This window comes from Abrus precatorius, unplaced genomic scaffold (genome assembly GCF_003935025.1).
Source record: "Abrus precatorius isolate BTA unplaced genomic scaffold, Abrus_2018 Scaffold3, whole genome shotgun sequence".
Classification (NCBI taxonomy): domain Eukaryota; kingdom Viridiplantae; phylum Streptophyta; class Magnoliopsida; order Fabales; family Fabaceae; genus Abrus; species Abrus precatorius.
This window is the reverse complement of record NW_020874373.1, coordinates 17,805,077-17,877,165: the sequence shown is the minus strand read 5'-3', so window position 1 is coordinate 17,877,165 and position 72,089 is coordinate 17,805,077. Positions and strand designations below refer to the sequence as shown.

The 72,089-nt window shown below is 31.5% G+C and overlaps 3 protein-coding genes across 5 annotated transcripts; 1 reads left to right on the top strand and 2 right to left on the bottom strand.

Annotated features, from left to right (window-relative positions):
* The first annotated feature begins 10,856 nt into the window (after positions 1-10,856).
* LOC113863914 (DELLA protein RGL1-like) lies at positions 10,857-13,624 on the top strand. Its single transcript, XM_027497697.1, has 2 exons — positions 10,857-11,729; positions 12,509-13,624. Exons 1-2 carry the CDS (start codon positions 10,857-10,859, stop codon positions 13,622-13,624), a joined length of 1,989 nt encoding a protein of 662 aa, XP_027353498.1.
* A 15,312-nt stretch (positions 13,625-28,936) lies between these two features.
* LOC113861962 (membrane-anchored ubiquitin-fold protein 4) lies at positions 28,937-47,121 on the bottom strand. Of its 3 annotated transcripts, none has more exons than XM_027495090.1 (4): positions 47,118-47,121; positions 34,795-34,971; positions 30,123-30,293; positions 28,937-29,477 (listed from the first exon to the last, which is right to left on the bottom strand). In XM_027495090.1, coding segments are annotated over exons 1-4 (405 nt in total). In that variant the 5' UTR covers positions 47,119-47,121; the 3' UTR covers positions 28,937-29,421. The 3 variants fall into 3 exon arrangements, with proteins under 3 accessions (XP_027350891.1, XP_027350893.1, XP_027350892.1); XM_027495092.1 differs by lacking the exon at positions 47,118-47,121 and adding an exon at positions 35,090-35,166; XM_027495091.1 differs by lacking the exon at positions 47,118-47,121 and having other exon boundaries at positions 28,939-29,477; positions 34,795-35,205.
* A 10,236-nt stretch (positions 47,122-57,357) lies between these two features.
* Positions 57,358-58,047, bottom strand: LOC113862271 (protein FAR-RED IMPAIRED RESPONSE 1-like). The gene has a single exon (XM_027495361.1). The coding sequence runs from the start codon at positions 58,045-58,047 to the stop codon at positions 57,358-57,360; it is 690 nt and encodes a 229-aa protein (XP_027351162.1).
* Between the last annotated feature and the right edge of the window lie 14,042 nt (positions 58,048-72,089).

The following is a 72,089-nucleotide window of genomic DNA, read 5'->3' as shown; positions in this document are numbered from 1 at the left end:
CATGTTTTGTGGTGTTTGATGATGTGTATGATCTTTATTTTGAGTGTATATGGATGTATATAGTGGACTGAGTTTGAGGAAACTAACTCTCGACAATGATTGAATGATGTAGATGTAATAATGAAACTAGAGTAAAATAGAGAGATAAAAGTGTGAATAATATGTTAGTAAATAGATAATAAGAAATATAGAGATGAGATGAGAAATATGGAAAGAGAAATGAAATGAGGAAGGAATATGATAAGGACAAATATGGATAGTTCAGAAGTACATTGGGAGTGTGAAAGATGGAGACGATTGAGAAATTTTGGAAAAATGAGGGTGGTGGATGCTCTTCTTGAATTGTGCAAAACGTATGAGCGTAAGAGCACCACAGGCCTTACATTCGTTTCCTGACTGATACTTCTAACCATGCTTTCACTAAAAAAGGGCCGGGTCAAGCACACGTTGTATCTGTGTAGCTACGACTATCCAGCGACTATCTATGCTAATAAGTCCTCAAGGGATCTCAGGGGCAGTGAAAGTGCATAATGAGAACTCTAAGTATTAAGATAGAGATGAAGAGTAATAAGTTGAATATTTAAAGATAGTTGCATGTATATGAACATGATTGATTGTTGTATTACTTTTGTTTTACTGTGTGAATAATTGTGAATGTATGCTTGGTAATATGAATAGAAATTCATCTTTACGTACATATTTTAAGGAACCAGGATGACAGCACCCACAGAGAGAATTAAGCTTGTAAATAGTTCTGTACATAATAGACTTAACTATGTATTTAACAAATATCAAAGATTATGCTACTTTAGAATTGCTGTACATGTTAATGATGTGCCTAGGGATATTGTTATGATGGAAATGGAACTATACTATAGTATCCCTTTTGATTTTCCTGTAAGTAGAATACATCATATCCTCTATGTATATATATTCCCTGGTACCGTGAGAACCCTAGCAGCCTTGACCTATTTGTTTACATATCATGACCACGACCATCTCGAAAGACTATCTAGATGGATTTTTGAGCGAATTATTGGCACGCATGTTACTACGAATTCAGGTGATCAATATCTTGGGTCGGATGAGAATCTTGATTCCGATGATATTGTAGAAATAGAGGGATGGCACGAGGATGACTAGTGTCTCTTCAGTCTTTTAGTCGATATGTTGCTCATTAGAACTGGTTATATTTTGTATTTTGTAAATGTTGTAAAAAGAGTCATAATATATTTTGATGTATATTTGATAAGGTTAATTCACTGTAAACTCTTCATAATCATATATCTATTAAGGTTGCTGCACGTTTTCTTTTTAATTTGTTTAATTTCTATAGATTTGTTCTTTAACTTTTTATAAGTTCAAGCAAAACAAATGAAATGTTTTATAATTTCACGTCTTATACTCGACTGGCAAATAGATTTAAAATTTTCTTTGTTTTTATACTTTTTTAAGGAAAGCTCATTTCGTATGTTATGAAGGGGCACTAAAATGTGGAAGACGTAGGTACTTTTTAGTAATGGCTACATTTTTTATTTTATTTTCAACAACGTATTATATAATAATGATAGCAAAGATGGTTAAGAAAATACAGCATCATGTGATAAAAGATACTATTCCTGCCTCCATTTCGGGTAATGATTGTGGAGTTGACTCATATGTCCTCTAATATACGCCCGTTTAATATAGCATATGTTAGTATAGTTTTGAAAATAGACAAAAACTCACCACTTTAAGGTGTCGACATAAGTTCCACATGCAAGATGTGCAAGGCAGAATATTTACTACTAGATTAAAATAATCTTGAACAATCATGTCCAGTTTGTAGGAAGCTTATTTTAGGTGAAAACATTAAGGTGTAAAAATATTTTTTGAAGATAATATTTGACAGTATATCTTTGTGTGAGGTAAATTTTTTGTCATATAAATTTAATGAAAAGGAGAAAGTACTTTAATTTAGTCAAGAATATCGAGGTAATATTTACTTAACCAATGAATTATGTATTCTTTCTTAAAAACGAAAAAGGAAAAAGCACAATTATTTACTAAAAAAATATTTATGTCACAAATCCAAATTTTCAATAATATATATATATATATATATATATATATATATATATATATATCACAAAAATATTTAAGTTACTAGCTCTTTATAAACGACACTATTGATAAGACAAACAATTACATATAGTTGACATGATTAATTGGCAGCTTGCATGTATTTGTCACGCACAAATAATTTTATGTTATATTATCAAGAGTGACACCATCAAAAGCATTGAAATTTTATATGGTTGATGATTAGGATGATTAAGTAGAGAAAAATTTACAATGAAGCGCTTAATAAACTACGTGTTTTAATATAATTACCTTTGATGCATTATAATTTTATATTTACATCATTTCACTGTGGAAAAGAGAATTTACATTTATATATAACTGAGAGTCATAAAGCTATTAATAATTAATAGTAGGTGGTAAGATGGAAGACTTGGATAATACACAAATTTTACATGCCATGTTAAAAATAAATATGTCCGGTGAAGAACAACGATGATTTTGAAAACTAAAAGACATAAGCAATCATGCCTCCAAATATCTAACACAGTATTGCTCATTACGAATTTATTTTAGTTGTAGACTTGAATATGAATATAAAATTTTCTGTTATCAAAATCGACAGTAGATGAATAAATAATGGTATAAAAATATAAGAAAACGGATTTATTTATAATTAATTACATTTAAAAATATATTTATATTAAAATATTTTTTAATAAAATAACAAATAATTTCATAATTTTATAAAATTTGATAGACTTAGTCTACTTATTAAAAAAATTTAAATAATTAATGGTTGAGTAAATAAAATTCAATGTCTATATGAAGTTATTAAGCCAAATAAGTTAATCAAGAGTTACTTTTAGATATTTTTATAAATTCCTTCAAATTTAATGTACTATAATAAGCAAATTATTTTGAGATATAACTAATAACTAACGACTCGTATCTTTAAATTTATATTAAATATATATCAATTATCATAAATATATATGAACAATTAAGAGCATAATACAGATAAATTAATAAATATTATTAAAAAAACATAATAACGAGTATGTAAAAAGAGAATAAAATATTTAACAATAATAATTCAAATTTATAATATAAAATTTATTAAATTTACATTCCCTGGTCGATCTGTGAACCTCAAGTTTGAATTAATTCTTTCTGAGAAATTTATTTTCATTGTTAGTTAAAACTAGGGACGGTAGATCAACTTTCTCTTATTTAATTTTAAACTAGATTTTGTATAAATACGATGTGCGGATGTATAGAATAGATATAATTTTATTTTATATTTTAAAATAACAAAAAACTTATTTTTAATATACTAATAATATTATTAAATATTTTTTTATTCATGTTAAGTATATGTATTTAATAAAAATTAGTATTTATTTAATTAAAAGAAAATTAAACTATTTATTACATGAAAAATATATATTTATTAAGTTTACTCTATTTAGTAAATAATTCATCCTTATTAATAATATACTAAATAAGATATTTATTTAAATCCCTAGGCATTTATAAAATGTAAATGTATTATGAATAAAAATGAAATAATAATTCAACTTTTAAGAGCGCAAAAGGTTCAGAATGCAAAACGTTAACATATAGATGAAATAAAAAAAAATTAAAAATGCTAGATGGCAGTTAATGAAAGAAATTTGGTAGATTAGATATGGATAATCTATTTTATATATGTTTATTCCTTGTTTAATTAAACAAAACTAGTATAGTTTTGACAAGGTGAAGCAAACACTCCAAATTCTTTCTCTCGTTTGGTCATCAAGAGGTGTGCAAATTGATCAAATCTAAGCCAAATTGACTTGGCCAAAATCCTAATTAATTATCTAGTGGAAAATAGTCCGAAGAGATCATGCAGCGATGAAGAGGACAAGTATGGGATGATAATGGCATGGCATTTATTTAACTGAAGTTATCCTGAGAACTATCACTTTGAGTAGGCCATACCATTTACAAATTCTAATAGAACCATAACCAAATCGCATCCGTTTCAGAACATCAAAACAATACACAAAACAACTTATAATGCTGCTTGAATGTGAGTTTGACCTACACTACATTATTATAAATTTACTACTACACTTTCCTAAGACCTCCATTATTTTTATTTTCCTCTATCCCTACTGCCAATTAATTACTGTAAATGTCAATTTATCCCAAATGCTGACCTTTTTATAAGCTTCTTATATGATATAGTTAACAGAATTTAATCACTCGATTTATGAATAGATACTGCTCTACCTTAGACATTAATTCCTCTTCTTTATGCTCTAATGATTTTGTTTATATTTTTTCTTTATTAGAGAATAAATGGCACGTATAGTACGTAGATCATATCCCGCTTCCATAGAAAAATGGTACACTGGTTGTGTAGTAGTGTTGAGAATTGAGATTTTGTCCTATTTCCGAAATTTGAAAAAAATTCTGAACGTCATATTTACACCAGATTTACTCTAAGATGGTATGAACTAAAAAATGGAAACAACAAAAAACATTAATTTACAAAAATTTAATTTCTTATTTACAAAAAAATTAATCATTTGATTCTGATTTTATTTATATGATTGGTGTTGGAAGTCAAGTATAAGTGAGGTAAAGAGATTTTACATTTAGAAATTGAGTAATATATAAAAGGTGGTGTACCACAACCCACTATCTTAAAGTTTTAGGTTAATGGGGTATCCAAGCCTATTTGTATGATGATTTGCTTAATGACTCAACATGGTAGTGATACTTTTCCTTCTGTGTTTAACTCCTTGTTGTTACTCTTGATCCAACAAATTTGTTCAAGCAAGAATTCAATTTCAGAGATAATAAAAATATAAATGTTTCTTGTCACTTTTTAAAGATTTACTTTGCCAAGATATCAACTACTTGATCTTTAATCTCTAGTTCTTCAATCTTCTCTTTAGTTACTTGATCTCTTTAAAAATAGAAATTGTCTCAATATGCTTAGTTATTCCATGTGATAAAGGTTCTTAGTTAAATTGATGATTGATTTTTTTGTTAATGTATAGTTGAATTAGACATTTGATCTACATATGAAGTTCTTCTATTAGTGACCACTAATTGATTTTTAGAACAGTAGGACACTACAAAATTTCAAATATTTGAAAGCATAACCTATTGTGTTCTTCCTATCATTAGTATCACTATACCAATCTGAATATGAGAAACCTATCAACTTTTCCTTCACCTGATTTGTTCCTTTAGGAAATCATAGACCGTATTCTACTACTCCCCATAGATATCTCAGTATCGTTTTAGCAACTTGAAGATGAGATGTTTTTGGATCATCCATGAATCTGCATAACAATCCGACTAAAATGCAATGTCAAAGGTGTGTCAAAAAACCCGTTATTTGCTAAAACAAAGTACCTACCTCTAACATATTTCTCATTCTGATTCTTCACCATTTCCGTACCACATTCAACGGGAGTGCTAGCATGATTATAGTTAGCCATACTTAACACCTCTAACATCTCAAATATATCCTTTCTCTAACTCAAAAGTTTCTTCTTGAATTCTTCAATCTCCCTTATATTACTTCATGTTATCAATAAATCATTGACATAGCGATAGATTAATATGACATATCATCCTGTTTCAAGCCCGAAGAGCCTTCTTAAGTCTGTATATTTCGTCCTCACTTTCTGTTACTTCAAAACTTAGTGGCGGCGTCTCACACCAGATCTTGCCACAGGGCATATCCTTGACTGTGGCACCTGATCAAATGACTTTTCCTTCTCCTATAAATACCCTTGCCTGAAATATACCAATTACGTAAAATTTTCTTTTTTAAGTTGTTAGATGATTTTATTTTTTTCTGCAGTGATTTTTACTTTTGTAATATTAATATTGATGTTGTATGCTTAATTGTTTTTAGTTTAAATTAGTAATTATAATTGTATTTTGTTAATTTAATTTGTTGGAGTAATTATGTTTATATTTAAAAAATTTTAAGATGGTGTTTAAAATGAGTAAAATATTGTTGTATTTTTAAATGGTAGAATATACGAAGGAATAGAAAGTCTAGTGTTTGAAGGGCAATAAAAAAAATTATACAAATACAATTGGTATTAGTTATGATAAACTGAAAAAGAAATTTTCTTAAAAATTAAATAATTGTGAATATCATCAGTAGACTTGTAATATTCTAAAATTTTATTCTTAAATTTCTTGTTCTATTTGTACAAACTTGGTATAAAATATGAAATTTTTCGTATATGATAAGCATTGTAATTATGAGAAAATAAAACATCTCTTTGTGAATAAAGTTAGTTATAAAATTTACTAATCATACAATATTAATTAAGTAACAGTGAAATAAAATCATAATCAACTAAAAATAATTTTACAAATATGGCTACAAGTTTGCATTTATATATGTTAAATACAATTATTTACAAACTATTTGTCAAAATACATAGGACTCAAATAATAATTACATAATCAGAATAAATAGAATCCCAGAGCAGCATCAAAATACATGCTGTAATGCCTCAAATTTTGTAATATTGTTTGATTATAAATATAAGTTATTTATGTGGATTGTCATATGTTGGTGTGTTGATTTACTTGATGGTGATGTGGATATGTGTACGTGACCTTGTTATGATGTTAACCCGTGTGTGAAAATATATATATATGTTGGTTTGTGGCTGGAATTGGACTGAGGAAAATAGGCTAAGTATGGGTGCTGCAGGGTGTTCTCGTTGTAGCGAGAGGATTCTCGTTGTAGCAAGAAGACCCTAGGCGAAGAGCGTGAAACTATGCCATTCTCGCTATGGCGAGAATATCTCGTTGTAGCGAGAAGGCGCAGGGAGAAAAGGAGTTAAACTATCGCGTTCATGCTGCAGTGAGAGGGCGACAGTGGAGGGTGCATTTCTGAGTGCAGTCTCGCTGTAGCGAGATTCTGCAAAAACTAAAGTGCAGTTTCCTCTAAGATTTTCATTGTAGCGAGGGGGCATGTCGCTGTAATGAGAGGATCTCGCTGCAGCGAGAGTGTCGTGATCAGAAGGGGATTTAAGGGGTTTAGGGTTTGAAAAACTTATTTTCACTTCCTCTCTTCAAAATCTCTTCGATTCTCATGACCTAAAACCTTATTTTACCAATTAAACTGCCTCCAAAGTCGTTCGGGAGTTAGATTGAAGGTTGAAATCATGTTAGAAAAGCTTGGAGGTAAGTTTTAATGGTTAGGGTTTTAGTTTTTCATCCTCATTCTCTATTTTCTTAGTTCTCTTTGATTTCTCATGGAGTTTTTCATGTGTTTAGGACGAAATTCGTGTGGGAAGCACTTCCTTAGTTGATTTCGTGCGTGCGTCTTCAATCCAAAGTAAGAGAGAGACTCTACCCTATCTCATTGTGCTTGAAAATTGCTTATTTTGATGCGGATTCAATGTTTAAGCATAATGTAGTAGAGATTGTATAATGTGTGTGATGAAAATGATTTGATTTAAGTGATTTGTGATGGAAATCATGTGATCGACTACAATATAGTCGGTGTTGAGAATGGTTGTTGTAATTGGAATTATGTTGGAAATGCTATGCTTTGAATGTGACGTGAAATAATGTGGGCCTGTGTGCCATGCGCTGTGAATAAATGTGGGCTTGTGTGCCGTCTGCTGTGAATGAATACTGTATGTGGCTGATATGTGTGTGAAAAGGTATGTTAAATGCGGTTGTGAATATGCTATGAATGGTTCAACAATACACTAGAGGTGTGAAAGATGAGAATGGTAGAAATACCTTGGGAAAGAGAGAGTGGTGGTGACACCAACAGTGAGCGTGGGTGCACCATATGTCACACACTCCCCTCCTGACTAGACCTCTAACCAACACCTTTGCGAGTGACTCGTAATCGTCTACATGGTATCCGTGAGGCAGGGATAACTGATGACCATCCATGGTGTGAAATTGTGGTCATAGTGTCACAGTGAGCGTGGCTACGTGCAATGAGCGCACGTGTGTGAAATGTTATTGGTGTAGTAAACGCATTGGTTGTAATTTGAAATGGAATATATAATGAGTGTTGTTTGTGATTGATAATACTTGAATAGAATATGTTAGAATACATATGGGTGGTAAGGTGAGTCTCTATGTTGTGGGTGTGTTGAATAGTGTAGAGTACTCACTCTTACATTTATTTTTCAGGTGACCAAGACAATCAACACCGGCTCAGTGAAAGAGTGGATGATACTGCTATAAGGCTTAGATTTATTTTGAAAATATGATGTAATTGAATTAGTTCTGTAACAGTTATTTGATATAAATTTGTAAACCCTTCTTATTCTGAAACACTTTGACGAAACCATGTGTTGGGAATTATTTAATTGAAAATTTTTATTTTTTCCATTTTACAAAAATTATTTATTAAAGTTAAGGTGTTACACATCCCAACAATGAGAATCCAGTACTAGTCATCCCTATACAATCTCGCCTAATTAAAACTAATTATATACAACATGTGAGGTACACAAATTTTTCATGCTATAAAAAATGGTAAGATGTCATCTATACAAATATATTTTGTTTTCAAACCACTTTGTACACTTTAACAGTATTAGAATCACAACAAAAGAGACAAGAGCATAGAAAAGTGGCATGAAAAAACATTTATTTTTTCCGCTCCATGTATAAACAAATTCAACCATCAAATGTGTTGATGAAGCAAGAGTAATTAGTCGATTGGTTAGAATAATAGAAGTGAGAGAATAGAAAAAGATGGAAAATATTGAAATTGAAGATTGATAGTTAACCCAAAACAGTGAACACGTTGAGATAAAGAGATGCCGCCGAAGAAAGAAAAGGGTTGGAGACAAGCACTCCATTCCTTTGGCAAATCCAAAGGAGCAGGGCGGCTCACCCACGTTGTATCCGACGACATTGCCTATGTCCCTTTTCTTGTCCTTTTTCCTTCTCTTTTCATCACCTCCTTTCATTTTCTCGTCTTATTTTCTATTATTAATTCTTCCTTGATTGATGCGAGAAATTGTCAACACAATACCAATAAACTATTTGGCTAGGCCAATCTTTTTATTAGCTAGGCTATTTCGTTGTGCTCAGAGAAAAAATATAGCTCAAAATTATGTTAATCTGTTTTATTCTAAAAGGAGTGCAACGTAAATTTAAAGTGATATTAGTTAATGTTAATCTAGGACCTTCTTCTTTCTTGTGTTCCTTTTTACCTTTAAAATATCATAGACAATTTATTATCTATATTACAATGTTAAAATTTAAACTACTTTCTCCTAATCACATTAATTTTCTTAAAACAAGTAACAATTGCAATTACTGTGCCAATAGTTTAAAATATATATAAAATATAAAAATGTGAAAATATTTTTCAAAAATATTATTTCTTGGGTAAAATTTGTTTTAATGGCACTTAAAGATCAAATTAAAAGATATAAAATATGAGTATCAAAAGTTTTTAATTCTGAACTTTTTCAAAAATTAATTTAATTGACTGGAAATTACTTTATTGGTGATTTGTAAGTTGATGCGTTAATTCGATGTTGAATTAATAAATTTGAGTGTTGACTAGTTTAAAAAAAATAAAGGAAAAAAATGATTTGATTTTATTGTTCAACGGTGGTAACTAGATTTGAATAGTCACATCATATAAATTACTCAAATCTCTCTCACCATTAATTCAATCACAGAAGCATAACAATTTGTTTTGATATGAAAGTTGAGAAACATATGCCACAAAATAAGAAAAACATATGATCAGTTAAGAAATAAAACTGGGAAAGAATATGCTATATAGAGGTTGATAAATAAAATTATGATCAACTAAAAAAAATAGTCATTTAAGTGGTAAAAGTTTCTACACATCTTATTCAAACACTGTAAAAGCATATTGGTAAGCGATAATCTACGAGGACACATGGAAGCGCTCTTTAAGCCTTGAGATATCTCTAAAGCTTTATGAGCTCTTAAGATTTCACTCACTTACATTTTTTTCATATTAAAAGAAAAAGCCTATAGTTGTATAAGAAATTACGATAGAGCTATGATTTGAGTTGAGAAAAATTTTCAGATTATGAAAATAAAATAATTTTACAATATTTAAAATTTAAAATCTTTTTTTAATTATTTGGATAAAATGATGTATATTGGCAAGAGATTACTTAATACTGTTTTACTGTTATTTAATTGTATGGTCTAAATAACCTAGTTGTCTATGATAGCTCTTTCTTTCCCTTTTTTTCTTTTTGAAAAAACAAATATCAACCAATGCTTTCATACCCATGATTCCAAAGAAGAACCTTGTGGACAGATGGGCCGGCCCAAAGAAAGTGGGACCCTCAAACATTTGTCATCTATTGCAAGTACAAGTATTCCAAGGCCATGCGGTAAACAGTTAAAACAGGTAATAAAAAAATGACAAAAATGAAGCCTCTGAAAATCCAGCAAATAATTTTTGACACGACATGAATGGAGATTATCAAAGACAAACCTCCAATCACATACTATTGGAATTAGGTGTTGTCTCTTGTTCCCTTGCCTCTCTCATACAATTTGGACTAGTTGGCATTCAATTTCAATAAAAAGGGAGAAATTAGAGACTTTGCTCTTTCCATAAACCAACCTAACTATATACCTAGGACACAGCACTAAGACTAAATGAGAGCAAAGTTGAGACACAAAAATGCAAAAGCACTGAGATAATAATAGCTTAATTCACCTTTACTTGTGAGCCTCTAAGGTGTGCGAATTAATTCTTGTTCTATAGGGAGGGAGAGAAAAAAAAGATGATCAATTCACTGTGTGGAAGCTCAGTGTCCCTCAAGAGTGAGAACTCAAGAACCAAACTCCAACCCACTTCCTCAAACGATTCAGTTTTGCAGTCTAAGAAAAATGCCACTCAATCTTCTCTTGATTTAGAGCAAACTAGTCTAACCCCACCAAGCTTAAACCTTCCTTCACTCAAATTTGACTTAGATGGAGATGTGGAAGTTCAATCACCAGATAGTTCAATGTGGGAATCATTTTTTGCCGATCAATTAGATGCGGATTTCATGATCTCTTCCCCAGTGAGGAACGTTCCTTCCCCACAAGCCTCTACCTACAACTGCAACTACAATTATGCTCAAGGAATGCAAGGTCAAAGCCTATCAGGGTGTTCCCCACCTCGTTTTTCATCATCCCAAATTGGAGCCTTCAACAGTGGCCACAAAGGGAAGGGACTAAGCCCACTCCACAGGGTGTTTAACTCTCCAAACAATCAATTTATGCAGCATGTTGAAAACCTTTCACTGCCAGCAATAGAAGAGTTCTTGGAGGATTATCAAGGAGATGGGTGTGGTTATTCATCAACCAAGGTGTCTTCTGATATTGGAAGTTCATTTGACATGTCAACGCAGATTCCATCCATATTGGATAGCTTAACAATGCCCAATTCCTCAAGGTATTGTGGATCAGTTAGTGAGGACTCCTCAGTGCATGGTGGTGGTGGTGGTTCATCTCAACTGTCCCAAGAAAGTGACATGTATCATCATCAGATGGGGTCTATGGCTAGTGCATCACTGTCCCAAGCTCTACAACAAGAACGCTACCATGAGAAAAAGCAAAAGCAGCAACAGCAAGAGACTTTGATGCTGCCTATTCCAATAGGAATCGAGCAGGTAATTAATAATTAATATCTTTCCTCAGTCCTCCGCACCAAAAGCTTCGTATTTAAATTTAATTGAAACAATATAATGTAATTAAGACCCCCCATCCCCCATGATACCGTATCGAAAATTTTCTTCAGCATAACATAGTAGCATTCAGAAAAGTTTATTTCATGTTATAAAAGTAGTCTGGGATTTTAGAAGTTTCTTTTAATTTACTTTAATAAATTTTAGGATCAAACTTATGAATATATTTTAATTCAATAAACTTTTATCAAACAAATATTTAATTAAATTATTTATTTATCTAAATACATGGTATTATAGAAAAAAATTAAAAATTAAGAATAATTTTCATATATATATATATATATATATATATATATATATTTATCCACAACACGTATTCATGGAGGCCCTCGTATAATCTCTCTCATATAATAGGATAATAGGAGGTCACTGCAGCGTTTCTCATACATGTTTCTATTTAGATTTTTTTTTTCTCAATAATTAAAAATTCATTGGACACATTTTTCCCAAAAAATCATGTATATAAAAAAAATTAATTTTCATACACTTATCCATACTTTTATTTTTCTTTTTCTTTTTATCCCGGTTATTTTTTCACCTTACTGGTCACAGTTTTCTTCTCTTTTTGTCTACATAGACTCCATGAATGTACGGGAACCATTTTCCTATGTGAAATACAGACAAAATGAAAAAAGAAAAAAACTTTACCACACAATGCACATCACTCTAATCCAATGAATCATGGGATATTACAAATACAGGAGCAAGACAGCGGGCTTCAACTGGTGCACCTGTTGCTAGCATGTGCAGAGGCAGTGGCGAAAGAAGAATACATGTTAGCTAGAAGGTACCTACATCACCTCAACAGAGTGGTAACACCTTTGGGAGACTCAATGCAACGCGTGGCAGCATGCTTCACAGAATCCCTAACGGCAAGACTTACCACAACAAAACCCCAACAATCACAACCATCACCATCACCATCACCATCACCCTCAAACTCCCTGGAAGTCCTCAAAATCTACCAAATCGTATACCAAGCTTGCCCCTACATCAAATTCGCCCACTTCACCGCAAACCAAGCCATCTTTGAAGCCTTCGAAGGCGAAGAACGCGTCCACGTCATCGACCTCGACATCCTCCAAGGTTACCAATGGCCAGCCTTCATGCAAGCCCTCGCCGCACGCCCCGCCGGAGCTCCGTTCCTCCGAATCACCGGCGTCGGTCCTTCCGCCGATGCCGTCAGAGAAACCGGCCGTTGTTTAACGGAGTTAGCCCACTCCCTCCGCATCCCCTTCGAATTTCACGCCGTTGGCGAACAGTTACAAGACCTCAAGCCCCACATGTTCAACCGAAGAGTCGGCGAGGCTCTCGCCGTTAACGCTGTTAACCGCCTGCACCGTGTCCCTAATAACCACCTCGGAAACTTACTCACGATGATAAGAGACCAAGCACCCAACATTGTAACGCTGGTTGAGCAAGAAGCGAGCCATAATGGGCCTTATTTTCTAGGAAGGTTTTTGGAAGCGTTGCATTATTATTCAGCCATTTTTGATTCGTTGGATGCGACTTTTCCTCCTGATTCGGCGCAGCGTGCGAAGGTGGAACAGTATATATTTGCCCCTGAGATAAGGAACATTGTTGCGTGTGAGGGAATTGACAGGATTGAGAGGCATGAGAGGTTGGAGAAATGGAGAAAGGTGATGGAAGGGAAAGGCTTTAAGGGTGTGGCTCTTAGTCCTAATGCGGTTACTCAGTCGAAGATTTTGTTGGGTTTGTATTCGTGTGATGGGTATAGATTGACAGAGGATAAAGGGTGCTTGTTGCTTGGGTGGCAAGATAGGGCCATTGTAGCTGCGTCTGCATGGCGGTGCTGATCTTCGTCACTGTGGGTCTCGTGTCTGTGTATGTGCGTGAAATGCATGCATTTCGTGTCTCGTTGTTTTACGAATTTTATTTGATTCTGCTGTTGCTTAGTGCTTAGTTACTTGATAGCATTACTTTTGTTTTTGGTTTTATGATATCAAAAGGGAAATTAATTATAGAGAATTGGAAGGCGAGCATATGCATATAAATATATGTTTTGCTTCTTGAAATGTAGGGGGGAAATGGAACTAATGTTTTGGAAAAATGCTTATTAATTTTCTAATAATTGTAATAATTTTGGGTTTGTCTAAGTTATCTTGCAGGATAAATAACATTATTGATATTCTATTGATTAATTTGTAAATAAAGTGTTAAGTAAAAAGTTGATAATTTTTTAATATATTATATTAAATTCATTACTCCATGAAATTATTTATCCTATAGAATAACTTTGATATTCAATAATTTTATACCCGATCAAAGGATGTGAAATGTGGATGAAAAAGAAAGAGATAAAAAAAGTTGAGAGATGGGATACATAAAAAAGAAAAAAAACACTTATTATTATTCATTTATTTTGTATAAAGTGGGTAAAAGAAGAAGGAGAAAGTAATATATATATGCTGCTGGCGCAGAGTTAGCCAATACTTATTTTCCAGATACCGTTATTGCTTCTTCTCTGGGAAAAGAAGTTCATGACCCGTGGACCTTCTATTTCTACGCAGCATTGCTCCGTCAGGCTTTCGCCTATTGCAGAAAATTTCTCACTGTTGCCTCCCATAGGAGTCTGGGTCGTGTCTCAGTCCCAATGTAGCTGATCATACTCTCAGATCAGCTACTGATCATCGCCTTGGTAAGCTATTGCCTTACCAACTAACTAATCTTCTAAAAATGAAATAATTTGTAATTTTTTGTTTTATTAAAACATGAAACCTTAAAGATAAGGAAAATTTTGAGATCACTATCTTAGTAAATGATGCAGAGAAGGGTAGTGACATTGATCCACAAAAAGCACAGCAAACTCTTGAAATAGCATAAGCTAATTTGAATAAGGCTGAAGGCAAGAGACAAATATATATATATATAATTGATGATGCACTAGAAAATAAATGTTAGACTATGAAAATATAGTATTTTTAAAAATAAAAATTAATTTGGTTAACTTCAACTTTAGGCTTCATTTGGATAAGAGTGGAAAAGAATAAAAAGAAATAGAGAAAAAAATAAAGAGGTTTATTTGTATGAATAAAATAAAAAATAAAAAATTGTAAATATGTTCTTTTTTTAAAACTTCAAAATTTGTCCTTATTTTTAGAAATAATATATAAGTCGCTTACAAGTGTGAGGTAATTTGTGTGTTCAAGTTAGTACATTAATGGTATGTCAAGTTATAACATGAGATATGCTCATTGTGAAAAATAGGTTAGTTCAAGTTCATATATGACATGTTCAAATTTAATACAATCATGCTTAGGTTAGCACGTGGAATACTTATCTTAAAATAGAATATAAATTATCTAAAAGTGGTACGACTTATAGAATGGGACAAGCTCAAGTTTAACACAAGTTATACTCAAGTTTTTTGGTCGTAAATTTTAAATGTTATAATATTTTGAACAAAACTCCAATATATGCAAATCACATGTTCATTTCATATAATTTTCAAAATCTATTTAACTAAACTCCTTTAGAATTAAAAACATAAATTTCCCGAGGGTGATGTGACATCCACTTTAATACAAAAAGGCATTCTATGTTGACTTTCAGTGCCAGTTAATTTTTTAATAATAATAAAATACATTAATTAAATTTTAATTAATATAAGGTCATCACCTTTATTATGTTGTTGCACAATCAAGTGACAGAAGAGCATCAGACCAAAATGCAAAAAATTAGAAAACATGGGAAAATATTGAAATTTTGGTAAAAAAATTTGTCCAAACCTCTTGTGTGTTTGGTTGGATAAATCTCAAAAAGTTATATAAAATACATATAATTTTCATCAATTGAGAATTTTTGTATAAAAGGTATACGTCCTATTCAATAATAAGCACAATCATGCTAGTGCATAAGTCGCACAAGGGTTAGGTGACTTATGCACAAATTACAAGTCTTCTCACCCTAGTGCGACTTATGTTTGAGCAAGATCGCACTTAACTTTATCACAAGTTGTGCGCAATGTGGGGATCCTACTTCTTATCTGTTTTGATAACGTGATATGTAATGTATAACGATAACTATTAAGAGTCATAGACAAAATGAGATTTTTTTTAAACAACACGAGTACTTAGGATTACTCAATCTGGTTTATGGATAACATTATCTTTCTTAAGTATTGAGATATTTGTTATTTAATATATACTTTAAGTAACATGTGGTTACAACATGGAACTTAATTCTTTATCCACCAGATAAACGACAATTTATAAAAATACATGTCCTACTCTTATTACTAATAATTACTTATGTGATTTCATTATTTTTATTTTCACATGCTCAAAACCTTTGAAAAATCATGATATTAGTAAGTACTACTTGAATAATATAGCCATACCACATATTGACATAACCGTGCAAGTGGACTCCAATCGTTTTCATCTGCTCGTGAGACAATCAGTAATAATAAGAAATGTAACATGTGATCTATCACTTAACTAAAACTCTCTTAGGGATAGAATACATTTAAGGTGTAACCACGAATACACAGAGTTCACATTCATTTCTTGCATACATTGAAGAACCAATTTTCTGCCTATTTAATTTCATCCAAAATAAAATCAAAAGATAATTGATAACATAAACCTAGTCATTTAGATAAATTACATAATTATCAAAAGTAATTTCCAATTATCCAAGAGTCTTAAAGACACAATTCAAAACCATCAGAGTACCAAAACAAAGTATATTACACTCAAGTTACCAAAAATAAAACATAAAGTATCTAGCTCTCCATTATACAATAAGTGGAGTTCTCTAACAGTGGATAACAAAATAAACAACTAAACAGCAGGACTCCTTGGAATGTCCTGCTTTACCTCCTCGGCATCCGAAGGATCCTCTTCAAATTTCAATTCAACGTGGAGAAAAAGATGGATAAATGTCATCCTCAAAATTTGTGACAACTAAAGAAAATGTCCAACACCATAATACATTGCAACAAGGAAAGAAAGAGTGAGATATGTTGTAAATAATATTCAAAAAATAAACAAAATAAAGTAAGTACGAGCATATGTCACATTAAAACAATTGTAACTTTTACAACCTAATAAAATGCAAGTTTAATTACATGATGCATGATTAATGTGAATGACAACTCTTAGTTTGGCAAAATCTCATTTTCATGCTCATGCAACTTTGGATCCATAACAATCCTATTATTCGAAAGTTGTTGAAAGTTTTGCTAATTAGCCTATATTTTGCATGTATGGTGGAGACTCGAATCTCTACTGACTGATTTAGCTTGACCAACAAGATAAATCTCAGGAGAAGGCTAGGATAAAAAAAGCATAGCGTGGAGACTCTCAACTAGAGTTCTAGAGCCTAGGACACTCATTCGACTATTCGTAAGCACTAAACTCTATTAAATCTCCTAGACGTCGAGGTCCTTCTTGCACCAACAATAGTTATAAAATAATCTCATGACTTCCTTCACAGGGTAGTGGGATTTTGCATACATTTGCCTCTGAATAGTCGTACACACTTTTGGAGTTTCACTCCTTTAACCACACACACAAGCGCTGGCCAAATTTAAGATTTCACATGATTTTACATGATTTCATCAACTATTCATAACCATATATATATAGAGAGAGAGAATTGACAAATACCTATATTAGTGCCTTAATGCACATTCTCTAAGTATTTTAAGCTCACTAGTTTCATCTCTTTTCTTGAGTTTCAACCATTACCTAGAGTTACATTAGTCATTAGATTCAATTATTGAACTCAGGGTCTAAGTTGAAACCATGGCCAAACTCCTTAGAGTGCATATACTTACGTACAAATTTCCTCTTAGCATATCATCACAATGGTGCCTACTTAACTTGCATATATGCATATTCTTAATGCTTTACACAATCAACACATATTCTAAACCATATATTTTCAAAGACTACAACACACAAGATAACTTGTTCAAATACACTAGGCATATTACTCATATTAGGCAATTCAATAAAGCATTGTATTTAATCAATTTTTAGTTTTCAACAACTGTTTCTTTTTGTTTTATTAAATAATTTACTTTAAATAATTCACAAGTTTTTATAAGACAATATTTACTCAAACGTCAAGTGCAAATTAATCCTCAATAAAATTAAGAGTTATCACAATCAAACATACACTTACAATTACACTTCAAACATAGAAAATCTCAAGTAAAGGCTCAAGGATATCAACATGTAATTCAAATACCACATGTCTCCTAATACATGCATTCTAGACCTTAAGGTCAAGGGACAACCCTCTTTGATTTATTCCTTTCTTTACTACTTACTTGAAATACCTCATCACCCTTACCTTGGTGAGTGAGGTAGTTTCAATACTCTTTTTCATGAACTTCCTAAATCATGATCCACAAATTTTGTTAGAAAGATAAGATTTTAAGGATCAAAATTAGCTTTTAAAAATCTAGTTTTGATGCACAGGAAAGTGCAAAAAATTAAACTTCACTAAAGAAGAAATATCATTATTTTCACTATAATTTGTGAATTCGATGTCCAAATCAAGAAACAAACCTTTCCACCACTACACCACCTATGCTAGTGTGTATTCTATTTAAAAATCAAATATAATTAAGAGATTTTTAAATATTCCAAAGAACTGAAAATATTCATTTTTAAAAAAATCAAACATATTTTTAGAGAGGAATTATTTTAATGAAATAAAAATAAAACTTTTATCTAAAAATTCTTTAATGAAAATCATAAAATTTCTTAAAATACATTGAATTACTTTGAAAAAGATAAAGTCCCACTAACACACATGAACATGGAGGAAGTAAAAATCAGGATGTTACACAGGACTTGTGCGACTTATGAATAAATTATAATTCTTTTCACTCTAATGGTACAATTTATGTATTAAGTAGATTAGGATTTATTTTAATTTTTTTTTTAAAAACAGGACATTTTTAAATATTTTCTTTATTAACTTTTAAAAAACAGCAAAAAAAAAAAAAAACAAGACTTATTTGCTAGATTTGGAGTTGTTTTCGATTTATTATGATTTTTTGAAGTTGAGGCAGATTTGCTTAGTATTGTTACGAGATTACATTTGGACCCTTTTTTATTAGATAATTATATTCGGACTTATAGTTATAATTAAGACTTAAATTTTAGTCATTTAGTTTACCCTAGTCAAAGCCTATAAATAAAATACTAAGATTCTGAATTAAAGGGCGATTAGACACTTTGAGTTTTTGAGATTTGGCCGAAAAAAGAATCCTTATTTTTACTTTCTCTCGAATTCTCTCATTCTCGGGTAGGTTAAGTGTTTCGATAAAAGGCTAAACCTTTCGTTCAATTCATGCAATCCAAATGTTGTACATCCAATTTGAGTTCTGAGCCAAATTGCTCTGAGTTTATTCTATTTTTCTCTAATCTCATATTTGTGTATTGCGATCGTGATTAACTTTTCTGTTGTTTGAATTCAAATTATGATTCGATTGATATTCTAATTAGATAATTAATTCGAGTTAGGTTAAATGATAATTTGATTTCATTCATGATTTAGTTCAATTAGATTATTCGATTGAATTAATAATTGAATTGGGTAAATGTTCAAACTCAGATTAAAATCTTTAGACACTATAATAATTGGGGTTACACACATTTGGTATTTTGTGAATTGATATTTTTTAATTTTTATTTACTCAATTTTATTTTATTCGTAGTTTAATTTAATTAATTTGCAGATTTTAAACCCCCAAAAGTTTACTCGTACTCTTTAAAAGAAAACCTAAATTTGATTTAACTGAAAATTTGTCTGTGTAAATCGACCTAGGTTTAAATCTATACTACAAAATCCTTAGAGAACTTAATTATTTTGATAATCACTCGGCATCGTCTATGAAAGTTTCATACTAAAATTTTTTGGTTGCTCGAATAAGTTTAAGTTGCACAAGCGTGTCAGAAAGAGATGTATTCAATGGTTTCAGTTGATATGAATGGGCTAACGATTGAACATAAATGAAAGTAAATATTGAAATCAACTAAGGAATGTAAAGGTTAAAGATAGTAAATAAAGGTAAAGAAAGCTGTAAAAATTAAATAAATCAAAAAGTAAATATAAAGATAAGTTGTATGTTTTTGATTAATTGTTTAAGCTCCCCCTAGTATGTATAAATGTAACTTATATAATATGTACAAAGGAGTTATTTGGCCTAAAAATATATTACCCATGTTCCTTACTCACTACGCTATGTGCATAGAGTGTTGAGTTGCTTAGTTTGTAGCCTTTGACATCATGTAACCATTTTCAACTAACTTTTTCTCATCAATAGCTAAAATTGTTTTGAATATCTTAGCTAAATGTGTAATGTGCATGTCCGTTGTGCTATCTTAGATGTTATTTTAGCATAGAGTGTCATCTTACATGAATTGACCAATTCAAGTTCTATTTTACTATTTCAATTTTATTTTAGCAATTCAAAATTTAGGATTAACAAAATTTCTAATTTAAAGAAATTAATAGTTAAGTATGTTAAACAAATAAAATTGTAAATACTTTGAAAACCAAAAAACAATGAGAATGTTAGGATATTGACTTCATTAAAATCTTTATTGTATTTTAGAATGTGAATTTGTCCTAGTTTACTGTCATAATATTGATGGTTGGGTTTTAAAAGTCAAATAGTGATTAATTTCTTTAATTCACTAGTACCTCTTAAAATCTTAAAAAATAGATAATTTCTTAACTTACTCATCATAAAAAAACAAAAAAACAATCAAGGATAATATTTAAAAACTTAAGCAAATCTAAAATCCCACCACAATATTCATAAAGTGATGCAATCAAGGAATCTATATCTAGATTAAGTTCATACATCATTTTTCACACAACATGCAAACCACAAAATCAATCTAAAAGTAACCAACTCAAAAAAGCATTAAAAGTAAGAGATAAACTATAAATATTATGAATAAAAAACTAAATCATATCTATCCATACATGTTCAAATGCGCTTACACCAACATCCTAACGAAGAAAATTTAGTTACTCATAATCTAAAACATAAGAAAAGCAAGAGAAAGAATGAAGGAAGTAACCTCCATTAATAAATCTCCTAAAAAGCAAATAAATCCTAGCTAATAATGTAAAAAGACTATGAGAATAAAATTATTTGTCCCCAATTCTTTCTTTCTCTATGATGCTTTAAATTTGATTTCTTGCAATTGATGGCGTTATGGCACCAACTTTTCAATGTTATGGCACTAAGTAGGCAAAAAGTAGTATATTGATGCATTTAATAATAGTATGATGATAATACTTCAATGATTTAACATTGGTTATCCAACGAGTGCTCCAAATATAATTTCAATGCATAAGTCAATTGTATTTCTTTGTATAGCAATAAATTATATTCTTCTTTTTTTTCTTTTATATTTTCTTACCTACATGATCCAAAATACACATTAAACTCTTAACAATCTAACAAAAGAAAAAAAAAACATAACATTATATAATCATTAGCTAATAGAAAATGTAGATAAAATATTCTTTCTAAGCCTAAAAGTCATTTCTTTCTACCTAATAATCATCTATAAAATGATTAAGATTTTAACTTATCACTTACTTAAGTTGTATAAAGATGCATGAGACAAATTTAGATCCTTTTATGTAATAGTAACATGACATAGACATGTTAATTAGAGAAAAATATATTTATTTCTCTCTTTCAACATGGTCATATCATGTCACTCTATAATATAAAGGAATCCAAATTTCAAATGAGACCTTATTAGTTTATACCCACTATTATCTAAATTAAACTAAGTATGTTATTAAAGTATTCTCAAACAATAAAAAATTATTATAATTTCATTGCATAAAAAACTAAATTTATAATGTTTTATCATTACGTGTGGAAGATAATTCATTGGAGATTTAATAGTAGAAAATCTAGGGAAAAAAATTGCCAATCATTTTCTGAAAATAAAAATTGATGTATATATATTCACTTATAAAAAAAAATATGTTTTTGATTAATATTGAATATCAAAAATACTATATTGATAAAAATACATAATCTTTTGCTCCAATTTTTTTGAAAAGAAAATACATATTGTAAAATTATCTTTAATAAAAAAGATAGTTTTTATTTTTTATATATTTTAACTCAATCCAATAATAATTTTCATGTGTATGAGAAATTGAAAGCTTAAATTTAAGTTTCAATCCTCCTCATTGAGTATTATAGTAAAACATATGTTCAAGAAGAAAACATAGAGGATCATTAAAGTGTCATTGCACTCCTATAAAGTGTCATGACTCCTTTTTAGAAAGGATTTATGGTATGCTAAACCATTTATTTCAGTATAAAATATTTGTATTTTAAAAGAGGATTAAAATTTAAAAAAAACGTGAGAGTCGAACATTCAATAATGAAACAAGCCGTATACTAAAATTTTGGATATGATCATATATAATCATACATAACAATAGTTACATCAGAGTTGCTCAACATGGAGCCCAAAATATAATTTAACAAGTAATAATTACATTAATAAAGGATGTAGCTAAATAGTCTAGACCCACTACTCAAACCTAGACTAACAAGATAAATAAAGCTACAATCTTCACAAAAGCACTTTGAATCCACACCTTCCTCAGTTATACCTTCCACCATGAGAAGTAGATACAACACCTGTCACTTCTACTCACGTACCACCTATGATCATTGCAACACACACACACCAACACAGACAATATGCAAGGGTGAGTTTACGAAATAAAAATGACGATTATATATATATATATATGTACACACACACTCAATCTTAGCAGTACAGACAAATTTATTTTTGTTTAGTCTCAGCGACACAATTTTATGTATTTACTCAGCTAGTATAAGCACTTCACATTTTTACCACATTTATAAACGACATAAAATATAAGCACTTATCTATTTATTTCAACATTTAAGGTTCACAATACATGCTAAACATTTCACAACATTTATTAAACATTTCCACGTACATGTCTCAGCATAACTTAAGTCGGCATGCTCCCCTTACCTAGAACTATATTTCCTTATATCAGACTCCAGGTGAGTTCCAATGAAAGAAACAACACTTGAGAGCTCAGATCTCCTCACTATTAGTAAATAGAAACATTAGAGAAGAGAAACCCAAGAAATAAGTAGAGTTGGAGAACAAGATCTTAGGAGCTCACCTAGATCTGTACTAAATAGAGGTTCCCACTTGGATCGGGAATAAGTTCAGCCTTGAGAAGGTTTTTCTCTAAGAGAAGAAAGTGAGAGAACAAAGAGAAAACGAGAGGGGAAGGTTGTTTGGTGAGAAATACATTTTAGCACTCTCTAGCTTGAGCGAGCCAACTCTCGTTTAAGCGAGCCCTAATCTTGCCTGGATGAGCTCATCCTTGCCTCGGCCAAAAAACCAGAGAGTGAAACTACCTAATTTTTTTACTATTTTCGCTTGAGTGAAAGACATCTCGCCTGAGCGAGATTAGGTCTAAAGAGCTACCCATTTTTCCTGCGATTCCTCGCCTGAGTAAGTTTCTCTCGCTTAAGCAAGGTCGCTTCTCGCTTGAGCGAGGTCGCTTCTCTCCCAAGCGAGATCCCTTTTCACCTAGGTGAGGGGATAGTTAGGGCGGTTTTATCTGACCTTGCTTGAGCGAGAACGCTCCAACTTGCCCAATTCAGCATGACTCAGTCTCGCCTGAGTAAGAACTATCTCGCCTGAGCGAGACACCTTACACCCAAAACTTCTAAATGAGGCAATACAAGTCTTAGCTATAATTCTTAGGTTATCATTTACATATCACACCTAATGGTTGATCTCAAACCCTCACAGCTAACTATATCAAACACAACAACTTCTCACCACTACAAATGCATAGCTCTTATTCAGTAACTATACAGCTCACACATACATAATCCAAGTCATTTTGTACCGTTATTAATATACATCACATTCAAAATATAAAGACATCATGGTTAAATGATTACATCATCATCTTTAAAAAGAAATATGTATACATATTGATTAGTCACTAACTCATCTAGAAAATTAAAGTGTTTTGGGTATATTTTATTGAATTTAAATTATTAGTTAATGTAGTTAATTGAAAAATTCAATGAAATGTTGTAATTACTGAAAAACTGATAGATCATTTATATTTTGATGCTGGCATTTGAATTTTGAAGGGATTTGAAGGAAATTGGCAATCGAACTAAAGAGAAAAAGTTAAGTGTTGTAGGACACAACTGTGGAGACATGAACCTTTGATTGTGGGGACACAATGCTGACAGAGCATATAAAAGCAGAAATTTCTGAAAAGGCGGCATCTTTTATCTTTTATCTTTATTACATTCTGGACACACAGAAATATAAGTTTTTGTACAGTTCTCTGTGGGAATGTCAATTAGGGCATTTCCTTCTTTGTTGATATAGGATTCTTATTGGAACTTGGGTTACATTCTCTTTTTCTCTGGTTTTTGTAATGGAAGAGTAGTTTCCTTCATTTTACTTCTCTGTTGTAAGCTATTTCTGTAAACATGATTTTTTTTCTAGCAATATATTTCAGTTTTAGTTTATTTACTCCCATTGTGTCTAGCTAAATATCTTGGAGTTGAGTGAGGATGAACCTATTCCTTTACCCTTTGCAATGAACTAAGCATTGAATATAACTTAAGATACAAGCTTTAATCTAACATTTTTGTTCTGAACTTAATGCTTCTCTATTCTACGTGAACGGGGTTGATGAAAAGGAGTTTATTGCTGGAAAGTTGTAAGCTTTCTTGGACTGGGATCAATTTGTTTATTATAAATTATCTACGAATAGAAATTTATAATGATGTGGTCAAATGGTTTTAAATCTTAATGCTGGACGTTTTTTCTTTAATCTAAGAAATTAGAAAGCTAAATTCGTTTTAGAATCAATTAACCAAGGAATTAGAATTGGGTATTTTAGAAAATCTGACCATTAGAGGAAGCTGTATTTTGAGTTATGCATATATTTTTATGCAAAAGGGAAAGAATAAGGAATTTCAAACTCACCCTACTTTTTAATTATTTTTAGGCCCACCTTCAGTAATTAAAGCAGTTACATTCTGCAGTTATTTTGGTTATTGTTCTACGTTTTTGTTCTCAATTTCTGCTCATATATCATTTTAAATTCCAGTACTCTTAATTTAGCTTTTACAATTTTGCATATATTTAATTTTTGTTATGTTTATACTCTATTTTTGGTAACCCAACTAGTGTCATTCTTGTGTTTTGGTATTTAGCATTAATTCCTGTGGACGATAATCTATTTTGTTACTTCAACAATTTAGTGCACTTGTCAAAAAGTTATCACATATAATACAAGCCTAATAAGAACCTAGCTTGATTTTGTTGCATGTAATTGTGTTCATGATGTAACCTCAAATGTCTTCTAACATAGTTGTAATGAGTTTTGATTTAGTTGTTACCGCCTTAGCATTAAACACCTCACAAAATATGTTTTTGTCCATGCTTCTTTTGACCACTTATCTTGATACTCATGCCTTCTAATTACTTGCCTTGACTTTGTCCATGTTATATTTTAATTGAGAGACAATTGTGGTCGTAGCAACTTCCTATCATAGAAGCTTTAACTCTTTATCATTCTATTGTTTAGTAAAATTTTGCCACAAATGCCAAACAAAAAATCTATAATTAGCTCTAGGCATAATCACCTATAAAGCATGTGTTAACCCCTATGAGTATAATCAAGCAAATTAGTTCCTAAAATTTTTAAAATCAATTAGAAAGGTCCTTTAAATATGAAATAAGGAGATTAGTCCCTACATATATACCTTTTGCACGTTAGAAATGGAGTTCCATTTATGCTGCATATAGTCAGCCCCTTAGATCTTAGTACAAAAGTATTTGAAATTGATAAGTTTATATTTTGACATGTTTTTACAGCATATATATTTATGTGTGGTCATTATTTTATTAAGATTTTGCACTAATCGCTTTATTAATTATGCATTTTAACATAAGAAGACCACAATTGAGTTTTTGGTGAATTTTAAGCCCAAATTTGATAGAAAGTAGATTTTTGGCGCAGTTAGTACGGGGTGCGTCAAGCCACATGCACGGTCGTGCTTACCTACAAGAAGTCCAACCTTGAATAAATATTAGAGTTTTGAAATCTTATTAAAGAAACCTCATGGGCAATGACTTAGGCATTTCTTTCACATCTTTTGACTAGTTTTGGTCAATCGTTAGTAATTATTGGAGCTTTGGGATCGTATCTTGGAATCAAGATCTTTTTTCATCTCTTCTTCATTGGAGACTCTTCTAGTTTGTATTTACCTTTCAAATAATTATGGATTAGTTTATTGTTGTTTTAGTTTTTTATTATATTATGTTTAGCTAAACTTAGTACTTCTCTTCCAATCGTTATTAAATTAATAACTCATAGATTCTTTATGCTTTCTCTTTATCTTACCTTGCATGACCATTGAGAGTAATAATCTAGGAAAAGACTATTAACATTGCATAACTATTGGGTGTTAATAGATTTAGTATGAGTAGTTGGCAATCATAAAGAAACCAAAATTAGAATTAATTTAAAAGTGAACATAGAGAAGTGTAAAGTGGTGGAAGTAATTAATTTTATGCTTAAATCCTTATTTTATTTAATTATGCATCCTTTTAAGTTCAAATAATTAAATTAAATACTTGGAAACAATCCTTGTAAGACAATATTTTGAAAACTTATTTTAGAACTCCTTTATTACTTTTTGACAGTTACATTTGCTTATGAACAAAAATCAATTCCAATTGTCTTTATTTCAACATCTAGCACCACATATGTTATTACCCATATATAATTATTAGCATCTTCTCCTAACAATAGTTGTCTTCCATAATACCCTTTGATAAAAGCATCATCCCAACCAATTAATGGTCTACGACCTTCCTTAAAGTCTTTTTTACATCCTTCCAAGCATATGTACATTCTCTTAAATAGGGAGATTCTATTAGACTGAGGTAAGGTGTCTATTTTCAAAGTTGACAAAGATCAGTGCTTAACACTCTACAACATTTTCACTCCCTTCAATTATCTAGCTAACTTTAAACATTGATCTTTATATCTTATTATCATCCAAATGCACTCATACTTTTGCTTTATGTAATCAAAGACTTCTATATGCTTTAGAGTATGTTATTTCCTTAACATTTTTACTTCTAGCTTTCTAATCACCCAAGTTTGATCTGTTACTTAATTTTTGAATACTCTACTCTAATTATCGTTCAAATTTGAAGGTTTTGATTTGAAAACAATAAGTCTATATTGAATAAATAATAAATTTTTTAAGTACATGTTTCATGCTTGCATTTAGCCCTTGCTTTACCTTTGTCATTTTTCACCCAAGTAATCTCTCTTCCTAGTTAAATATTATAGTCTTTCACCCCTTACTTGAAGGTATTCAAGTTTGTAAACCCTATCACAAGTTCAAGGTTTACATCTCCAAAGGTTGACTCTTCATTGAATTGTGGAAAAACATTTTTGCTACCTTCATCATCTTCAAAGATTATAGGAGATTTCAATTCTTCAGATACTCACTCATCATCACCCTTCTCATTAGAAGCATCACTAGTATATTTGCTTTTGTGACCTATATACTCACTTGGTTCATTTTTTTGTATCTTCTTCAATAACCACATTTTTGCTCTTTTTATCTTCTCATGCTTTGTTGCATTTTTCTTCTTGCTTCATTGTGCTTTTGCTACGCTTTTCTTCTTACTCCCTTTATTTGGGTTTTGCCTTCTCCTTCCTTTGAACACCCTTCTAAACTAGGGTTAATGTTACTTCGCCTATTCTACTAACTTATGATCCACAAATCTTGGTTCATGTATTGGATGTTCATAGTACACATGCATCTCATTATTATTTCTCCAAAATGCACTTGTCATCTCTAACGAATCAGCATCTTCTTTCAATATTCTTGATCTTCTGTATAGCTTCTCATTAGGTTGCAACCAAAACATCTTCTCTACTTTATCATAGCCTAGAAAGATATCCAACATTCCATCATTTATTACAAGGCAAATTTTAACTTTTTTTTCCTTCATACCATCATCTTGTTTTTCAAACTTACCTTTATGGTGGATGTGAATTATAATAAAGTTTATTTTACATGATAAAATACACTCAAATTAATTAACAAAAAAAGTACAAATTTTAAAACACAATACATCAAGTGAAAAACAGTTACAATTTAAAAACCTAAAACTCCTTAACAGACCACAATCAACTTATATAATAAACACAAATTTACATAAATAAAATAGAAAAATGAAAGATAAAAATGAAATGGAGGACCTCTATATACCTTTCTATAAGTAAGCATAATAATACAACAAAAATAAATAAAAACATAAGCAATTGTTGTTTTGTACAAAGTAAATAAATCAAAACGAAATATGAATTCAAGAAAACAATTAAATCTAAAGGGAGAAAACCAGAGAAAATGAAATTTGAACTTAATAGGTTTATTTTTAAGAACAAAAATACAACATTATATAAAACAAATACATCATTTAAAATCCGTATATATATACGCATTAACATTTTATTACTTACTTTTAACGTCTCTAATAACTAAATTGACTTACCTGCTTATTTCAAAAACTAAAGTAAAAATTTATTCACTTGTCAACAATACAACGATTGTATTAATTAAAGATTAATATCTCTCTAAGATTTGTCATTCAAGGGTTACAGATTTACTGTATGAACTTGAGAATGACTCATTCATTACTAGCTTTTAAAAATTTATTCTTGAATATTGTTTATTTTTAAATATCAATATTACTTTATTTAATTTGTATACACGTAATGAAAAGTAAAAAAGTAATATTTCCAAGGAAAAACTGAGATTTTTTAATATTAAAAATCATTTCTAAAAATATTATTAGAATAACCAAACGTATATTTTAATTGACCCAAGAATAACACTCCTAATTATAATATTCCTAAACAAACACCACGTTAGACATTGATAACAATGTACAGAAGACTTTTATATATAGTAGTTATACATAGGAAGCAACAGTTCATTAATCACTTCGACAAATAATAGAGTCAGCGTATCAGTTAACGGTCAAAGCGTGAAAATTTCCAGCTCGATATAACACCATCTGATAAAATGTGTATTCCAATTGTAGAGATCCGTGATATTCAATGATACAAATGCAAGACATAATGTTAACGTATATCAAGAAACTCATGAAAAGTTTTGCTGTAATCGAAACAAGTAATGGACAAGAAAAGGGTATGATCATTCCGGTAGAGAATACTGTTCAACATCCTTAGAAAATAGAGACTGGACCTTTTTCCTATATATATATATATATTTGATACTATGATATAAACTGCAGCTACCTTGATACATCAAACACCCATTAACATGAGAAAATCATTACTGAAAAGCATCGCTAGAATGCTCTTCAACAACATTCGACTATGTGGGGTTGGGACTGTTCTACAAATTATTGTCTTCCCAGCTACGCGTTTCCATGACCTCGGATATCCCAGCAAACACTAAGGCATGATCAGCAACTTAACTTTTCATTATAATGGGTTCTCACAATATCGAACATGCACATATATGTTTTCTGGGCGCCTCATCAACTTTCTTCTCTGTTCAGGCCAACAACGGAAAATTTTAACATTCAATCACAATAACTGGTCCTAGGTTGCTTTCAATCATTAATCAGTACTTATGGAGCTGCCCTCCAAGACATTCCGGTACTAAAGAAAAATTGGTTATGAGGAAGCTTTATGAAAAATGCATCTAAAATGTCATTGAAGTCAAGTGGCTCTGGCATACATAAGAATGGTTGCCAAAATGATTTATATAATTTGTACACTTTTCTACACTAAAGTTCCATAATTTTAGAAAACAGTGCCAAAGATATTTATAAATCAATAACTAAAGTCTTGGGTTAAGATCTGAAGTTAAACTATGTAAATGTACCAAAAGCAATTATGACAATCGGATGTAACCAGGAAAAGGAAACCTGGTAAAGATGAATAGTTAAACCAGGTATACCCAGATCACACAAACAATGCCTTGGGTATAATTAAATAGTAGAACAAAATGAATGTAAACACTAAGAACAAAAATATGCCTTATCTAATGAGTTATGGTATTCGGTTGTTGCACAATTTCTGTCTGTTAAATTAACAGGAGCAGCTTAGGAATATAATTTCCTTCTGAACCAATTATTCAATCACCAAAATGGTGGAAAATAAGCACACAATAAACTCCGGAATGAAATCTACCTGTTTTTGCTTTAAGCAAAGATGGCTGGACAACGACATGCATGGTTATAACCCCTTTAGGAAGTTCACCAAACGGTACTCTACATTGGCCAACTGTCTTGTTGTTCTCCAAAATTTTGCCAGCACTTATTAGTTTTATATCATTTGCTGCCTTTGGTATAATTTTCTTGTCTATGGACAACCAGAACAAAAGAGAGAATTTTCATAAATGGTTAGAAAAACAATGGAAAAAAAAAAATTAAGTGAGAAGAATAAGACGCGTGTCCAGAATAAGCACATAACAAATCATCCATAACATGGGTCATATAACCTAGCCAATAGCAACACTCAAAAGGTTTTATCAAATATATAACTGGTTGCTAAAGGTAAAATCAGATAGTAAAAGGACACACAGTTCTTTCTTTAGACATGCATTGTGCATTGGTGTGACTGAAAGACAGCTTAATAACTGAAATTGATGTCGGGTTAATTCCTATTACCAGGACCAGAATATGAAGCATATCCTTATTATAAAATTGGGTTAACAGGGGGAAGATATCCTCCCAAAAATCACGGCAGATATCCCCAATCAGTCAGAATAAAATATTTAACCAATTCAATTCTGATGCCAACCAGAAATCCAAGATTACCTCATTTCCAAACAAAAATTTTAATCTGAGTTATCTGGTTCCAGGTTCCCATCCAAGTTCCAACAAATCCCTTATAGTGACATAATGATATTACATACACATGCAACCAGAAAGCCTGCTTAGATGACAACATAAGGGCTTAATGTCTGTCAGAAGAGTTAGTTTATACCAACATGCTGCTGGGGATATAATAGCAATTAAACAACCATATGGAAGAAATTTTAATGATAAAGCACATCTATGTCACTGAAGCCTGGTCAATCTTTAGATCATCAATCAGCTAAAACAAATTACTCCCTCAATTAAGCACTGTTCATCAACAAAATGTATAAGATCTCACACTATAACAAAACCAAAATATCCATCTTAATTCCAGTCTAAAATCTTTAACCCTGTTGCTATCGTCCCAATACCCTATTGTATTTTATGGAAGAAACAGAGCAACCACATTTTCATTATGTTTAAGTCTTTTCTCAAACTCTTTACCCCATTTCTCCCCTCTTCCCTTGACACACATTTCAGTGCTCTCTGCCTGACTATAATCTTACCTGTCCAGGTTTCAACACACTACTACTTATGTAATATTTGTTGTCACCATTTGTTGTTTTACCTTTTTCATTTTATTTTTTTTTCATTCTTAATAGATTGATTTCAGTTTATCCACTGTCTAGATGTTATTCTCCACACTTTCTCCTGCTCTTGTTAATATAAACAAATATGTGATTGCAAAAGTATTTATAATTTCCTAGAGGATAAATAAACTGTATAACATGTCATGTATCCAAATTACAAAGGATACGTATAACAAGGCAATAATTGGCGTGCAAACTCAAGGAAGTGTAATAGCAAATTTTCCAATAGGTATAGGTTTTCTGTTAACAGCAAGGGTAAACTTTTGAGTCCATGTCATTTTAGATAGGAATAAGAATTAAGATGTACTTATTGGGCATATCCAAGAGCAAATCCTTCAACATATATTTTTATGGATGATATAATCCTAGCTAGCAGAGCAACAGATAGAGTAAATTTTAAACTTGAGTTGCAGAGAGGAGCTAAGAATCCAAGGTTTTTCAACTAAAAGTAAGACTAAGGAGTGCATGGAATGCAATTTTTAGTAAGACATGGATTAGCAATGTTTTTGGAGGTAAATTGAGAATCATGTCATGCCACAAGTTACATATTTTACGGATATTGGATCAATAATACAAATTATGAAGAGATTGATAGGAAATCCCACATATAGGATTCAAATTTTCAAGTATAATATGAGATTGCAAAGAGCTTATCAAACTCAAAGAACTTTTGCAAACAGACATCAGCCATACTCTATGGGAGTAACTCTTGGACGATGAAGTGCCAACAAGAGCAAAAAAAAAGGTATGCATAGAAGAGATGAAATGCCAAGGTGTATAAGCATACATGAAAGATAAGATTTGTAAACTGTGTATTTAAAAGAAAGTTAAAGAGTACAGCCATTAAAAATATGTGGAGAGGACATAATTGAAAGAGACAACAAATTTAAAGAACAAAAAATTAAGGCAACAATTGAAAAAATTCGAATCAAATGGGCCAAAATAATTACATTTCAAGGCAATAATTACAGATTGCAGCACAGAGTGGCGATCATCAGAAAGATCACACATATCAGAGCAGCCTCTATATTTAAGTTACCAGATACAATTAAAATTCAGAAAGCCTGAGAAATTTAAAAGAGATGCAATTCAAAAATTTTATGGAAATAAAATTTATAATGTTATTAAATAATTAATTCAAAAAAATAAAGTTTGCATTAAAAGTAAATATACTTATATAATATATAATTATTGATATTTGCAATTTTATATAATAATTATATTATTTAAAAGGGTCTTGCTACAAGTTCCCTAAGGCTATCTTTGGCAGTTAGGTTTAGGAGGGGAGGGGAGGGATTAGAAGGGGTTTAATCTTGTTTGGGAGTTGCTTAATTAGGAGGGGAAGGTTTTGAAGGGTTTAGAACTCATAAAACCTTCCAAAAGCTTGTTTTTTGAGTTTCCCCATTTTGAGGGTTTTCTCTCTCCCACTCTTTCATATTATTTTACAAATAGGATTTTTTTAACTTATGCTATAAATTTGCCCATAAAGTTATTGGAATAAGTTAAAAGATCTTATTTTGATAAGCTACTCCATAAAGCTTATTGAAATGAGTTAAAAAGAGCTTATGGGACTCAATTTATTTCCACAAACTCAAATAAGCTCTTATAAACATCCCCCTAAAGCTTATTGAATAAGCAGTAGTACTCAACTAAACTGTTTATCAAAATGCACACTTAATACTTCATTAAATGCTCCAAAGTACTTAAAAAACAAGTATTTAAATGATTTTAGCATTTTCAATATGATAAATGTTTGCTTTTTATTAAATAGTTTTTACTTTTAATTCTTTAAACAATGTCTTAAGGGAATTCATTGGCATTGACCTATTGAATATAATAACAATGTAAAAACAGTTTAAAACAAAATAATATGAACAAAGGAGCCAAGAATAATAAATACAACAACAACAACAAAAAATTGCTAAACATAGGAAAGAGGAAATAAAAAATTTATGTGCTGTAAACCATTTACATGCAATGATTTCCAAGTGTGAGAATTGGGAAGTGGGAACCTGCATGATAGAAAGGCATGGCAAAAATTACAAGATAGAAAGACAAATGACTGTAACAGGAAAGATAAACAAAAGCAGGTTGGCTGTGGTGCGTCTGAAACAAAGGACAACATTCAAGGAAGAGGAAAAGGGGGTTGCTTAGCAGGAAATGAAGCAAGCTTGACTGGAAAAAGGGTGGTCTTAGCTGGCAAAGGAATGTGTTACCGGGATCTGACTGCAAAATGGGCACAGAAGAGAGACATGCCAACTGGGAATAGAGGTTAGATTCCTCCTCCCTATCAGGCTGCTACGCCACAATTTGGCAGCTGCTATTGACAAGTCTGGTTTTGATACAAGGTTGTTATTAATGTTAAGAAAAATCATTAGCAGACTTTACTCAATATCAAGGCCACAGTTTTCCTTAAAACAATCCAGATAATTCATCAGGATAGCCATCTAACACAATTAACAATAAAATTAAAAGCATGACACTGTAATTGCAACTCCATGACAAAACATGAAGAAAAACAAGATTTATCTAATCAAAGGATTCAGTGGCAACAAATAAGTGGTAGGAGGTAATGAGATCTGATATTAAACCAAAAACAGTAAACACCTGCTATATAACACCACTTGAAGAATTACAACCAATAAGAACCAAGAAGGTATAAAAAGTCTCAGTGATCAGGGATATCACCATACCCATTACCCAGCCTAACTTAATCTATCCATTTGATTGCAGCAAAATGTAGTGAACACACACTTTCTCCCTATATTAACCAACTAACAGAAATCTAAACAATCCTCTGGCATCCCCAATTTCTGGTGCAGAGGTAAAATTATGATAATAAGTATACAATATACATGAACATGTGACCATCAATTACTTCTGTATATTGTTTACATATCCAATTCCCACTACTCAAATTCACACGCCTACACATAACGGTTGAAAAACTCACCAGTTTAGTCTTTTAAAAAAAATCAAGTCGTTTCTAACTTAATAAATTTAGCGGTCTTTCCTCAAACAAAAAATTCAAAAACTAAAATATACAGAGCATTCTTCCTCTTTCATCGTGAAAAGCGGAAACAACTGAATTCATTCGGACATCACATTCTTAGATTTTATAAAGCAGCAAAAACAAATAAGCTATAGCTGTCACCTAACTTTACCCCATTGAATCAAGCAACACTTCCAACAAAAAACAACAAAAACGCAAGGGAACCTCACAGCAAAAGAGCTGAGCCACTGACTTCATTCAAGCTCAAGAACTTGAAGCCGAAGCCCTAATATGTCAAAGCCAACATCATCATGATTAAACAAACCACACACCAAACATACACGCGTAAAGTCAAAAACGACATGAAACAAAACATAACGACACGAGAAGGAAGAGGTGAAAATTGAAAAATGGTGAACCTTTGGGCCACTCAGCGAAAATCCGGTCCTTGAGCATAGCGACGGTGGAAGTAGGCGAGTAACGAAAGGGTCCTATATCGGATCCATCGTAGAGACGGAACTTGAGCTCCACTACTTCTTCCTCCGGCATCTCACTGTGGCAATTCGTTCGTTTTCTTTTCTCAGCAACCAAACACACTGATTCTCGAAGAAAATAGTGAGAAAGAGAAACTTAAATAAACGAGTGGGTGGATGAGAGATTCTGAAGCTCTAAGAGATTCTGAAAGGAAGAAGAATAGAAAGGAAAATTGCTAACATCACACGGAGAGAAGAAGAGAAACCCTATCCCCCGATCTTCACGCTCTCACTGTTACTTTTCTCTTTCTCCCTTTTTTAAATGCTTTAATATTAATTCGTATTGATTAATATCATCTCGTTTATAAATAATCCTAAATCCTTTTAATATCTTTTTATAAATATTTCTGTTTACTAAATAAAAATATTAAATAATTTTTGAAACATTAAATAAATTTATTTTTTATTTAATATTTATTTTAATAAAATAAAAATTGAACCAGAAAAAAATAGCAAAATTAATAAAAGCATATTTTAAAAAGTTATTGCATTGCTCTTTTTTATATACCCAGTTTATTCCGGCCAGTAATAAAGATATTTCAGTCCATAGTTATTTTTTATATGGCATTTAAATCCATAATTGAATATTATTCAGTTCAAAATATAGGTATATTACTAAAATAAATTGTATCTTTTTAATAAGATACTTTTATACACAATTAAAAAATAATTTCTTAATAACATAATTATCTATTTTTAGCCTTTTTCTTCTTTTAAATATGAAAGACTACTCAGGTTCTTTTAGAAAACTTTCGAATGCTTTCTATTCTTTTTTTTTTTTTTTTTTTGAGATCTCAAATTTAACGCTTACTATTTTTTAAACTAAATAGTTTCATTTTTTGTAATTTCATACTACCAGAATAATATTATTAAAAACTTAGCAAAAATGAACGAAAATAATAGCCTTAATAACTACTCTAAGCCCAAAAAACAAATACTATAAAGGTCTTTAAGTTATCAATTAAGAAAAGAAAACATTTATTAAATGCAAGCATATCATTAAAATAAAAAAATTAATTAATAATTATATGAAAATATTAAATATATTAATAAAATATATTGAATACTCACTAATTATTATTTTTATAAAACCCAATAATAAAACCTTAATTAAAATGATTTTATCAAATATTGTTCTTGGTTAAAAAATAAATATTTTTTCTTATAAAACTGTGTGATATAATATTTAATGACATTAAATGTGATTTTTCTTATAAAATGAAAAAAATGATTAATTCTAAAAAAAATTTACCATTAATTTTATAATTTTTAATTATTGACTAAAAAATAATATTAAATATATTCTACATATTAATTATTGAGTAAAAAATGATATAATATAAATTAAATAGAATTTTTTATTCAATGTTTATTTTATAAAATAATAAAGAAAAAGTTATTAAAAAGACAAAAGAAGAAGGCATGTAAAAAACTCTTGTTATATGTTGTAAAAGATTCTTTAACCGTTGAAGTCAAGTCAAATATATTGATGAATTCAATCCAATCATGTGTGTGATATTATGAGTTATGACACAACTAGAAGTCACATGGGGTTCTTGTGATGCAGGGAAGGGTGACTGGTAGGGATGGAAACAGGTCAGGCTTTACTCTAAACAGGCCTGACCTGTAACATAATTATTAGACCTGAGTCTGACCTGTTACCTGTTAAAGGCTTTATTTTAGGCCTGGCCTGACCTGAAGCCTGTTAACAAAGCCTGTTAAAAAAAATTAATATTAATAAAAATATAAACATTTTATTATTAAATTAGTTTATATATTTTTTTAATTTCTATCTATGTTCTTAATAATTATTAAATAATTATAATAATATTTATATAATTTTATAAATAATTTTTAAAATATTATTTAAGTATTAATTATAAATATTTCATATTAATAAAATTTATATTTATATTTTTTATTTATTTTTTAAAATTATATAAATAGTAAATATTTTAGTTTTATTTTAGAAACATATTTTGTTTATTTAAAGACATCTTATATTCAACAAATAAAATTATAGTAAATACATAAAATTGATAAAAAAAAATATTCACACAGTTTGTTGAATCAATTAAAAGAAACTTATATGTTTTAAAAAAATAAATTTGAACTTACTGCAATATATACATATATATATATATATATATATAATGACAATAATAATAACTATTAAATTAAAAAAATAATTATAAAAAATAAGACTTATAAAATATATTGAATCAGCTAATAAAATTATTATATTTTAAAAAGTAAATAAATATCGTCATTATAAAAATTGTAGATGATAAATACTTATATTATAAAATTTATAGATGCAGAAAAATAACATATTAGCATAGGAAGAATTATTAAAATTTATATTTAAATTAAAATAACTTATATTTCTAAATTTTTATCTTAAATAAAAAATATGTGATAAAACTTAATATAAAAATTTAAACTTAATGTACTATATATATAAAATAAAAACAATAATAACTATTAAACTAAAAAATAATTATAAAATATTTAATTTTATTTGTCTCATTAATTTGTTATTTTAAATTAACAAATAAATATAAAATTAACTACACTATAATATTAATGTAATATAGAAAATATTACTGATACAATAAATTAAAACACATACTTATAAATTACATATAAATTGATAAATTGACTAATAATTTAATTAAAACATGTGCAAGTTATAAAAATATATATTATTATATAATTTATTTATAATTATATTATTTATATTATTTGCTACATGGTCTGATTATATATATATATATATTATAATAAGTTATTTATTTTATTTTGTTATCATTTTTTTTATAAATTTTTACTTTCAAATAAAATATAATTCAGATTTAAGTAATCTCTATTTATTATAAATAAAAATAATTATAACATAATATATTAATATAATAATTAAATAATTAAATTAATAATAATAAAATTAAGAGTATAAAAAATATGTTAATATAATTTTATTATTTTATTTTTAAATTTTATTTCATTTAGTTTTGATTACGTTTTATTCTTGTTCAAAGACTTAACTATTTTTTAAATTGTTTAAATATAATAATTTATTATTAAATAAATTTATTATTTAAAAAATATAATCATGTATAAATATTTTTAATTTTTAATATAATATAATTTCTGTTTATTATAATTATAAATAAATAAAATTATAACATAATATATTAATTTAATAATAACAGAATTAAAAATATAAAAATATATTATTAAATAATTTTATTATTTAAATATATTTTGATAGCTCTATTTTTAAATTATAATATATATATATATATATATATATATATATATATATTTTTATATAGGCTGGCCTGTTAGGCTTAACAGGATTTATAAACAGTTCAGACCTAACTTGTTTACTTAAACAGACCTTAAAAAAGACCTGAACTTAATTTGTTTATTAAAAAGGACAGGTTAGGTCAGACTTAAACTAGGTCAGGCCACAGGCTCATGTCAGGCGGTCTGACCTGTTTCCATCCTTAGTGACTGACAATGTGCTTTGGTCTTCTATTAGCAAGATTTTACCATTGAATTTTTATTATTCTTCGTTTAAAGGGGAAAAAAAAGTGAGATTTGGATTTCTAATGTTGTCGTTGTCGACAGCAGGATATTTTGTTTGTGTGTGTGGGAGCACCACCAACTCAAATATCTATAGCCAATGAAAAAGCTTTTGCGTGCGAAGGTGTGAGTTGTCTTAAAATGATTGGTGTCTAAAATGTGAAGAGACTTGAGGGTTGGGTGCACCGTGCAGGTAACGATGCTTTGACCGAAAGTAAATGTGAAGAAATGCGAATTATGAAACGCGTGGTGCCTGGTGAATTTCAGGTGATGTGATGAGAAAAAAGAAAGGAACAAATGAAAATGAATGCGGTGCAGTGCATACGTCGATGATGGTGGTCACTTACTAGATTCGGAATATACTTTAAGAGCTTATTTTGTTTAAGAAAAATGTTGATTTTTTGAGGTTAAATAATTACAAGATCATTAAAAATTAAAAGTATTTATTTAAAAAAAATACTAATTTTGATTTTAAAGTTAGAATTAAACAGTAAATAAAAACTTATTGAAAATATTTATTATGCCTTTATATCTTTAATATAGTAAATACATTAGTTTTTCTAAAAATTTGTTATTTTTATAAGTTTAAATTCAGCATAAAAATTTGAAGGAAAGTCATAAATACTAATTTATTAATAAAAATTTATTATTTAGATTTTAAAATTAATTTTATGAGTGAAAGTTAAAGAAATTATCAATTTAAAGTTAAATAATTAATTATCATAGTTTTAATAAAAACATGCGATTTATATTCATATATATTTATTTTTTAATTATATTTAATGACTTTAAACGTTACTCAATTTTTAATTAAATAAATAATAATTTTTGCTTTTAAATTCTGATTAGTTGATATAACAAAATAAAACATAGTCTCGAATATAATAACCTAGATGTTAGAATTCTCAGTCATTTTTTATTGAAGTAAATAAATATTTTCAAAATTTAAAACCTTTTCTTAAACTAAAGTGCTCTCTTTATTTATTTTATTTTATGTTTAAAGTTTTGTAAAAGAATTAAAAAATATGATTGATTCTAAATTTTATAAAAACAGATCTTATTTTATTACACTTTTCAGTTATTATATTAATTAATATCTAACTTATTTATTATCTATTACCAAACAAATATTAAGTATTGAATAAAAAATGTAAAAAATATTAATTATTCATTATTCTATAAAATGAAAAGATAAATAAATAAATAAAATTTTTAAAATATAAAATACTGAAAGGAGTATCATATATTTATTCTAAAATTTATTCCACAAAAAACTATTTTTTCACACATGCAAATTTCAGTGTGAAAACATAGTTTTATTTGGTACAATAATTGCGTGGGCACCTGCTTTCGTGAAGAAAAAAAATTAATAATGCATCATTTCTTTAAAATAAGCTTCTTTATAAAGTAAGAAAATAATAACAATTTATTCTTAAAATTTTATGGGTTTGTCTTATTATGAATTTTTAATTATAGAAATAATTAGTAATTTTTTCTCATTGTAAAATTATTTTAGAAGAGTCTTATTTCTAATTGTTTAGAAAATAGTTATTTTTAAGCTTTTAAAAAAGATAAGGGATGTACTAATATGCTCTAGTTTCTTTTCTTTTTAAGAATATTTAAGCATTATATACCAAAATTTTAAAAAGAAATAAATTTTATTTAAATTCTTATCTCTATTTAAGTTAATTTATTTTTTTAAAAGAAAAATATCATCATTATCTTTTCTCTTCGTATTGAGACTCACTTTATTATAGGCTCATTATTTTTAAAAAAATTATTAGAATGACAAAATTATTTAAAATTCTATTTAACTTAAATAGTATTACATTATTTGTGAAGGAGAGTGTTATCTAAAAGGTTTTTCGTCTTGAATCTAATCATAATACTTTTGTTACTTATAGCTATTATAATTTTTTATAAATCTACGAGACATCTTGTTTGAACTTCCATCTTTTGGTAAGAGGAATTTTAATCTTAATATTATTTTTAATTTTTTTAATTTTAATAAAATCTCATTCATTAATCTTATTTTTTTGTGATTTATAGTTAGTTTGTGTCTATGTGAATCTAATTTGTAATTACATCAAAGCATATTTAATTAATAAAGTAGTTTGTCAACAATATACACTTTAAGAGCATTGTCTAAGAACGAAACTACCACAATTCTGGTGATAGGTGTCTACATCAAGATTGGAAGGAGTTTGTTGACGACATGACCCGACCATAGTAAACTACTCGGCATCATTGGATCATCCTCCTAAACCATCATAATGTTCTCCAAGAACTTAGACACAAGCATCTCATAATCGTGCTAATTGTAGTTTCGACAATTCCTTTTCTTATATATCGATGATGCATGCAAAACATATTATTATTATCTACAATCTTTCTTTTTGGTCAACATCTTCTCAATCATCTCATCCTTTCCAAAGATATTTCATCCCAACACAACACATTTATGTTCAATAGTACATACTTTGCAATGACATTATATTCCATGCTTATTAATAACATTCACGTCATTCAACACATTCCTTTCCTCGTCAACGACTATACTCATTTTATTCAATCAATTTCTTACCAGGTCCTTGATCCTCTATCTTGTCTTAAGGGTTTCCTTATACACGTTTCTTAATTATTATTAGTTTATTTTGGCTAGTGTTTAGGATTCATAAGGGGTATTCTCAAAATACTATCTTATGTCACTACTAATTTATCCTAGAGTTGGCTACTTATCTCTTAGAATTTCACTTATTTGGTTAGGATTTATAGTCCCTCTAGGTTCACTAGTTCAATTTTTAAGATATTATCCTTTTAATTCTCCTCTTCTTCCTATAATTTTCTTTAATTTTTCCAAGTTACTTTCTTGATTTCTCTTATTCAGTTATGTTGAGATTCATTCAATTTTAATATTGGTGACTATGTTAATCAATTTCCATTGTGTCTTTATGTGTTTAACACTAATTCCTAGGTGTGAAGTGGTGATTTGTCTCTATTTACTAATTATTTATCCTAAGTTTCAACTTATGTTATTCTAATAAGTTTCTTCATTTTACTAATTTCATTCTTCTTCTAGGTTGTCTCTCCCTCTAATCATCACATTAATTAAGTTGTTTTATTCTAAAGTAAATAATAGTTCTATCTCTTTTTTACTCTCTCAGCACCTTACAATTTTCTATGATTACTTTCACTAGTTCTTCCTCCTAATATATAAATTGTCCATCACATTTTATGTAACCCAAAATCATGACACACCACACATATTCAGATGATTTTATTTCCTATTCAACATAACTTTAAGGGGTCCAAACAATTATAGTCAAGAACATTCTAAAAATTCTATTTATCATGTTTTATCATCACACAACAATTTCCATATCATCTCACAAGTAATCTACAAGACTGATCCAAGACATTAAAGTTATCCAAAAAGGAAAATAACCAAACTTTTATAAATACTACTATGAGAAATCATCACACACCAACTTATATTATTTCTACACTAATTTTAAACATTCTTATGGTTGGTCAAGATTAGTGAAGCCAAAAAACAGGTGTTTAAATCATAATTACACTAAATCTGTAAGAATCCCAATAATTTTTGAAGTCAACTAAAGCTATCATATTATAAAAGTAACAAGAAATCAAGTGAATTCCAAATGTGACCAATATTTATCCATCACAAAATAAAATAATACATAATATACACATGCAGGGCTAATCTAAATTAGTCTCGAACCAAACAATAACCTCCCCTTTACTTATTAGCAGTTTTGTGTGAAAGAGGGAAACGTGATGGATGAGTGGTGCCTTTCCTTTGGACCTTGCATGAAAGGAAGGACAAAAAGTGAAGGAAAAATCAAGCCTACATGACATGAATGAGGAACAAAATCACAATACCGTTACTTCTTCTAGCCCTCGACTTTCAAGAAATATTATGAGGAATCACTTGAACAAGAATACAACTAAGGAAGTGAGGAACTTTTAGTTTCAAAGTGCTTGCAAGTGAATTTATGTGAACAAAAAAGGGACACAGTCTTCAAATGGTCATAAAAATGATTATATAAAAGCTCAGGTCCTTCAAAAATGGCATGGAATGTTAAAACTTTGTGTGGTGATTTTGGTGTCTGATATCCATGTCGCATTGGTATCAAAAGTTACTAGATTCTTCATAAAAACATGCAGTTTATGGAGCAACCTAGGTCATCTCTCATAAGGATGCAAATGCACATTGTTTTAATATCAATTAAGCTGAAAAGGTTGTATGTTTGGGGGAGTTTTGTGATTAAACGCAGATAATTAAATTGCAGAGAATTAAATTGCAAAGAATAAAACGTAAATTGTAATGCAAGTAATCAATCAAACTAAAATTGCGAATGAAAACCGAGATCCAGAACACACAAACACAAATGTAAAGTGATTAAATCGAATTTGCTTAAATCTCTTTTGCACAACAAATCAATTAATCAATTCCTTGTTATACTATCAAGAAAGAGAGACACAATTCAATCGAATTATACTTCCTATGCAATCGCAAAACGCAAGATCAGAAAACAAACTCGGAGCAACCATAAACGCATTGAACAAGTGTGATCCAGACTTTGGCAACGTAATTGAGGAAGAAACGTGGAAGAAAACAACTTGATATTGCAGAATCTTAAACGCCTTTCAATTGTAAATGCAGAGGAAGATGAGCTCGAATTGTAAAAAGTGCAAGAGAAGAAGAATGGGTAAAAAAAAATGAGAGGTTTATTGGAAGCGGGAAAGTTTACAAAAACTGAAAAACCAAAAAAAATGAATTAAAGGAGCTTCCAAATCAGCCCCTGACTTCTATAAATACTAGTCCTAAAAGAATAAAAGTAAATGGGCCAGGGCTGGGCCGAAAATAAATACAACAAAACTGCAAAAATAAAAGCAATACAAAATTAAAACAAAAGTTAAACTAAAAGTCTAAACTTTTAAAATTCGTAGAAAATAGCTCCAAAATTCAAACAAGATGAACCATATGTCCAAATTGAAGCCCTGGAAGCAAGGAATCCAATGCAAAAAGAATCAGTCAAAAAGGATATCCACAGAAAAAGTTATGGCCAAATTAGTAAACAAAAGTCAGAATAGCAAAACATGAGTATTTACAAGAAATTCCTAATTAATGTGTAAATGGAAGAAATAAGGGAATGAAAGGATATGTAAAGGATGCAATAAGACTATAAATATGGTAACAAAAATGACATGGAATGTTAAAACTTTGTGTGGTGATTTTGGTGTCTCGGTGCAAATTGTTAAGAGGCAAAGTGAAGGCTTCCTCCTTTGGTAAGGCTAAGATTAGACATTGCAAAACTTGGATGGGATAATGGTTTAACATGCTTGGATTTTGATTGGTCAAGAAGGAGGTAATATGGCAACATGTTGAGTTTTTGTTTCCAAGGCCACTCACCTTATTGTCTTGCATAAGCAAATTGGAATGAAGGATGGAAGGTTCTTATGCCTTGTAATTGCTTTGACATTAATCGAGAAAGACATGAAGTGGTTCAACAAATATTTGCACATGTCATCTCCAAGATTTTAGGTCTAGGTATCAAGGCAATTTGGATAATATGCACCAAGAAAAGGAATGGGTTTTTAGCAAAGGACAATACACTTTATAAGTTGCATGGCACATGACTTTTAATCAATTGAACATTGGCTTTTCAAGGGTAATTGTTAGAGAATTTTGGATGCTAAACTCACGTAAAAAATTGATATTTCAATGAGTAATTAGAGGAAAAAGTACAAGTCCAACAAAATGAAATAAGTGGAAAGGCTTTAGAGTTCTAACTCATTGGGGGAATAAAATTTAAGGGTGCAAAATTTATGCTTTAAGAATCTCAAAAATCAAGGCATAACTCAATCACTATTAAGGATCTAATGTCCACTCATGATCTAATCCACATCCATCAATAATCAAATTAAAACAACAATTAAATCAATCACAAGCACTAAGAGAAGGGAATAAAAGAAAAATGAAAAAAAAAAAGAAAACAAAATTTTACTTACAAAATTCTCTAATTTCATTTATAAGTCAAAAAAATCACTAGTACAAATTTAGGGGTATTACAACACTCCCTTCATTTAAGAAATTTCATTCTCAAAATTCTATTAACTTGAACCAAACAATTGTGGATACGTTTTTCTTATGTCAGTTTCTCACTCCCAAGTGGCGTCTCCTTCGTCAGTCGCACTCCAAATTACCTTGACAAACTTAATTTCTTCATTTCAGAGTCGTTTGATCTTTCGATCACCAATCCGAAAATGGGTCTCATAAGTCAAGTTCTCCTTTAAAAACATTTGATCTAATTTGATAACGTGCGACTGGTCTAGAATATACTTTCAGAGTTTTGAGACATGAAAAACATTATGGTTAGACAAATTTAGAGGTAAAGGTATATGATAGACTAAGCTTCCTATCGCTTTAAGGATTTGGTAAGGACCAATAAATTTAGGATTAAGCTTTTGATATTTCAAAACTCTGTCTATACCAGTTGTTAGGGTAATGTACAAAAATACATGATATCGCTTGGAATTCCAAAGGCCTTTTTCGCCTATAATAATAAATGTTGTGTCAACTTTGGGCTATTTTCATTTTCTTAGTATAACTTTGATCCTATCTACAGTTTCCTATAACTTTAGTGTTGACTTTTATGTTGACTTTGCCTATAAATTAAAACTCTATCTATCCTAGTGACCTTGGTCTAACACGCAAGCTCTTATTAGACCCTCTAACGTTTGGATGGTTCTCTTTGATTATCTATCTGTCTGAGGATGGTAGGTTGAGTTGAGTTGTAACTTTATTCACAAAGCTTAATATAGACTTTCCTAGGATCTCGATGTAAAGCAGGGATCCCTATTAGATACAATACTCTTAGGCACATCATGTAGTCGTACAATCTTTGTGTCATAAATCAAAGTCAATTTTTCTAAGGAATATCTGACATTTACGGTAAGAAAATAGGCAAACTTAGTGAGTGTAACACTCTCTTTTTTATTTACTAAATAAATTGATGAATTGTTTAGTATTGTATAGTGTTAAAGTGTATTGGAATGATTTGTGGGTGTTTTAGGGGAAGTCTGGTGTAGGGGATCTCACTCAGGCGAGACATATCTTGCTCAAGTGAGATTAAGCACCCAAAATTACATGTTTTTAGTGCAATCTTGCTCAGGCGAGAATAGCGTCGCTCAAGGAAGACCGCACGGGGATGAGGGGTATTTAAGAAATTTTTAGCATGAGAATTTCATTTCATTCCAAATCTCACATTCTCTTCTCGTTTTCTTTGAACTCTCACTTCCTTCTCTTTGATAAAACTTGATAAATGTTTTCTATACTTGATCCTACATTGTAATTCATGAATGATAATTGAGAATTTTAAGCTATTCATTGATAAAATTTACTATTATTAATTTCATTTTATTTATATTTCAGGAAAAAGGATCAAGAAGTGAAAGCTTTAAAAGATATTGGGACTTGAAACACATAATGAAGCCAGAGATATACACGAGCAAGTACATGCCCGTGTATATGAGCGTGTATCTCACTGGTCGCATCAATTGAAGTGTATCATCAAAACCAGAGATGTACACGGCCAGATACATGGCCGTGTACATGAGCATGTACTTTTATGGAAAGCTTTGAAGGGCGTATATCAAAACCAGAGATGTACACGGCCAGATACATGGCCGTGTACATGAGCGTGTACTTTTACGGAAAGCTTTGAAGGGCGTCTATTAGAAAACAGAGATGTACACGGCCAAGTAAGGATAATTCCTATAAAAGGAGAATTGAACTCAAACCTGGGGAGGCAGTTTTTGGAGACGAAAGACTCAGCGACGGCAAGAGGATGAGATTAAGCATTTTATTTCATCTCTTTTGTAATTTTAATTTGAAGATGTTTAGGTTCTAATTTTCCTTTGAGTATCTAGACGTAATGAATCTTAATTGACTAAATTTTCTGGAGTTCTTCTAATGCTATTTCATGTTCCTTTCTCTTGGGTTTAATTGAGTAGTATCAATTTTCTTCTTTTCTTGTTTGAATTTGAGTAAAATTCTTGCATGAATTTAACATTGCTCAATTAAAAAGACTTGAATGTATTTCTAGAGATAGAAAGACGTGAGTTTTCTGTATTAGGATTAACCCTAATTATGGAATTCATAATGAACTTAATGCAACCTAGGGGTATTAATTAAGGAAGAGATTCCGATTAATCAACTGAAGGTTAGGAATCATTATCCTTGAGAAAGGTATTGATTTAAATTAGAATTTCCTGCAGCGATAAGGGTTTGGAACTAAGTAGTTGAAGAAGAATTTCAGTTATTTAGACACTTAGGGGGATTTACAGTCTAGATACTTGCCTTTTTACATTGAATACCTTTAGTCATAATTTTTTATAATTTATTTTCACTAGAATATTTGTTCCTTTTAATTTATTATTCTTTTACTTTTAGCAATTTCATCAACAAGGTTTATTTCTCATATTTATTAACAATTACGCAATTAAGGAAAAGTTTCTTAATAACAGTCCCTGTGGATACGACACTTGGTACTTTAATTTTAACTTTAATAATATTACTTCGACAACGGGTACACTTGCCCAGTGATCAGTTTTTACACACCAAAACTCCCTCAAACTCTGATTGCTACTCAAATTTGAGCTTTGACATTAAATCTAAACAACCCCAAGTAAGTTTCTCTGAATAAAACTTTGTTAAAGTGTTTATTTTGTGCTCAGTGGAGCATTATTACAAAGAAACTTTGTGAAAATATGTGTTTGAAATATAATATGTATGAATAATAGCTGAGAATATGCATGTTTGGTTGTTTGGTTGGAATGACTATGTTGTATTAATGCGAAATATATGAAATATGTCTATATGAGATGTTATGATGAAGCATGATATTGTATTTGTGAGTTAAAACACATAGACTATATGTCGATATATATATATATATATATATATATATATATTTGTGTGTGTGTGTGTGTGTGTGTGATTATTTTGGGCTATTATAAAGTATGATGTTGGTCTACATGATTTGATGAGTGAAATTATACTCTAATGGGATGAGTGATGTAGACTTAGTTTGGAAGTGCTTTACTAAGCATGATCTTATGAATACAAAATGAAGGGATTCTTGAGATAAGTACAAGTGGTTGATATGGAATAGATCTAATATGAATAGTTTAGAGATACACTGGAGGTATAGAGTTTAGAGACGATAAGAAATCTGGGAGAAATAAAGGATGGTGATCAACATTCGTATATGTATACACACTCTTTCTGAGAGCGAATGCGTCATATGGCCTCACACTCATTTCCTGACTAGACTCTTGATTATACCTTTGTTAAGAGGCTCGTTATTGTATACATTGTATCCGTGTACATAGGCTAACCAGCGACTATTTATCTAGTTGAGTAAAACCTCAAGAAATGCTACAGGCATCATTGTCTGTAATTATAGTGCACTAGGAGTACGTATTTAAGAGAGGAAACCGAATAAGTATAATAAATTGGTGTGTTGTTAATATGTGATTATAATCATTATGTCAATTAGCTATTGGAATGATTATTTTATCTTTATGTTTTAACTATGATTTTATGCGATGTGATAATTTGTAATATGATAGAATAGACACTCATCTTTACTAAAATTTTTAGGGAATTAGGATGACAGTACCTCAGGAAAGGATTAGACTGATGGATAGCTTTGTACAATGTAGTCTTAAATATGTATTTAATTAGTACCAGAGGACATGTCATATTAAGTTAACTGTACATGTTGATGACATACCTAATAATATTATTATTTTGGACATTGAGTTATATTATAGTGTCCCTTTTGATTTTTCTCTAAATAATATATATATATATATATATATATATATATATATATACTCATATATATAGGTACTGTTAGGACCCCGACAACCATAACTTATTTGTTTACATACCATGATCATGACCATCTTGGAAGACTGGCCCGAGTTACTTTTGAACAAATATCAGGATTGGAGGTTACAGCCCTCTACCTTGGATTAGACGATGAACTAGATTCTGACGATTTAGAGGAGATAGAGAAATGGCATGGGGATTACTAGCATTGGGTCAGCGTTGGGATATGTTTGAGACTGCTCTAGGACTTACTCATTTTGGTTATGTAATTATTATCTTGGGTTCCATGTATTTAGATAAATAGTTTGTACATTATTGTACTTGATATCTATAAATGCAGGCTCAATATATTTATTCGTTAATTATTTCTGGTACACTATGATTTTTTTATTTATTTTTTTATTCACAGTTATTTAATTAACATTGCATTGTTGGCAAGTTTTGTAAATAATTTCATTCACAAAATGAGTTTAATTTATTTGTGTTTATAATGCCTGCATTGGACCAAAATTTGCACTTGAAATTGATTTTATATAAAAAAATGTGTAGTTTAAGATTAAAAAGTAGGATTCAATTTGGTATAAGAGCAATTCATCCAAACTAGCCTAGGATATTGTACTAGTTCATCGATGTTGTGTGTTGTATGTTCTTGTTGTACAAGAATATGAAGTGAATGATTATTAGCATAGCCTATTGGTTGTAAATTGTTTGAAACGTTTAAAATGTTTGCATTGTTTGAATTGGATGTGAAATGTGTTAGAATAAAGGCTAATGTGTGGATTTGACCTTTAATGTAATTAGAACTATAGCTGGTAAAGGTAGACCTGTTGTTGCTATGAATGAGACATTGGCCCTACGACACAAGTCTTGGAGACCTTGGTGCAGAACTAAGATGCGGAGCTAGCAGAATATCATGGACTTTCATCATTCACAAAACACAAAGGTGGATAGTTGACATTTATAAGATATTCAATGCGATGGGATGTAGCAAAGAACACAAAGTGGTGTCGTGACATTGTTGGCAAGTTTTGCAAATAATTTTATTCACAAAAAGAGTTTAATTTATTCGTGTTTATAACGCTTGCCTTATACAAAAATTTGCACTTGAATCCGATTTTATATAAAGAAATGCGTAGTTTAAGGTTAAAAAGTTAGGATGTTACAGTGAGTTAATCTAATAACCTAGATGGCATCATGACCACTAACTATCCTTGGAAATTGAGATACAAAGTCCATTGCAATATCATCTCACCTCTATTCAAGAACACTTAATGGTAGTAGCTAACTGATAAGTTTTTGATATTCTATTTTTGGTTTTTGATAAGTTACAAAATTCACGATCGTTGTTTTCATCCAAGGCCACCAGAAGGTTCCTTTCAAATCATGGTACATTGGACTTTCAAGGCTAATTGTTAAAGAATTTTGAACATTGATGTAAAAAAAATGAAAATTTTGGATGAGTAATTGTAACGCCCTCAATTTTGTGACCCTTGTATGAAAAAATAAGGATTTTGGTGCAAGGTTTCTTGCTATAGCGAGAAAGAGCATTCAGAATTCAGTATTTTGATGCTCTCTTACTATAGCCATATTTTACTGTAGCCATATTTTTCTAGCTGCAGCAAGAAGCTCTCGCTGTAATGAGAGGCTCTTGTTGTAGCTAGAATGACATAAAGCAAAGAAAAATTTTGTTTGGTATTTTCACTGCAGCGAGAAGAGCTCATTGTAGCAAGAATATCGCGAGTTAAGGGGTATTTAAGTTTCTCCACTCTAGAAAATTGAATCATAATACAAAAATCTCAACATTTTCTCTGTTTTCTCTTATCTTTCACCCTCTGTTCTTAGAAATCCTCCTCCAAATTCAATCTTCTTTCGAATTTGGGCTTGGAGTTTCAACCATTTAGATCTAAATAAGTTTCTTAGAGCTTGCTGCTCCAACTTCATTCTTGTTTCTTAATTTTATCCGATATTAAGTTTTATACTTTGTGATACTTAAGGAAACCTCAACCTTCAAGGTGATATCCCCTTTCGAGATGTTGTGCCTCTCCCTCGGATCACTAGAAAAACTCGATCTAAGAGATACATTTCCAAGTAAAGGGAGTGATCCCAAACTCCTCTTTGGTATTCTGATTTAAAAATACTAAGTTTTCTACTAAAACCCTTATATTTTCTTAAAATTTAAAGTGTAGGAATAGGGGACTAGACATGAAAAACCCATGATTATTTTCAGAACTATCTACATATAAATTTGTAACAAAAACTCTGAAAAAAATTGTTTTGAGAACATTAGGATTTTAATAATGAACATTGTTCTGAGATAGTTAAGATTACTATTTGACATTTTTGGAATAATAGACATATTGTCAACATTGGATGATACCAAAACTTTGAGATAAATGATTGTATTGATATTGAGAAAGTGTGTGTATTGAAATTGTACGATTGAGCTAAGTTTAGAGGTGTCCGACCTTCGGCATTTTGTATTAATTATGTGGTGTGACATTGTTTGATAATTCTATGTGTTAGACTGGTATGATACAGTGAATATGAATATTGTTCGATAGTTGATGTGTGTCCAAAATAGGTGAATTCATATTATTGATGAAAGTGTTGACTCATTTTTTTATCATAATGCGTGAGTCAAAACGGATTGAGAGGTGCAATTATGATACAAATGTTGTAGTACATCGAAAGGTGTATTATAATATATACATTGTAATACATTAATTTATATAAATCATAACTCATGTTTTATGACATGCCGATCGAAAGAAAGAATGTGAAAATGAAATGAGAAATAATGAAAAGAAGAAAAGATAGAGAATAAGTATAGATAGTCACAGAAATACATTGGGGTGTGGAAGAAGGGAGCGATTGAGAAATCTGGGAAAAATGAGGATGGTGGATGTTTTTCTATGATTGCGCAAAAATTTATGAAAATAGAGACAAAAGACACCATATACCTCACACTCATTTCCTAACCTAAACCCTTGACTACACCTTTGCTAAAAGGGGTCGGGTCGGCACACGTATGTATCTGTGTTACTGCGGCTAATGAGCAGCTATCTATGTTATGAAGTCTTCAAGAGATCACAGGGACAATAAATGTGAAAGTGTAATGAATGTGAAAATATGATAAAACACGAATTAGTGTGGAGACTATGATTATCATATATGTAACATATCGATTGATGTTTTTATGATATATATGCACCTACTCTGTTCTGACTCAACTTTACCCTTTTGCCAAACTTATATGTATGCAATGTGAACCAAATAATTTGCTAGATGTAAATTAAGTTTTATTTATTACTTTAAAGTCTTAAAATTATTCCTTTGGAAGTTTTAAATACTATGGAATTTTATACAATTTTCGTAAGAGGAATGTATGTTTTGCTTTTATTCAATTCTTAAATCTACAAAATAGAACAAAATTATTCTATTTTTTCCTTTTGCTATAAAAATTTATTTATTTACTTTTATACGAAATTGAGGATGTTACGGTAATTAAAAGAGAAAGTGCAAGTCTAGCAAACTAAAATAAGTGAAAAGGCTTTAGAGTCTTAACACACTAAGGGGAATAAAAATTAAGGGTGTAAAATTTATGCTTCAAGAATCTTAAAGACCAAGTCATAACTTAATCACTATTAAAGATCTAATATCTCGGTCATAAATTAATCCATATCCATCAACAATCAAATTAAAACAACAATTAAATCAATCACAAGTACTAAGAGAAGGGATAAAAAAATTGAAAAGGAAGAAAAGAGAAAAAAAATAAAAATAGGGCAGCTTTATCTCATTTCGCTTGAGCGAGAGTGTTCTAGAATAGTTGGCCTAGAAAGTTTTGTCTCGCCTAAGCAAGACATATCTCGCTTGAGCAAGAGGCCCTGTACTAAACCCCATCTTTTCCAAAAACAAATGTAATAAAAATGAGGGTATTACAACTCTTTCACCCTTTTAAGAATTTTGTCTCCAGAATTCACTTACCAACAATTGTATTTCCAAAATCTTTTAAACTCTTAAAACTTCAATGAACCTAATAATTAATGAAACCTTTTGAAATACTAGATTCTGACATATTCATTGGGCTCTTTATAACATTGTCTATTCCATTTCTTCCACTTGAAAAGTACATATTTTATCTCTAAAGTTGATGAGTCAGTTAATCATTGCAATAAAACTCCATATATTTATGTTTTCCTTTATATCATATCATATCATATCGTACCTACATCATCCTTTTTATTGCATCTCTAGACTACACTAGAAGGTTGTTACTAATCCTTGAAAACTCTAAAGAAAGATATACCACACTTCCAGTGCTAAATTTAAATTCCTAAACTTTTCCCTCAATTAACTTTTCTTTCACCATTACCACTGAAATGTACAATAATTTCTTGTTTATCACAGCAGTTATTGCATTTTCCTTACCAAATTGATATGACCACTCTAAATCGTAATTCTGCAGAGGTTTCACCTACTCATTTCATCATCCATTTAACCTTTGTATCCGAACATATATTTGAAATTTTGTGATTATCGGTTACTTCTATCAATGAACGTCTATATATCTTGATACAAACATCATTGTCGCTAATTCCAAGACATACATTAGTTAATTACCTCATGTTGTTTTGCTCACCCAAGGACATAATCAACTATGTCTTGCTTAAATTCTCTTCCCAACATTTTACATCAACTTTAAGTTTCCACTTCTAAATCAGGTAAAGCCCAAAATTTGATATTCACGTCAATAATTTCTCTCTAATAAAAAAAGATTCATCTTATACTCTTCCTTTCAAACAAAACTTGTTCCCCTCATGTCACCTTAGTTTTACAATAATACCAGTCGAGAAAATCACCCAATCAATCCATAAGATCATTTACTCTTAGTACCAGGTATTTATTCTCGATGGTCACTTCATTAGACTGATGATGCTCCACATACATTTTCATGTTGTCATCCTTTAAAAGTACAAGTATTCTTTATCATAAGTGTTTTGTTTTACAAATTACTTTAATAATGATTATTCCATTTGGTTATTTTACCTCGGATGGTTTTATAATTGATATGTTATATGATGCAATCAACACCAAACTAGACCCTGACACAAGATCTATAGCGAATTTGACTTCGTCCTAATGTCATAGCTCCATTAGTTCCTTAAAAAAATCTCAAGAACTCATTTTCACAATCATAATGCTTTCACTTTCAGAGAGTTTCATTCTCAAGAGGAAACAATGTTACAAACATTCTTACCTTCCTTATTTTCACTGAGTTACTAACGACAAAAGTCTATCAACATTTGGTACATAAGTACCCAGAATTAAGAATTTACCCTTGTATCAAAAGAACATGATTTGACAAAAACTAATCCATTCCCAGCATTCCAATTTAATGAGAAAGGGACAGACAATTCAAATTAACTGTAAAGATTTACTTTGAGAGGTTACAGAATAGCCGAACATTGATATAAACAATAACTGATTTATTGATGGAATAGTTACAATGATATTACATAGTCACAAGTTATAGACAAAAGAAAAGTTCTTGTACCATAAAGGATCATATTCAAATTTTCAAAGTTGCACTGAAACAACAAGATTCTATTAATAACAATACATAACACAGTTAATGAGCTACGCATCCTTCATTCTCTTGATGCGGAAAAACAATTTCTATTCTATATATTGCTTCACCAAATGAGATCCTCCACATAGATATCATTTTCTGGAGTCAAGGTAATCATTGTTTATAGATACAAGTTTATTGCTTCCACTTGCATTTATGTTCCTTTGTGATGCAAAACGACAAACATTTGTTAAATGTCCTATTTTTTCACAATGGTTGCATGTCACATTGGTTCCGGAGAATTTCCTAACATATGAGGTCCTAGATACCAAAAACATTTCATTAAATCCAAGGAGTTAGTATTTTTAAATGCATGTTTGTTACTTCTACTTACACTCCCACTTTTCTGAGATACAGACTGACATTTATTTGCTAAATGTCCTTTCCTTCCACAGTAGTCACATATCAAAAGTAACATAGGACAATCTTTAACCACATGGGATCCTTTGCATCAAAACATCTTATAGGAGCACGAAAAAATTTAAAGTAATTATTTGTTGTCGTTGGAGGTGTCGTTGGAGGTGTCGTTCTTCTAGATTAAAACAGAGTGGTACTTGGGTATGACTTTCTTTGAAATTTAAAGTCATCAATCCTCTGATTCTGTTATTTATTAACTCTCCTTTTAATCTAGCTTCTACAGCTATATACTTGTTCATTAATGCCAGCTGATATGTTAGTTGAAAAATGTTGACTAAAGTGCGAACGTCGACTCTCAATCTATTCTCAAATTGGGTACATTACTTTCTGTCATCATCCTCTTGCTAAAAATGAGACTAGTATTTCATCAACTTATAAAATTTGACAGCATACTCTTTCACCAACATGTCTCCTTACTTCAATTCAAGAAATTCTCTTTCCTCTTGTTTCTTCGAATCTTCTAAGAAATGATTTCTCAAGAAACTTGCTTTGAATGTCTCCTAAGTAAATAATCCATCATCCTATGGCAAGGTTTGACTTATAAACCTCCATTAATCTTCAGCTTTTCCAATTACCATATAAGTGGCATACACCACCTTACGTTCTTCTTGGTAGTTTATTACATCAAAGACTCTTTCTATAGCTACAATCCATTTCTAAGCTCCTTTCGAGTCAAATTTTTCTTCAAATTTTGAAGGACAATGTTCCATGAATGACGTTAATCTATGATATTTATCTAGTCCCATATCTCAAGCTTGTTAGCATGAAATGCTCTCGTATCATTTTGTAACACCCTTAATTTATATTTTAATTTGTAACATAATTATAGAAAGGAAAGCAAGTGAAGTAAATACTTTTATTTTTATGGTTTAAAGAATTAGAAAAAAGTCAAACTTACAATTTTATTATTCAATTTATGAAAGCTCAAAGGTATCCAAACTTACATTTAAATTTGTAAGTAGAGTGAAAACTACAATTTTTATTTCAGAAATTTTACATAATCCATGATATATACATATAAATTTGAAACACAATATCACTGTCTTCTAGCAAAGTAAATTCTTATAAAAATAAATGTAATCTATAGTTAAAATAACTAACTATCAATATTACAAATATACTTCCAACTAATATTTACAACCAAACTTATTAAAGTATTATAAATTCAAAAATTGACATTTAGAATAATTACAAAACCTTGTCATTTAATTAGGAGTTTAATAAAATATTCAATTCTTCATAATATTGTAAATGCTAACACAACCGTCCTTCCTTACAATTCTCAATGAGAATATGATTCTAGATCTAGTCAATCTTCTTTAATTTTCTTCAAAAATTGATTTCCTAAAAATAGTTGTAAGGGTGAGTATTTTTTGCCTCACTAAATCCCTTATTGGATAGCTCATGGCTACTTCGATCTTTTATTCGGTTGCACTAGGTAAATAAGGGGCTGCAGAATCCATTCCTATCTGCATCTTAGTATATGTCGTTTCTTCCATTCCTAAGAAATTCGACCCCCCCTTTTTGGCATAAATATGGTCAAGAAATGAGTGTGTTTCCTGTGGTGCTTTTATTCTAATTAATTATGCACAATCAAGAAAGCATCCATCACCTTCATTTTCTCCAAATTTCCAAAATCGCCTTTGTCTTTCACACCCAGTGTATTTTTATGACTATCTATACTTATTCTTAGCATTTCTCATAACATTTACTTTCTCAATATTTCTCATAATATTCACTCATAATGCATTTTTCTTTATTTCTTTCTTATCATTCGATTTAATAAAACATGTCTAAGATTTCACACATCTAGACTTAGTTTAATTCACATATACATAATAAAATACATTTCCTCATCAATTAATTCCATCAATTCATCCTTTTCAAATAAATATCACCTTTCAAACAAAAATCTAAAATTACCGCAACATGTCATTCTAATACAAATAAATCATCAATTAATTTCACATCATACAGATTAATACAATATGTCGAAAGTCGGACACCTTCAGACTCAAATCAGGCGTATAATGTAGCATACACACTTTCTCAGTCTTAATAAAATTGTCTACCATAGAGTTTACATCTTCTAACACATCATGTAGAATACTAGTTCAATAATAATAATAATAATTAATAATATCGTAAAATCTCCTTAAAAACTTTATTTACTCATAACTAATATAAAATTTTGTCTAGATAATTTTTTGAAATAAGTTATCGATCTTTTATGCCTAAAATTTCCATCCTTTAGTATTAAAACTTTAGAAAATACTAGAGTTCTATGAAATATAGTAGAAAAGTTGGGGTTTGTAAACCAAAACTGATGAGTAGGAGTTAGGGATTGGGATTAACTCTCCTTACCTGGAAATAAGTTATAATATCGCATTCTGCGTGAGATCTAAAAGAGATACAACATTTTGATGAAAAATATCATCAAAAAGACCAAGATCTCCCTAGTATTACAAAGTAGAAAACTCTTGAGAAAAAAAGAAAACAAAGGATAAAAAGGGAAGTTAAAGAACTACACTCTAAGAGACTTACTTGAAATCAATTAGAATAGACGTTCAAGCTCGAATTTGGAAGAATTTCGAGATTCAAGAGAGTTTTCTCTAAGAAAAGAAGGTGAGACAATAGAGAGAAAATGAGAGGGAAGGTTGTTTGACTTTAAATGAAAATTTCTATAACAGAAGTTCCTTAAATACTTCATGTTATACATTTTCTTTATCCACTTGTTCACAACACCATATTTCTCCATGATCCTTATCCACTTAGCCTAAAACCTGTCATGACTAAAGTTAGCATAAATCAAGGAATTAAACTCTTCTAAAAATTTTGGATTCTTTACATTCTCAATGACATTTTGTTGGATATGCCATGAACATAGTCAATGCGAGCAATTTGGAAATACAACCTTAATAGCTTCTTGCATTGCCCCATCTCCATCTGTGACAATTGCATTAGGGTGTTTGCTAAACATTACCTTAGAAAAGGACTTCAAAACCCACTTGTATGTCTCAATTGTCTCATCTAAGACCAATGCACAACCAAAAATTGTAGTTTGTTCATGGTGATTGTACCCACAAAAAATAACCAATGGCTTGTTGTACTTGTGCTTCTTATAGGTACTATCAAAAGCGATAACGTCTCCAAATACTTGATAATCAAAGCAACTTCCTCTATCTGACCAAAACAAGTGCTTTAGTCGTTCATCAACTGTTTTAGTATGCTTAAAGAAACACAAGGGATCATTCTCAGCCTTAGACTGCAAATAGGATAATGCAGTAACTGCATAACGATCTTTTACTCTACCCTTTTTTTTATCAATGTGATGGTATAGGTCTTTCTTCAGAAAACCAACTCCCGCATGTCCTCCCATCATCAAACCCATTATATTGCATGTTCTAACACCATGCAATTGTAGGTTATCAATTTGAGCTTTATCACCATCGCTCATGCCTCGATATTTAGGCATCATGTGTATAAATTTTAGAGGCGTTAACTCATGGTTGTGGGCCTTCTTAAAAGTTACAACTTTCCACTTACTAGATGGGCGATGAAGACGAACATGCATCATGGCTTAACAATGCACTCGAGTGATAGGTTTAGGCTCTTTAGTACTTCGATCCTTCCTCTCACAATGTTTCTTTTGTCTCTCACCCACTTTGTTACAAAGAAATTGACGTGAGATAATATTACCTTTCCGATCGTGATAAACATAATCTTTTCTTGTCTCAAAACCCAAACAATAAGCATACTTATCATAAAAATCACACGTTTCCTTTTCTGAACTAAATTCAAGACCTAACATATCAATAGTTGTCAATTTTGTTATTTTCTTGCAAGTACCATCACAAAAATGCATGTCATTATAACCTATGTCCTTCACACTAGTAGAATTATCATTAAAATGTTTATTGTTATTCCAATCATCATCATCATTCAACTTGACATGATTATCTTCACTTAGTGAGACCATTTTATATAATATGTTAAAAATAATATAAAAAATTAATATGGTAGTGTTTGGGATAATGAAAATTTTCTAAGTTAAAAATTATCTTGAAGGAAACTACATTTCAACAAGTTTTGGAGGTCAAGAAGGAGCCAAAGATAAGCCTGAACATAAGAGAATATTGGAAGATTATCTAAGATCTTTAGTTTTAATTAAAAGGTACACATTTCGAGCTATTTTATGATATTTTTGTCACATTGTTGATTTTTCTCTAAATTGCTTGAAAGACAAGAAAATATTCTAAGACCACAAAACCAAAGGCTTTTTTCCGAGGAGTTTTGAGGAGTTTTCAAGTCACGGACACCCAAAACTACTCGAAAAATAGAACTGGCAAGAAAATAGTCTAAGTCCACAAAAACTAATGGCTTTTCGAGGAGTTTTTGAGGAGTTTTCAAGTCCCTAACACCCAAAACTGCTCAAAAAATAGGAAGTGGTCAGAAAATATTCTAAGTCCACAAACCTAGCCGAGCTCCAGATTTCCTCCAGAACTGCTCGAAAAGAGAAGTCAAGAAGAAACTATTCTAAGACCATAACATTAAAGGAGTCTCCTAGGTTTCTCTCAGAAATACTCGAAAGATAGGAGTCTTGAAAAATTCAAAAGCGGTTACCAGTAGTTATCAACATTCACCACTATGCAAAGGAGATCATGGGCGATAGCGGTTACGAAAGAAGCCCAAACAAACAGCATGATCACAAGCAATCGTGGATAGTGAGCATCAACAGTTGAAGGCAGTTACTAAGAAGTGCCCGCAAAAGGAGGAAAACGGTGGTGATCTTCATGTCTATAAATACTCCAAAGCACCATTTCACAAAGGACGACTTTTTGCACCCGGACACCGCACCTAAACTCTCTGAGACGCTGAAATCCTGCACCGTGCCAGATACCAGCTACAAGGAGACATAACAGTTGCTGCTGTTCATTGCTAGGAGTCATACGTTTACATTCACGCACCTTTACATTCTTGCATTTACATTTCCGCATTTTAATTCCAGCTTGATGCTTATTTCAATTATTGCAATTCATTTTCTATTTAGCGTTTTTCTGTAAAGAACATCTACATTTGATTCAATTCTGCCCATTTATTATTCACTATTCTTGCTTAATACTCTTTTACGCCGTTAATTTGAGCATCACGTTAACAACACACTTAAAAGAACCCAAAGAGGACTTAAATCCAGTCCCTAGATTGATCTTTGGATTATTTGTTAAGAATTGTCATTTTTCACCGTAAACAAATTGGCACGCCCGGTGGGACCATATTATGTGTTTTGAGTGATTGATTGTTTTGTTGCATGATATTACGTAACGGACGTTGTATTATGGCTAATAGAGGAAGAAATAGTGATTCTAGTTCTGGGAATGCAATTCTAGAAGTGATGGTAGTGATACCAACCCAGAAAATGTAAGCGGCACTACTACTACTGCCGCACAACCCACATCAACGACAGCGTTACCTACACCGTCATCTCCCGTAGTTAGCCAATTTATGGTTACTATGCCACCAACCAATCCCAGCATAAATCCTGGCCCAAGGCCAAGGCTGGGTGATCATCCATTTGACTTACCTCCTGTGTGTATGCCGCCTATCTTTGGAGTATCAACCTACTCCAACCCTGTGGTGACAACCGTGTCACCCCAGAGTCACACCATTCCACCGGGAATGGGTGTACTCCATACCATTCCACCGGGAATGGGTACGATAGGTGGAGTACCTGAAACGCAATTTGCGTTTGGAGCTTCGAGTGGGGATTCACTTCCTGCTAGCTCGTTTTCAAATATTGCCTTACATTCCATGAGGCAACAAATGGATGAAAGCAATCACGAGATGGTCAATTTCCTGACCCATCAAGTGACCGCTGTGTTGAATCCCATAGTGGAAACGACTAATACCAGCTATCAAATTTTGGCTGAACAAATGCGTCGAATTGCTGACGTTTTTGGGGCACCTCAAGTCCCTATAAGGCAAGGGCAAAATGTTGCCCAAACACCTAATCGAGATGCCACCAATCTTGGTCAAAATGGTCAAATTTTCGAGCGAAATAGACCAAATTTTGGTCCAAAACTTTTGAGACAAAATGAGAGAAATTTCCAGGTGGACCAACCCCCAGTTTTTGCTCAAAATCTAAATGCTCCATTTGAGCAAATTGGTCAAAATTTTGACCAAAATCCTCCAAGACAAAATGAGGGTGATTTCCAGGGAAATCAACCCTTTATTATTGCTCGAAATCAGAATGCTGATGAAATACTTGAGCAAGTTAGGCAAAATAATGTAGGGGGACATCAAATTCAATATCCAAACAACCCGAATCCTCAAAATATTGTCAATGTAGTCGAACAAGTTTTGAATCAACATGGGTTCGACGTAGGGTATCCTAATAGACCCTACTTTGTCTCAGCATTCTCTGAGGCAATGTTGTAGGCTGAACTGCCTCGGGGCTGGAAAGTCCCAAAATTCACTAAATTTGCCAGAGATTTCGGTGAATCGACATTAGAACATATAGCTAGATACGCCATAGAATGTGGATATTTAGCTCAAAATGAAGATTTAAAGTTGAAGTACTTTCCTAGTTCTTTGACTAAGGGGGCCTTTACCTGGTTCACAACCTTACCACCGAATTCAATTCATAATTGGAATCAATTAGAAAGAAGGTTTCATGAACAATTCTTTCCTGGTGAAGCGAAAGTTAGCTTAATGGATTTGGTTAATATAAAAAGAATACATAATGAATCCATTGATGATTATCTAAGTAGATTTTGACAAATGAGGTCGAGATGTTTTACTCAAAATCCAGAATATGAACTAGTCCAAATGGCTGTAGGCGAATTAGAGTATTCGATTAGAAAGAAACTGATTAATCAGCAGCTAAGAGACATGTCGCAGTTAGCGACGAAAGTGAGGCAACTGGAGCAACTTATGGCTGAAAAATCTGTCCCTAGGAAAATAGAAAAATTTCCTCGAAAAGACAAAGTGGCTTACATAGGTCTCACTGAAGGAGAAATAGGAAGTGAGAATGATCTCGACAAAGAAGATGTCGATTTAGGGGTAAATGAGGTAAATGTAGCTGAATTAAAACCAGGACCCCCTTATGTTTGCCAATCTTTAAAACCACTTGAAATTAAGGACAAAACTCGGTCTAATAAGAGTTATGCCTTTGATGTCTCTAAAGTTGACATATTTTTGACATTTTATTGAAGGATGGGCAAATTATATTATCTGATGATCATAAGATTCCTACTTTAGAACAGAGAAAGGGTCAAAAATATTGTAAGTTTCATCATATTTATGGTCATTGGACTAATAACTGTGTTCGTTTCAGGGATCTGATTCAAGACATTATCAAGCAAGGACGATTGAAATTCGAACAAAAAACTAAAATGCCGATGAAAATCGATTCCAATCCCATGCAAATAGAAGCTAATTTCATAGAACCTATCGACATACTGATGGTCGATGTTGCTGAAAAACAGGGGTCATTCGATCGAGCTGTAGAAGAAATAGAAGGAAAAGGCTCTTTGAATGACACCCTCGACGCTTTCGAGAAGGAAGAAGCTGAAATCTTCCCAAGGGCTGGTGACTTGCTACTGGACTTTTTAACTCGAAAGAAGGAAGCTGACAGTGAGGTCATGCTATGCCCAAGGTGTAGCGCCATCTTCGATAAAGTGGCGGCTAAAGCCTTCGAGCAATCAGAGATGAAGAAACACTATCAGGTGACCACCAACCAGGTGATCACCAAGAACAAAGAGATACAGACTGATTGCGAGTGTCGCTCTCGGACAAATTAATAAAAACTGAATTGCATAAAAATTATGTAGTAAGAGATGCAATCTGAGTCATCTCCCAACGATGATAATGTTATACGATTATAAAATTTTTTAGAGAGGGTTTGATTTATAGAATAACTAATTAGAATCAAAAGTTAAAAATAATTAAAAACTATAATCTAAGAATTTAGAAGAACTACGACCACTCTATCATCGGATTCCAAGAAGATGCATCAACCAACAAATTAGTAATTAACATTAAATTTGAATGAAACCTCAATTCAAATTAAGCATTTACACGAGAACCCTCATGCATTCGATTAACACACAATTTGCTCAAAGTTCAGAAACCTCTAGAACCTAATCGATTTGTGTTAATTTAATTCACCAATGTCATTAATCTTAGATTTCAAACCTGAAAATCTAATTCACACTCCTTCAAGAATTTTAATTACATACATCAACCGAATAATATATCATCAAACAACTGCACAATTATCAATCCAAATGAAGAACTTCAATTTGAAATCATAATTAGCAAAAGGAGAAAGAAGGAATAGATGAAACCGATTTTGTTGTTGAATAAATTACGAAACTGATCCTCAAGAGTGTCTCAGCCCTCTTTCAATCCTTGGACTAGATGAAAGTCTAAGCCTCCATTAATGGAGGAAAATGAAAAGTAAAAACGGAGAAAAAAAATGAGAGAGAAGAGAGGAGAAGAGAGGAGAGGAGCCAAAAACAAATTAAAATTCAAAATTCAAAATTCAAAATTTCCATTCGTCACTTTGTTCCTTTACTTAGGCTATGAAAACGGCCTCTTTTTGGTTCGTGGCCTGAATGACAATTTTAGCCTTGGATGTTAGCTTCAAAACGCCACTGGAATGGGCTTAATTGAACATCTATGGACTGAGATATGGCCCAAATACTGTACCTTGCTCAGGATCCGCGACTGCAGCGTTTCAACTCTTTCCAGGCCCAGTTTCAGCTTCTTATCATCGGAATTGGTTTCTGACCTTTTCATAGAAATTGTGCACCTTTCTCTTAGCTTTCCTAAAAATCAAGAATCACAATTAAAGGAGTTCTACAACTCAAGCTATGGTCCAAAAACCAAAACAGTATCAGAATTTACCAAATACTGGAAAAATTAAATAAAGCCCAAATAAAATTTAAACATCATAAAATGATCCAATTCAACCAATTAGGCACAAAAGAGGATTAATGAGCTAGGAATTAGAGAAAATAATTTTATAAAAATCCAATTGATTAAATTCCCCCACACTTAGCTCTTGGATGTCCTCATGTAAGACACAATCAAGCAAATAAAAACATGTAACCTAAAAAATCATAGAATAATCAAAACAAATAAACAAATTCTCCAATGAATCCTTAGAAGTGCTGAACTAGGGACACAAGATAAAATAAAGCATCAAGAATTCTACAACAATCAAACATTCAACTCCCAACCTCTCAAAAATGCAAGCCAAGCAATATCATTCAAAGTGTATAGATAAAGCATGAAAGATCTCACAAGATGGTGTATACAACTCAACTCTCAAGTGTATGGTTCAAAGTGTTTCACTCAAGTCACCTCAAAAGACAATGCATTACCATAAGCTTGTTAATCTTCTACTTCTCCACTACTTACAATCATATGCAAACACAAATCAAGAGGGCTTTATTCAATGGTTGTAATGGGGCTAATGTAAAATGACAAGATACAACCGAAGAAAATAGGAATAACATTGGTCCTTAGACAAATCAAGCCATAACACACATTTATTCTCTTTAGACTTCTTTTTCCCTGCATCAAAATTTTCCCATTTTCTTTGTAATAATAATTTATTTTTTTTGTTTTTGTATTTTTTTATTTCTTTTTCTTCATTTTTTTCTTTTTCTTCTTGCATTCTTTTCGAACCCCCACACTTGAAATGCAATAACATTAATGAAACCAATGCCCTCCCTATTCCCTAAGGTTAGGTATAACATAGTTTTCCACTTAAAGCTTATAATGTGCTAGAAGCCAAAGAATGGTCCATAAGGCTCAAAGGGGCTAAACAAAGGGCAAAATGTAAGGTAAGCTATATGGCCAAGTGGGTAAAAATTTGAAAGAAATACCTCTATCATGTTCATAATTGCATATGAAAATTGTAGACTCAAAGAAGACTCAAAACAAGTTCTAGAATGACAAAATCTAAGAGGGAAAGCACACAAGAAAGAAAAGAATGGCATGAATTCCAACCATCCAAAAATAAGGCTCAAAAGCTCACAAAGGTAAAGTCTAACATACTCAATCATACAAATCAAAATCAATCACCCAATTCACATATATCAAGAGGAAGAAGTAATAATAAAATCATGTAGGAACTCTATCCTCCTTAATAACTAATGCCTTAACTCAACAACTTCTAATTCAACAAAGGAAAACAAAACAAAACAAAAACAATGCTAAATAATAAAGTTACTCTCCCCCCCACACTTCAACTTTACATTGTCCTTAATGTAATGTATAATGGAAATGTAAGTAAAATATAGTAAGGAAAGGCAGAGGGGAACTCCCTAATCAAGCATAAGTGACCACTAGCAAGCGAACCTCCTCGATGGTCTCCAAAATTTGTGTTCTCCCACTACAAAATTTTAGAATTATGCAGAAACCCGTGTCAAATAATAAGGTAATGTGCAACATGAAGTGTTTATGCATCAAAGATGTGTAGCAACTTCATGAATTATCACAACTCAAATGCAAGACCATTATTGAATGCAGAAAATAAATTCAAAACTTCTAAAAAAATAAAAAATAAAAATAAATAAAAATAAAATAACTGTGAGTTTCCTCTCACACAGCGCTCTTTTAACGTCACTAGCTTGACGCCTTATGATCTTTAATTCTAGGAGATATTTTTATTAGTAGTAGCAGTTTCATTTGTATCCCTAGATATTCCTCCTTTTTTCTCATAAATTTACAGCACTTCATTTAATTGGGAACATGGAAGAAATAGCCGCGGAGGGATTTCCAGCTGCTTCATGAACTTAATAAGCTTCTCTTCATGCTCTTCATTTCCTTGATGTGCAGAACATCGTGTCTTACTGCTGTACCTAGGCTGCTCCCTTGAATATACAATGATGTAATATTTATATTTCAACTGCTCAGGAAATGACTTTAACTCAGATGCAAGGGGCAGCTTTAGATAAGAAGGCAGTGTAAAAATTAGAGCTGAATCTGTCGTGGATGCATCATGATTTACTTTTTCAGAATTTGAAATAGCTGCATCAAAATCACCATAAACATATGTATCAATCTCAACACAGATGCTACATTTTACAAAATCATTACATGCATCACAAGTAAAAGAATTAGGATAATTGGCTACGTTAGGATAATTAATACAATCTAAAAATTCAGAAAACTCAGCCAAATTATCATCAACTAAATCATTCAATAAATTATCATGAAAAATCGAATGAAATGGAAGAGGAACAGGTTGCTCAAAATTTTCTTCTGCCTCGGTAGAAGTGGCATGAGCAGTAGGAGCAAATTCTACACTTGCTAGCCTGCAATCACTTGCTGGAGCAGTAGCATTAAGATCTTCATCTATTGGTTGTTGTTCTTGTGAGTCTTGAATGGTCTTTCTTAAACTCAAATTAACATTCTCTGGTTCAACAACTGGTTGTGCAGAAAGATTACCAGGACCTTGAGACTTCAGCTCGTTTACTGTTGCTGCGTAAAATTCTCCCATTCCAAGTTTGGATGACTCATCCAACCTACAGGCTCATACAATGTAGGACAAAAATTAGTATGATGTTCAGGTAAATTACAAATTTCACACAACATTATAGCCATTTGTGACAATGTCAACTGCTCAATCAAAGAAGCTAAATCATCTAGTTTGTTCCTAGTCTTCTATGATCAGCCATATAAAAATTTCTTTGAGCCATAATATCTAAATAAGAATGAAAAGAAATAATTTTTTTTTCAGAAACCACCCACCGGCCTACGATCTATTCCCATTGCGTAGATCTCGTCGAGCTATATGAAATGCATATATTACAATAAGAAATAGGAGTTGTATGCAAAAAGTTATGTCACTTTTAAGTTTGGACAGAGATCTACACGTTCAGATACATGGCCGTGTACTTTTTTCGACGAATGCAGAATGCAAAAATGCATAAACACAACACAAAATGTAGAGAATTGAATGATGTAATACTAAGCAAGGATAGATGACTACCTACTATGTTATTCAAAGGCTACTAAAATAGAATGCATAGACACAATTATGCTAAATGAAAAATGCTAATTATGCAAAATCCTAATTCGATGTAAAATGCTAATTATGCATAATCCTAATTAGATGTAAAACACAACACAGAATATGCAATGCAATCACACTAACACATAATTACATAATCAAATAACATCATCATCCCCAGCAACGGCGCCAAAATTTGATCGCGAGTGTCGCTCTTGGACAAATTAATAAAAACTGAATTGCATAAAAATTATGTAGTAAGAGGTGCAATCTGAGTCGTCTCCCAACGATGATAACGTTATACGATTATAAAATTTTTTAGAGGGGGTTTGATTTATAGAATAACTAATTAGAATCAAAAGTTAAAAATAATTAAAAACTATAATCCAAAAATTTAGAAGAACTACGACCACTCTATCATCGGATTCCAAGAAGATGCATCAACCAACAAATTAGTGATTAACATTAAATTCGAATGAAACCTCAATTCAAATTAAGCATTCACACAAGAACCCTCATGCATTCGATTAACACACAATTCGCTCAAAGTTCAGAAACCTCTAGAACCTAATCGATTTGTATTAATTTAATTCACCAATGCCATTAATCTTAGATTTCAAACCTGAAAATCTAATTCACACTCCTTCAAGAATTTTAATTACATACATCAACAGAATAATATATCATCAAACAACTGCACAATTATCAATCCAAATGAAGAACTTCAATTCGAAATCATAATTAGCAAAAGGAGAAAGAAGGAAGAGATGAAACCGATTTTGTTGTTGAATAAATTACGAAACTGATCCTCAAGAGTGTCTCAGCCCTCTTTCAATCCTTGGACTAGATGAAATTCTAAGCCTCCATTAATGGAGGAAAATGAAAAGTAAAAACGGAGAAAAAAACTGAGAGAGAAGAGAGGAGAAGAGAGGAGAGGAGCCAAAAACAAATTAAAATTCAAAATTCAAAATTCAAAATTTCCATTCGTCACTTTGTTCCTTTTTTTCGGCTATGAAAACGGCCTCTTTTTGGTTCATGTCCTGAAGTAAAATTGTACCCTTGGATTTTAGCTTCAAAACGACACTGGAATGGGCTTAATTGGACATCTGTGGACTGAGATATGGCCCAAATACTGCACCTTGCTCAGGATCCACGACTGCAGCATTTCGACTTTTTCCAGGCCCAGTTTCAGCTTCTTATCATCGGAATTGGTTTCTGACCTCTCATAGGAATTGTGAACCTTTCTCTTAGCTTTCCTAAAAATCAAGAATCACAATTAAAGGAGTTGTACAACTCAAGATATGGTCCAAAAACAAAAATTGTATCAGAATTTACCAAATACTGGAAAAATTAAATAAAGCCCAAATAAAATTCAAACATCATAAAATGATCCAATTCAACCAATTAGGCACAAAAGAGGATTAATGAGCTAGGAATTAGAGAAAATAATGTTATAAAAATTCAATTGATCACAGACCCAGAATGCTTCTATCACCATACGTGATCCCCAAACTGTTCAAACCAGAACCTTCGTACCTGCTCAAAACGTTCCGAGCATCATATGGGTTCGAAACGTGTTGCACCCATCAGTAACTCGACCAAAATTGCAAATGGTTGAAAAGGTAGGACCGTCACATTCGACGGTTATGCCACAACAGGTTTTCTCGCAACCTAAGTTTTTCGCCCAAACTGGGTTCCATAATCCATCCGGGAGCCATTTTCAGACGAAAAACCTTATTTTAAGGCTTCTATGACTAAAACTCAGTGGCGAAGGGCTCAAAGAATCAGGTAGGCTGAGCATGAAGCACAAGCCTTGGCTCAAGCTCAAGCTCAAATCCAGGCACAAGCTCAAGCTCGAATCTAAGCCCAAATTCGAGCTCAAAATCAAGTCCAACAAACCCAGCGCAATGCCGCCAGGAATATGCGGCGTACCCCGGTTAGTGTCAAAGTCAAAACGACCCAAGAAAGAGCACCAGCAGTACAAAAGGACTTGAAGATGAAGAGCCCAGAGATCGAGTACGATGCGGATGATGAATTGATCACCGATGTATTTGAATCAGGCTTTGAAGATGATCTCGAGGATATACTTGGGGTCGTATCCATACTACCTGCTGAATATGCCGAAGGAATCGGCGAAGGAGACGAAGAAGATTTCTATGTTGATGACGAACCCGATGATAACCCATGGGGTTATTGTTATTTGGCAGAGAATGGTTCACTTGCTAAATCGTCGGCTATTTTCGAGAAGTTGACACGAGAAATGAAGAGCCATATGAAGCCGCTATACATCGTGGCTCGAATTGACGAAAAATTTTGAGTGAACAAAGTCCTCGTAGATTCTGGGGCAGCTATCAATATCATGCCTAGTTTCTTGCTGAAAAAGATTGGGAAGTCAGAGGATGATTTACTGCCCCATAACTTGGTATTGACGGACTATGAAGGGAAATCTTCAAGTTCAAAGGGGGCTTTAATCGTGAATCTAAGAGTTGGGTCTGTTTCTCGAGCAACCATTTTCATAGTGGTAGCTTCTAAGGCAAGTTATAATCTATTGCTCGGGAGAGAATGGATTCATGGGGTTGGGGCAGTACCTTCGTCACTGCATCAGAAACTATGTCTTTGGAATAACAACGGAGTGTTGGAATACGTCGATGGAGATCAGAGCTATTTTAAGGCTGAAGTTCATGTAAGCAGTCTCGATAGCAAAACATTCGACAAGTCTTTTGCCAACATTGCGCCACTTCGTATAGAAGATATAGGCGGCCCTCATTTTGGCCGAAATCCTCTCCTACTAAATGCTCGCGAAATTCGACACCAGATCCGCCTAGACCCTTCGGTGGGTTTTTACAGCTTCCAAGAAATAGTGGAGGCCGAAAAGAATGGAAATGAAGAACCTTGAAAAGAGCCTTTTGGCTCGAATTTCGGCTTACATAGCCGAAAATAAAATAAAAATGGCTCTCGAAGCTGGGGATACTTTGGAGGCCGATAAATTTAGTTTGGCCATAAAATCACAAAAAATTGAAGAAATCTCGGCCCATAAAGCCGTAGACCCAATCCAAGGCCATGCAGATATCAACATGGTCGAAAGTTCAGCTCATCTAGCCGAAAGAAGAGAGGCGGCCCTAAAAGTGGCCGAAGGATGGGAGGTCGATTCACCATATTCGGCCATTAAGACAAGTTTGGCTTATCTAGTCGAACAAAGGCACACAGTACTCGAAACATGTGTGATTCAAGAAGAATCGGTCTTAGAGACCGAAGGCAATGATGTCTGGCTTCATTGCATCTATGATGATGCACCGATTGGCTTCGAAAAAAATTCAGCTCGAAAAAGGCCAAAAATGGAGGCACAAGATCCCTTAGAAGAAGTGAACCTTGGAGATGAGAAGGAACCGAGGTTAACTTTCATCAATAAATTGGTCGATGAAGAAGTGAAAGACCAATTAATCAAGCTACTAAGGGAATTTAAGGATTGCTTCGCCTGGGATTATGACCAGATGCCAGGCCTTTCGAGGGAATTAGTCGAACATCGATTCCCAATTCGACCAGAAAAGAGGCCAGTAGAGCAACCACCTAGGAGATTTGCGCCAGAGATTTTGCCAAAAATCAAGGAAGAGATCGAAAGGCTTCTTAGAGCCAAGTTTATTCGTACAGCCAGGTATGTTGACTGGATCTCGAACATAGTACCTGTGATTAAGAAAAATGGATCTCTAAGAGTTTGCATTGATTTTCGAAATCTAAATACTGCTACACCGAAAGACGAATACCCTATGCCAATAGCCGATATGTTAGTAGATTCGGCAGCAGGTAATGAAATTTTAAGTTTGTTAGATGGATATTCAGGGTATAACCAAATTTTTATTGCTGAAGAGGATATATCGAAAATAGCTTTTCGATGCCCTGGGGCTTTAGGAACTTATGAATGGGTAGTAATGCCATTCGGATTAAAAAATGCTAGAGCTACATACCAAAGGGCAATGAACACTATTTTTCATGACATAATAGGCGAATTTTTGCAAGTTTATATTGATGATATTGTTGTGAAATCTAAATATAAAAGTGACCATGTTGGTCATCTTCGACAAGCATTTGAAAGAATGCACAAATATGGCTTGAAGATGAATCCTCTAAAGTGTGCTTTTGGTGTTATTGCAGGACAGTTCCTTGCTTTATTGTTCACCAAAAAGGAATTGAAATCGACAACAATAAGGCCAAAGCAATATCTGAGACACAAGCCCCTTCGACTAAAAAACAACTGCAATCGTTGCTAGGGAAAATAAATTTTCTATGAAGATTTATTTCCAACCTTTCTGGCAAGGTTAAAATCTTCTCACCCCTATTGAAGTTAAAGAAAGAAGAAGAGTTTCGATGGGAGGCAGAGCATCAAGCTGTTTTCGAGGAGATAAAGCAATATCTGACAAAACTACCAGTAATGGTTTCGCCAAAGAAAGGTTTTCCCTTGAAGTTATATATTTCGACATCAGAAGAAACTATTGGGAGCATGCTAGCTCAAGAAGGCGAAAATGGTGTCGAAAGAGCTGTTTATTATCTTAGTCAAATGTTGATAGGTGCAGAATCTCGATATAGTCCAATCGAGAAATTATGTTTGTGTCTATATTTTTCTTGTGAGAAATTGAAATATTATATTAGGCCTTTCGATGTATATGTTTATTCACATTACGATACAATAAAATATTTCTTGTCAAAACCTATCCTTCATGGTAGAGTTGAAAAATGGGCGTTGGCTTTAACAGAGTATTCTCTAATTTATAAACCACTAAAATCTGTAAAAGGCCAAGTCGTTGCTGATTTCGTTGTTGATCATTCGATTCCAATCAAAGAAGTAGATTTTAAAAGTCTAAAGTCATGGAAATTGTACTTCGATGGGTCTAGTCATAAAAATGGAATTGGAATCGGAATACTGATAATTTCACCAGACAAAATCCCAACGAAATTACTCTTCGAGATAAAATCAGCTTGTTCAAACAATGAAGCTGAGTACGAAGCATTATTAGTTGGACTTGAAATACTGCTAAATTTTGGGGCAAGAAATGTAATCATTCGAGGAGATTCTGAGTTAGTAATAAAGCAACTAACCAAAGAATATAAATGTTTAAGTAGAAACCTCGTCGAATAGTGGGTAAAAGTGAATAAGTTATTACAAAAATTTGACGAAGTCATTCTAGAACATATTCCTCGAAACAAAAACCAAGAGGCCAATGAATTAGCCAAAATTGCCTCGAGATATAGAATTTCGAGTGAAAACCTAGCAAAATTAATAGAGATAAGGGAGAAGTTAGGGTCAACAAACCTTGAGATCCTAAACATAAATGACTTAACTGACCAAGATTGGAGGAAACCTTTAGTCAATTATCTCAAGGACTCCAACATTCCAACTGATCGAAAAACAAAATTTCGAGCAGTTAACTATATAATTGTGGTTGATGAATTGTATAAAAGGGGTGTTTATGGCACTTTACTTCAATGTCTCAGCGAACATGAGGCTTATATTTCCTTGGCAGAAATCCATGAAGGGATCTGCAGAGCTCATCAAGCTGGAGAAAGAATGAAATGGATGTTACTTCGAGAAGGATTGTACT

What these genes read in the sequence shown, in the direction of transcription:
- LOC113863914 (XM_027497697.1), top strand. Translation starts at nt 10,857, where the DNA reads ATGATCAATTCACTGTGTGGAAGCTCAGTGTCCCTCAAGAGTGAGAAC. An exon ending in TTCCAATAGGAATCGAGCAG is followed by an intron (nt 11,730 to 12,508) that starts GTAATTAATAAT and finishes TTACAAATACAG; the next exon opens with GAGCAAGACAGCGGGCTTCA.
- LOC113862271 (XM_027495361.1), bottom strand. Translation starts at nt 58,047, where the DNA reads ATGATGCATGTTCGTCTTCATCGCCCATCTAGTAAGTGGAAAGTTGTA.
- LOC113861962 (XM_027495090.1), bottom strand. An exon ending in TTTCGCTGAGTGGCCCAAAG is followed by an intron (nt 30,294 to 34,794) that starts GTTCACCATTTT and finishes GGTTGTCCATAG; the next exon opens with ACAAGAAAATTATACCAAAG. An exon ending in TTTGCTTAAAGCAAAAACAG is followed by an intron (nt 29,478 to 30,122) that starts GTAGATTTCATT and finishes TGGCCTGAACAG; the next exon opens with AGAAGAAAGTTGATGAGGCG.